At 41.4% G+C, this 72,089-nt stretch overlaps 2 long non-coding RNA genes across 2 annotated transcripts; one reads left to right on the top strand and one right to left on the bottom strand.

Moving 5' to 3' along the window:
* Nucleotides 1–26,060: 26,060 nt before the first annotated feature.
* On the bottom strand, nucleotides 26,061–30,242 carry LOC117678028 (uncharacterized). Its single transcript, XR_004594889.2, has 2 exons — nucleotides 29,093–30,242; nucleotides 26,061–27,457 (listed from the first exon to the last, which is right to left on the bottom strand). It is a non-coding gene; the product is annotated as an uncharacterized LOC117678028 (long non-coding RNA).
* Nucleotides 30,243–30,418: 176 nt separating this feature from the next.
* LOC148113180 (uncharacterized) lies at nucleotides 30,419–44,169 on the top strand. Its single transcript, XR_015728369.1, has 2 exons — nucleotides 30,419–30,541; nucleotides 43,998–44,169. It is a non-coding gene; the product is annotated as an uncharacterized LOC148113180 (long non-coding RNA).
* The last annotated feature ends 27,920 nt before the right edge of the window (nucleotides 44,170–72,089 follow it).

The raw sequence follows: 72,089 nt of genomic DNA, 5'->3' as shown, positions 1-72,089 counted from the left end.
TCACAGGGCAGTTCTGCACAGTTGCTTTGTTGTGCTCCCACCCTGTCCCCGAGCCACAAGAAATTATGCCGTCCTAAATTTTACTGCCTCCACAGCACATCCAAAATGGGTCTGCACTGTATTGCATTACTATCCATATAACTTTAATGTGAAGCATTGCTAACACTATTCCAATCCTACTTAATATCTTCATCCTTTGAAAAGCCTCTTCCAGCTGGCACATATAATGCTCTAGTTATTCCATGCTCTCTCTTCCTTCCTTCCTTCCTTCCTTCCTTCCTTCCTTCCTTCCTTCCTTCCTTCCTTCCTTCCTTCTTGAAAATAGGGGTTCATTATTCAACATCAGGTGGCAGCAATGAGTGCTTGTATTTCTTGACTGCCATCTAATGATTTGTGACCTTATTTAAATATCAGGGTACAGGTAGTCTTTGAGTTACGAATGTAATGGAGACTGTCAATTACACTCATAACCCAAGGATTTGTAGGAGTGAATCACATAACTTAAATGTGATCACTCCCTGCTTTCGCCCACACATTTGCTAATCAAATGTGTGGGTCATTAAGTGCACATAAGGTATCTCAGGATAGGGAAGGCCATGGGGAGCCCAGTGCTTTCCCTGACCCACTGAAATATATCTTGCTCCCCCACCTGCCCGACTGGGTCGCTTACCTTATGTAGATCTGGATGATCAATGGAGCTGTCTCCTCCTCTGCTGTGGTTTTGTCTGGAGAAATGGCTTGCTGAGGCCTATAGGGATGAGAGATTGCATCCATATAGGCTCTGGTCATTTTTGCAAAAAGCCTTTGCCAACAAAAAGGGAGGCCGGGACAGCTGTGTGCGTCCCTCCAGGCCTCTATTCTCATTGGCAAAGGCCTCCTCAAGTCAAGGTTAAGGACAGTACAGGACTATCCTTGAAAGATTATGGATTTTCATCTGGGATATATTAATATGGCAACCATTTCTCTACATAATGACCAGGAATTGGACCCAATTTGAGGTCATCTGGTTAACTAAGAATTGAAAATAACAAGTAAATTGAAAGCTCTTGGTAAAATTTAGTTAACAAAGGCAACAGCAATAAAAAGATGATGATCAACCAGTGGTGAAATTCAGGTATTCCCACATTTTTTCTTGTTTTAGGATTGAAGTTAACATACTAGTTGTCAGGGTTCCAAGTAACACCCCCAACAAAAGAAAACTCTGAGGCTTGAGTTTCCTCAAAATTCCATTTTATTAGAGATGTCATATTGGCACATCTGGGGAAACCCGAATCTGAAAGCTTCCAGGTTTTCCCCACCCAAGTGAAATTCAAGCCCCTGCCCCGCACCCACATGTCCATCACATGGTCCAATCAAAGCACCGTTCCAACTGGAGATGCCTCCCAGTTCCAGCCATCCAGTGCAGGGCAAGATGTCCTTGACTCTCTGAGAAAGGAATGTTATTATGACTATATATCACCCTTGCTCTATACAGTCCCCCCTCCCAGTTTCCCACAGTAGTAAATGTGGCAGGTTTGAAGATCCAACGAAAAGGATGGCTTCCAGGCCTAACATGAGACTCTTTTCAGGATAGATGGTTTCCATGAATCCTCACATGATCCTGTACAAATAGTTGTAATTCTTTAACTACTATTTTATTGATAGTTTTTCCGAGAGGAGATGCAAACACTCTGTGTAGTGTTTACTATGTAGTGTATAGCTGTGTGTAAGCTTTTATCATTACCAGTTATCCATGAGTTATCTGACAGTTTTCTATCATTAGTATCTTCGACCAAAACTTTTACCAAAGCTACCTATCTGCCAAAGCTCCATTCTTTACTTTTCATGGAAACTGATTCCTCTTAAACCATCTCTGTGGTTTCTTTTATAGCCTTTAAAGCAGTCACAAACCAGGGTAGATAACCATAATAGGTGTAATTTATTACAGTCAACAGACTCAACGTAGGCCTGACTACTAAATTAAAAGAATAATAGTTACACTGATAAATAGCTGTCATAGACAAGAGAGGCTTGACCTAGTTTCCAAAGCACCTGAAGACAGGAGTAGTAGTAATAATGGGTGGAAGCTCATTAAAGAGAGATCCAACCTAGACCTAAGACATTTCCCAACAGTGGGAACATTTAACCAATAGCATGGCTTGTCTCCAGAGGTTGTGGGTGCCCCATCATTGAAGGTTTTCAAGAAGAGATTGGAGAGAAACTTGTCCAGAATGACATAGAATCTCTGGCTTGAGCAGGGGGTTGGATTAGATGACCTCCAAAGTCCCTTCTAACCCTGTTATTCTATGTTTTTTTTATATTATTATTATTATTATTATTATTATTATTATTATTATTATTATTATTATTATTATTATTTAATCTTTGGTGAGATTCACAGCCTTTGAGGCTGGTTAATAGCTCAGCAGCTTGAGTCCTAACCAAGGACCTAGGAACTGTTAAGGTATCATCGGAGGATGTAAGCTGTTCCAAGTAAGTTGGTTTTTTGTAGAGTCAAAATATTCAAGTCTGGTAAATTTAGAATTTCCAAATAGCGGGGTAGCCCTTTGGGTATTGCTCCAAGGGCTCCAATTACAATCGGGACAACACACAATTTCTTTTTCCACAGTCGCTCAACTTCAATTTTCAAGTCCTGGTACTTTGTGATTTTTTCTTGCTGCTTATCTTCAATCTGTGCATCACCAGGTATTGCAATGTCAATGAACCATACTTTTTTCTTTTCAACTATTGTTATGTCAGGTGTGTTGTGGACCAAGTGCCTGTCAGTCTGAATCCTGAAGTCCCACAAGATCTTGAGTTTCTCATTCTCTAAAACTTTCTCAACCTGATGTTCCCAGTGGTTTTTGCTATACTCAAATCCAAACTTCTGGCACAATTTCCAGTGAATGATCTTAGCAATGCAGTCATGGCATTGTAGGTAGTCAGTTTGTGAAATTTTGCTGCACCCACTGATCAGGTGGTCGACTGTCTCATCTTTCTCATTGCAGAGGCAGCATTTGCTGTTGGTGGTAACATGTTGAATTTTTGCCTTCATGCAGTTTGTGGCTAGGGCTTGTTCTTGAGTTGCCAAAATAAAGCTTTCTGTTTCTTTTTTCAGTACTCCTGATCTTAACCAGTTCCAAGTTAGTTTCTGGTCAGCTTTGCCTTCAATGCTTTTCAAGTATTGGCCATGCAGAGCTTTGTGTTTCCAATTTTCAGCTCGCTGCTCAATTACTTCTTTCTTATATTCTGCTTTTGTTTTAGTTGTCTTTAAAAGGCCTTTTTTATTTACTTCCTTAATCATTGATTCTTCACTTTTCTGGATGTAATCATTCAAGCTGCGTTTTTCTTCTTCCACAGTCTGCTTTACTTGTTGGAGTCCTCGACCACCCTCTGCTCTTGGTTGGATTAGATGACCTCCAAAGTCCCTTCTAACCCTGTTATTCTATGTTCTATTATTATTATTATTATTATTATTATTATTATTATTATTATTATTATTGTTATTGTTGTTGTTGTTGTTGTTGTTGTTGTTGTTGTTGTTGTTATTATTTTATTATAACACAATATGACAAACACAAAACACAAAACATACAGTATATATATACTCTTTTTTTACAGCTATTTCGTGGTGGCCATCTTCTAATACTTACATTCTCCCCCGATTCCCTTTATACTATTCTATGTTATTCTATGTTCTAAATGAAAAAAAAAAAAGTCATAAATGTATAAACACAGACATAAGCCAGGACACCTCAAGCATTGTGCTTTAATTTATTATTTGTGTCCTTAATTTGACAGCAATCCCCAGAAATGTAGTTGTTAAGAGAGCCACATTGTAAATTCTATCAGACAGTTTACTATCTGACATAGTAAAAAAAAAACACCAGATTAAATCCCAACAGCCTCCCTCACAGAAATTACAAATCAGACGAGCACTTCTCCACTGACTCGATCTCATTATTATTCCAAGGGCAAAGCCTTTGTGCAAAAGGACTTCCCTCAAACCTGTCCTTCGGCATCTGGGAAAGGAAGAACATTTAATCTAGAGCTGGTGAAAGCATCTGGTATTTGCTATTATCCTTTAAATAAGGTGCCAGCCGAAAGAGCCTACATTGCAAATGAGACGATTTAGCCTTAACTATTAGCTCCTGTCCTGAGATGTCCCCTAATACCGATGTGTGTGGAGTTTTTTGGAACAACAATTTAATCCAAGAGGTACTGAAGTCATTCAAAATTCAAGATACTTTTTTTTTTTTTTAAAGACATAGATTTAAGTCGGAATTTTATTGCAGCTAACTATGATTTGCTTTTAAGGGGGCATTGTTGAGCCAGGCAGAATAACAACATTTGGAAGGCAGCTTGGGTTATTTAGAAAGGCCATTAAAAATATTACCTGCAAAACATTCAAATCATTGGAGATTGCCTTAATCTTCTTCTTCTTGTGCCATATGCCATATCCATCATCAGACGTTGGCAATCATGTTGGCAATCCTATTTTTGTCAACAGCCGTACGAAAAAGTTTTGTACGGCTGAGTTTTTGCAGAGTTTTGTCCAAACCAGTCCCTTAGGTTTTGAAGCCATGATGTTCTTCTTCTGCCTGGGCCTCATTTGCCTTCAATTTTTCCGTGGAGGAGTAAGTAAAGGATGTTGTATTTTTCTGGATGTCGCATCACATGTCCAAAATACTCTAACTTTTGCTTTTTAATGGCTTTGATGATTTCCTTTGGCTTTCCCAGGCGGCTTATCACCTTCTCCTTTCTGATTTTGTTAACCCAACTTATACATAACAGCCACCTGTAAATCCACATTTCAAATGCTTCTAGTTTCTTCAAGATACTTTCTCTCTCTCTCTACTCCATAGAGCAGGATAGAAAAGATGTAACATCTGACAAGCCTGATTTTCAATTTTAGGCTTATGTCATGACTGCAGAAGACCTTTTTTCATTTTGAAGAATGCTGTTCAAGCTTTCTCTATCCTTGTCTTTACTTCACTGATCATGTCCCAGCTTTCATGTAAATTAAAACCGAGGTTCGTGATTCTTTCAACTTTTTCTAATGGTATTCCTTTCGAATTTATCAGTGGTAAATTAATGGGTTGTTTGCTGACGATCATGATCTTGGTTTTTAAGCTTCAAGCCATATTTTTCAGATATTTCTGAGACTCTGTTGATGAGGAGCTGAAGATCTTCATGCTTACTGGCAAGCAGAACTGTATCATCAGCATATCTTAAATTGTTGATCTGAACATCATTTATTTTGAGGCCAGGATCAATATTTTCCAGTGCTTCATTGAAAATTGACTCAGAGTAGATATTAAATAACAGTGGAGACAGAATACAGCCCTGTCTGACCCCTCTTCGTATTTCTGCATCATCTGAGTATTTTTGGCCTAGTCTCACATTTGCTACCTGATGCCAGTATAGATTCTTTATGATTCGGATGTCTTTATCATCTAGTCCCACTTGTTTCAGGATTTGTAATAGTTTGTAATTTGTATTACCTTAATACAAGTGTTAAAAACCTGAATAATAAACCAGATAGACTTCCTGTAAGGACCTGCCTCAGCTATCTTCCCAGGAAAGCATGACTCTTGAAACAACTGTCATTTCAAAAGGGACTTTTGCTGAGAGAAAGTGATGGCAGAGAAGTCACGTGGAGTCTGAAATTCACGCATGAAGCATTACGCTAATTTTTCTCTTCAACCCCCATCCGAATGCCCCATGTCCACCAGTGGCCAATAAGATGCTGCAAAGGTGTTTTGAGAACTCCGAGGCAGGATGGTGATAACAGGTCTTCCTCAGGGCGCTGGGACTTTGGTAACAAGCTGAAACCGGCTGCTAGGGAGTCTGTCCAGATGTCAAAGTTCCAAGTAATACATTCCCTTCAATGAGAAGTCCGAGGCAGGCATATTCCTCAAAGAACATTTTATTGGGACATATCAAATCGGCACAGACTTGGTGGAAAACTGGCTCTAGGTTCCTGCCGGTTTTATACCCAATTAAAAGTAATTGCCACTTTTGGCAATTACTCCAGTCACATGATCCAATCAGCATGTAGTCCAGCTGCTTGGAGACCTCAGTCTCCACCTTTCAAACACCTGCACGAAAGTCCTTGATTCCCAGGGGAAAGAATTTTATTTTGGCTACAACACCCCAGCTATCTCTACACCCCCCTCCCTGGCCTGTTAGCTCCAGGCTGTGTCAGCCCTGAAGTAACGTGAAGAGAAACCTCCTTAGAGGAAAGCTACAAAAACAAAATGGCCACAGTTAGGCCAGCTTCAGGGTTGACACAAGATGGCCTATGTCCCCTTCCTAATTCCCAAGCAGTTACATCCAAAGCGAAAGGATACAGAGCATTCAACCCACAAAGTTTCCTCCCTCTCCTTCAGAATGGCAGGGACGTGACACTTCCCCTTGCAGGAAATTGACTTTCCTATCCCTTGAACCTTTCCAACCCAAGCTCTTAGTTATTTTCATAACCAGAATTAATATAATGCCACATCATCAAATACTGTACTGTTGACACAAAACACCAATATATTCTTACAAGTTATCTGAGATAAATGGAGCTTTTCTACCTGTCTTATTACACCTTCTCTAAATGTTTCATTAGTCCTGCTGCCCTTTTTGGAATAGCAGGTTGCAGCTTGTCATTGCACCATTTTGTTCCTGAACTAACAAGGAGAGATTATTTGTAGCCCCAGAAACTGTGGTATTTATTGAAATTATTTATGTCACCTTTCATGATGTAAATAGAATAGAATTCTTTACTGGCCAAGTGTGATTAGACACACACGGAATTTGCCATGGTACATAAGCTCTCGGTGTACATACAACCATAGTGATAGATCATTATCATAGTTATAACAACTACATAGGTGTTTAAACTGGTTTTACTTGTGGCCTTTTGCATTTCTGTTTTCTAATATTACTGTTGCAATTCCCTGCCCAGGGTCTATTAAAATGGAGATGGTTTATAAATACTTTGAATCAAACCAACTAACAATCAGCAACTATTCAGGATTCTTGCTGTGGGCTTGGGGACAACTGCAGCAGGTTCAAAATTTCCATTGCTAAGCAAGAATGTGTTTTGACCCAGCAGAACCAAGAAACAGACTCCTTGTCCCAAAAAAAACCCCCTCTATTTGCCAGGCTGAGAGCTTCCAGTCGCAAAGCTGTAAATTAATTCCTGGCAAGAAGTCTCTGAGACACGAACCACGATACACAAATCTTCCAAACGAAATACAAACTGTTGTCTCCTGCCAACAGCCAAGGAGGGGCCATTCAGCGTCCACATGTTTCTTTCTTCCTGAGTCGGCCCCTGTTCCTCAGTTGTTATTCTCTCCTGACAGCTCTGCGCATACGCGCATCTGGAACAGGCCCCAGCTGTTCTTCTTCCCCACTTATCTCTGACTCCAAAGGCAGCTAGGAAATGTCGGACGGCCCTGGCACTATCTCTGGTTCCCACACAGAGCATCCATCAGAGCCTTCCCCAGACTCCAGGACCGGCTCAAGTTCCTCCCCAACCTCCTCATCGTTCGAGTCTGTGTTGTGACCGAGGCCCAAGTAGTGATTATCAAACATAATTCAGTCCTCAACAAACTTATTTTATTAAAACAGCTGAGAATTAATTCATTCTCAGCTTAGTCCCAAAACAAATTCTTAATAACCCATCCGTCAGCCTTATCACCAACCTTTGATGTCTTTGGCAACCTGCCAAAGGTTTTTCTTGGCAAAACCCCCACAAAGTTTAAGAGACACTGACAAGAAGCACTGGAATCAACGTTGCTTTTCTACAAAGAACCCAATGGCTCATTGCTGCTCTTTTAAGCCTTATGGGAGTGGCCAATCATCTTCTGGCCTTACTCCTGAGTTGTCCTTTTTGCTTCAGCTGCTCTTGCCTTCTGGCAGCTCTTCGCATGCGTGCACTAGGAACAGGCTCCTCCTGTTCCTCTGCCTCTCTGCTGTCCGCCTCTGGAGGCTCCAGAGTCCGCGCATTGCTCCCAGATGGCCCTGGCCCCATCTCTGCCTCCGACGCAGAGCCCACATCCAGGCCTTCCCCAGACTCCAGGACTGGCCCATTGTCCTCCCCAGCCTCCTCACTGTCTGACTCCATTGCCAGGTCTTCAGGCTACTGGTGGACCACAACAGTCTGCTGCCAGCTGCACTGGCAGCTGGCGGGCCACAACAGAATGTTTTTAGTTTTGCTTCATTTTACAACCTTTTTTTTTTAACCACAGTTGTTAAGAGAATCACTGCAATTGTTAAGTGAATCATGTGGCTGTTAAGTGAATCCGGCTTTCTCCATTGACTTTTCTTGTCAAAAGCCAGCTGGGAAGCTTAAAAATGGTGATCACATGACCCTGGGGCAGTGCAACTGTCATAAATATTTATCAGTTTCAAACGCCTGAATTTTGATCACGTGTCTGTGAGGATGCTACAACGGTTGTAAATGTGAAAAATGATCATAAGTCACACTGCTGTTGTAACTTTGAATAGCCACCAAATGAATGGTTGTAAGTCGAGGACTACCTGTAGACAGTAATAACCCTTTGAGGAAAGAGGGGGATGCCTACTTGGGGTTAATATCTGCAGAGGCTTCCAGATATTGAGCCCCAGAAAATATGTTCCTGTGGTTGCCCCATGGAGCTGTGAAAGTTTTGGCTCCCAAGTGATAAAAGTTTAGCAGCTGCAAGAAAAAATAGGACTAACATCAATATTTGCAAATCTGTCATGATTATGGCCTTATATATTGGGAGACAATTCACACAGTGGTGAAATCCAATTTTTTTTACTACCGGTTCTGTGGGCATGGCTTGGTAGGTGTGGTGTGGCTTGGTGGGCATGGCAGGGGAAGGATACTGCAAAATCTCCATTCCCACCCCACTCCAGGGGAAGGATACAGCAAAATTTCCATTACCCTCCCCACTCTGGAGCCAGCCAGAGGTGGTATTTGCCAGTTCTCTGAACTGCTCAAAATGTCCGCTACCAGTTCTCCAGAACCTGTCAGAACCTGCTGGATTTCACCCCTGAATTCACGCTGCAGTAGCTGGAAATTTTCAAAAAAAATAAATGGTGCGGAAGACTACAAATGCTATCCCTACTGACTTTGCACCAAATAAATTGACTCATAAAATAAAATCTGGTTTAGAAGTGTATTTTCAGGATATCCTTTATAGTATACTACATTTTGTAATTGTCTGTGTAGTCTGAAATGCTTCTTCTCCAATCTTTCTCTAATGTGTCCTTTACTTTAAAGCATCTAATATTTATACACAATTTATTCAGTTTTATCTTCCTTTGCAGAAAAAAAGCAGCTACAGTAGTGGCCAAAATTGTGGGAACCTTTTGGGAAAAGCGTATTTTCTAAAAACTAGCTAATAACACCACTTTTTTTTTTTTTTTGGAGTAGTACCAAAAAATTATATATCAATGGAAAGATGATTTAATCAAGAATGTAATGCAGTAACTTTTATGAAGGATTTGCTATTAGAATAGCAGTGACAGCATAAAGAAGAAAAGTGAAACACGTAGAAAAAATGAGATATACAAAAATTATCACCATAGACAAAATGAGATATACAAAAATTATCACCATGTCAGTTAATACTTAGTTGGGTAACCTTTAGCATGAATTATGATTTTATGATGTCTTCCCATGGATAATAATGTGGAATCAAGATTGAATGATGGCTTCTATTAACTGGGTTTTATTTCTGGGTCGCTTCTGACTAACAAGTTTCTTTAGTCGGCTCCATAGTTTTTCAATTGGGTTAAGGTCTGGGCTCTTCCCAGGCCATTCCAGCAGTGGAATATGATTACCTTGAAACTCAAAAAAAAAAAAAAAGTGATGTTATTAGCCATCAAACCTCAAAAATATACTTGTCCCAAAATTTTGGCCACTACTGTATGTTAGTTCCTGCTGCTTTCCCTGCCACACCAGTGTTCCCCTCAGCAGATCAGGTTATTTCACATACAAAGAAATCCATGGTCTTTTAAAAGCAAACAAATGTGTTATGGCTTCTTGGATCTATATCATAAGATGCATGGCGTATTATCCTGAGAGAGGAAAAACAGGAATCCTTTCCAAGTCTCAATCAGCATGTTAAAGTCAGGGAGACGATTGACTGAATTTCAGAGGCTGCTTCTCTACTACACTCCATTTTGTATTCCAGTTCCCACAATCCTTTCCCTACTAGCCACACTTAATAGGAATGTTATTGTTAGTTAGTTGTGAAGTCGTGTCTGACCCATTGCGACTCCATGGACAACTTTCCTCCTGTCCTCTACCATTCCCCGGAGACCATTTAAGCTCACGCCGACTGCTTCAATGACTCCATCCAGCCACCTCTGTTGTCTCCTTCTTCTTTTGCCCTCAATCGTTCCCAGCATTAGGTTCTTCTCCAGGGAGTCCTTCCTTCTCATTAGGTTGCCAAAGTATTTCATTTTTATTTTCAGGATCTGGCCTTCTAAAGAGCAGTCAGGGTTGATCTCCTCTAGGATTGACCGGTTTGATCGCCTTGCAGTCCAAGGGACTTGCAGGAGTCTTCTCCAGCACCTTAGTTCAAATGCCTCAATTCTTTGGTGCTCAGCCTTCCTTATGGTTAAACTTTCACAGCCATACATTGCAACTGGGAAAACCATAGCCTTGACTGTACGCACTTTTGTTGGCATGGTGGTGTCTCTGCTTTTTAGTATGCTGTCTAACTTTGCCATAGCTTTCCTCCCCAGGAGCAAGCGTCTTTTAATTTCTTGGCTGTAGTCCCCATGTGCGGTGATCTTGAAGCCCAGGAAAATAAAATCTGTCACTACCTCCATTTCTTCCCCATCTATTTGCCAGGAATTGAGAGGGACGGGAGCCATGATCTTAGTTTTCTTTTTCTAGGAATACTTATCTCAAATATTTGGAGGCCATCAAGCTGCTATCATTTGCAAGCAAAACAGTTTAAAATATAGGACTCATTCCTTTAAACAGAGATTAGCAATTTATTAGAAATGAAAAGAAGTTTTTTCTCCCCACTTTAGGTGAATAAAAAGCAGTCCATCTTTGAGCAGTCCATCCATTTTCCCAATGATATCTCCAGAGAAAATGAGGAAGAGCTTACTGTGACCAAAATCCAAATTGAGCAGTAAGTAAAAAAAAGCAGGAAAAACAAGTGGATGACAAAAAGAAAAATGCTGGATGAAGAAACAAACTCGCTAATGCTGTTTTTGGACAAATTCAGCAAAATGAAATCTAAGAATGGCAACTGTCTACCTGGCATGGCAGGAGAAATGTGATTTAATTGGAATAAATGAGGCTTGGCTGTAGAAAGACAACAATGTGATACTAAAATATGAGGATGGCATTTACTGAAAATGATTTCAGAGAATTCGGTGCTATGGCAGGAGGTTGTTGATGAGGGAATATTTATAATATCTGTTATTGCCATTAAAAATCTATTATAACATATGGGAGCAAAATGTGACTTTCTTATGTAAAACCTGACTGTGCAATCGTTTTGCCTGCCAGCTACATTTCCTGTGGCAAATCAAGACAGTTGTGTTCTTGGGCATCTTTGACAAACAGTTGAGGAAAGAGAGTTCAATCTTTCATGCCCCTGAGCTAAGAGGAAAAAGAGAGCAGGCTCAGAGGTGCTATGACAAAACCTGCTCTGTTCCCAGCTGCCATCTTGAATTGGGCTGCATATTGTTGCCTTTTCAAAAATAGGAAATAGCCAGCAATATTTTTTGAAATAGAGCTGCTGCCTTACTCCTTCCTTCCTTCCTTCCTTCCTTCCTTCCTTCCTTCCTTCCTTCCGTTGCAAAATGCGATATTATCCTTGCTCTTAAAACCGAATGCTGATTTATGACTTGCTCAAGCTGTTCCTCCATTGTATTCTGAAGAAGTTAATTTTGGACTGATTCTGTATATTACTTTTTGTACTCTGGTATTCATAACCAAAAAGGGACACGGTGGCTCAGTAGCTAAGACACTGAGCTTGTCGATCAGAAGGTCGGCAGTTCAGCGGTTCGAATCCCTAGCACCGCGTAATGGAATGAGCTCCCATTACTTGCCCCAGCTTCTGCCAACCTAGCAATTCGAAAGCACATAAAAAATGCAAGTAGAAAAATAGGGACCACTTTGGTGGGAAGGTAACAGCGCTCCATGCGCCTTCAATGTTTAGTCATGCTGGCTACATGACCACGGAGACTTCTTTGGATAGCACTGGCTCTTTGGCTTAGAAACAGAGATGAGCACCGCCCCCTAGAGTCAGGAACGACTAGCACACATGTGCGAAGGAACCTTTACCTTTACCTTATTCAATTACAAAATACAAACAGAGGGACTTAGTCATGTGTGAGGTGTATGCATATATAGGACTAACGTACCTCTCTTATAAATGTGGTTAAAATCTGTAATGTTATCTCAAGTTATATAAGAACTCCTAAAATCAAACAAACTATAATCCCACAGAGAGAATTTGCACATCACACAAATATCAAGATTTGTAGTTTGCTTGGTCTGCTGCATGTCACTTGCAATCACAATGCAAAGCTTTGAGTAGATAAAGTTCTATCAATATAGCTCACTCGTCACTCCCTAAAATGCTTCTACACCCATGTTCAAATTAATTGTCTCAGATCCTGCTGTTGCTGTCTTTTCCCACTTTGCTGTAAGACAGCTACTCCATCATTGCTGGCGGTGCTGCAGTTGCATTCTGGAAGTGGCCAATTATGGGGAATGTATTGCAGAGTGAAAAAGAAAAAAGAGGAGGTGAAGCTATCAGTTTGATGGATCTCCAGACTGTGCTAAGCAAGTGTAATGTAGCAAACTGTATCAGGCCTGAATTCTGCGTTCAAACTATGGTGTTCCCTGGTCCAATCAGTGGTGAGTTGCCCCTGGTTCGCACTGGTTCTATAGAACCAGTAGTAAAACTGGTGGGAGGTTCCGCCCACCGACCCCAACATCATCAGGATGTTTCTGCGCATGCGCAGAAGAGTGCGCGTGCATGCAAGCGAAGCGAGAGCGCGCGTGCGGCTACGTTGCGAACCGGTAGTAAAGGTAAGTAGAACCCACTTCTGGGTTCAATACCCAATTTTCATTCTAACTTGTCTTATTAAAGAATCATAGGGATGTAAGGGATTTTAAGAGCCGAGGTGGCGCAGTGGTTAGAGTGCAGTACTGCAGCTACTTCAGCTGACTGCTAGTTCAGCAGATCAGCAGATCAAATCTCACCAGCTCAAGGTTGATTCAGCCTTCCATCCTTCCAAGGTGGGTAAAATGAGGACCCAGATTGTTGGGGGCAATATGCTAATGCTAATGCAATATGCTATTATACAATATGCTATATGCTAATTTTGTAAACCGCTTAGAGAGGGCTGTAAAGCACTATGAAGCGGTATAGAAGTCTAACTAATAAATAAATAAATAAATTTTGGAGGTCCCTTTGGAGGTCTTTTAGGTTAAAACCTTGCCCATGGCAGGAGGCCTTAAATCATCCAAGACAAATAGTTGCCCAATCTCTTATTGAAAAATCTCAGCAAGGATGCATCCACAACTCTAGGAGGGAAACTGTTCCATTGGTTAATTGTTCTCACAGTCAAGAAGTTTCTCCTTAGTTCTAGATAGGACCTAAAGTAGGAACTAAGCTTTAACAAGCTTCCACCCATTACTTCTTGTCCTACCTTCAGGAGCTTTGGAGAATAACTTTACTCTATCTTTCTGTGGCAGTCTCTCATGTACTAGATTCCTAGGGTGGCCTCACTAGTGCAGCATAAAGTGGTACTGTCACTTCTCATGATCTTGATGCTGTCCCTCTGATTCTCTCCCTCTGCAGCCTAGGACTGAATTGACTCTTTTGGCATTTGCCTCATACTGTGGCTCATACATGAGTGGTTTTGACTAGGACACTAAGATCCCTCTCGTAGTTACTACTGCTGAGCTAGGTACTGCCTATTTGATACCTGTGCATTTGATTTTTTCCTGGTTAAGTGCAGTACCCTACTTTTCTCACCATTGAATTGCATTCTTGTTAGCTAAGGCCCAATGCTGAAGAGATATAGAATGTATAGAATATAATTTTTTTTAATTGTGTGATTGGACACACAAGGAATTTGTCTTTGGTGCATATGCTCTCAGTATACATAAAAGAAAAGATATGTTCATCAAAAATCATAAGGTACAACACTTAATGATAGTCATAGGGTACAAATAAGCAATCAGGAAACAATATCAATATAAATCATAAGGATACAAGCAACAAAGTTACAGTCATACAGTCATAAGTGGTAGGGAACGATGAGAAGATTGATAGTAGTGCAGACTTGGTAAATAGTTTGACAGTATTGAGGGAATTATTTGTTTAGCAGAGTGATGGCGTTCAGGAAAAAACTGTCCTTGTGTCTAGTTGTTCTGGTGCTCTATAGCGTCGTTTTGAGGGTAGGAGTAGGAGGGTAGGAGTTGAAACAATTTATGTCCAGGATGCGAGGAGTCTGTAAATATTTTCACAGCCCTCTTTTTGACTGGTGCAGTATACAGGTCCTCAATGGAAGGCAGGTTGAAGTCTGTCAAGTTCCTGAACCTTGAATCTATTTTCCAAAGTGCTAGCAATTCCCCCCAAAGTGATGTCATCTGCAAATTTGACAAACTCTTCTTCTATCCCCTCATCTAGATCATTTATGAAGATGTTGAAGAGCACTGGCCCCCAAGACAGAACCTTGAGGTACCCCACTGCATGCTTTGCTCCAGGGAGATATACTTCTATAGCAGACTACCTGCTGAGTCAGTCAGTTACAAATCCATCTGGTGATAGTACTGTCTATCCTATATTGTTCGTAGGCTGTGATCTACTTTGTCCAGTGGTGGTATTCAGCCAGTTCTCGGGCGAACCGGTAGCAGCGGCTGCGGGAGGTTCCGCCCATCCACCTGGATGTCATCACATCCTGTTTTTGATGATCTGCCTATGCGTGGAAGGCCCTAAGCTCTACGAAGTATACACCTATAGCAATATCATTTCTTTTAATTTTCACCCAAATGCATTTGAGGACGCTTTCATCCTTGGTGCTGTGTATTTCTGTAGAGGTATAGTGATTTCTTACATACAATGCAACTCCCCCTCCTCTTTTGTTGGGTCTGCATTTTTTTTAAAAATATACCCTTCTAAAAGTATGTTCCAATCATGGAACATACTTATGTACATATATTACAGTTACTATGTTTAACTTTATATAGCGAAATAGATTTGGTGGAGTTAGTGCAACATTATGTGACTAGACTTTGAAAATGGGAACCTCTCACTTCCTCCCTTACCTGCTTCTAACTTGCATTTTGTGAAGGTTTATTCTCTCAACTGTGTCTGTGCTTGATGGTTAAGGCAGGGGTGAAACCAAGCAGGTTCTGACAGATTCTGGAAAACCGGTAGCGGAAATTTTGAGTAGTTCAGAGAATTGGCAAAAACCACCTCTGGCTGGCCCCAGGAGTAGGGTGGGAATGGAGATTTTGCAGTATCCTTCCCCTGCCACGTCCATCAAGCCACATCCACCAAACCATACCACGCCCACCAAGCCACGCCCACAGAACTGGAAGTAAAAACAATTTGGATTTCACCACTGAGTTAAAGGATACTTCTGATATAACCCAAAGCATGACTGTGGAGCCCTGGTATTATTCAACCATGTGTGAATTACATACTAGACAAGTAAATATAGCACTTTGAAAGCACTTTGACTTTCCAGCTACTTTCTAGATTTTAAAGATATATTAGAAGCAAGGATCCTAAAGAAAGCATAAATTGACATTGGTCCCTGTAAAGAATTAGTGAGGCTTTTAGCATGGAGATTCTATCAAATCTATGTTGAAATAATATTAAAAAGTCAGCAACAAGTAATGGCCATGTTACAGGGCATTGCATTTCTAGATAGCTGATAGATTCCGTATAATGCACAGCCTTCCAGAAATTTAACCTTAGGTATTGCAGATGTTATGCATCACTTACTTCTTGATATTATGTTTGTTGTTTGTTTGGTGTTAGCATCAGACCCATAAAATTGTATAAGCCAGAACTGGCATCAATTATATTCTGTCAGGCAGTCCTATTACCTCTATTATTACTGTAATTTGATGGTATATTTTATTTTTTTATTGCCAATCTATCTTTCAACCTGTCTTTTTAATGACTACTGTCTAATTTACAATGTGCTTGCAATGCTATTGGTTGTCCAAATAAAATGAAAGAAGGTAAACAGTTCTTACACTAAATTATTTAAGCTACAGCTGAAAGGGAAAAAAAAACAAACCCATGTTTGGTATGAAGCAGAGAGAGTGAAATGATGCATAAATTGATCCTTTAAATCAACATTTGTGTTCTTCAGAAAAGGGAGGGAGGAGGAAAAATGGCCTTGAATTAAACTCCAAAGCAGCTATTATTCAAACTTACGTTCCAAAATGGAAATGTTTTTTAAAAAACAAACAAACAAGAAACCCCATCTGTTTTTCCGTGTTTTAATTGTAGCTTGCAAAACTTGCTCGGAATTAAGTTGATGAGTCCAGTGGTTTCTAGATGAGACAGAACTGCTAGGTAAATAAATAAGCAGATGACTTTGAATTTCATGGCTGTGATGTGAACAATCAAAATGTCCCTTTTATTTTGATACTGTAGTATAAATGTTGAAACTTTATGTTATTTAAAAACAATAATATTGATATAAACTTAAATTCTTAACATTCTACTATTTAGATATCTTAGAATATTTGATAAAAAAACAGGAAAAGAAAGGTGAATATTGTGTCATTATTAGTTAGAGTTTTAAGATATCAGCATTATGGGCATTATGATTATTTGGCTTTTTAATTCAAAGTTAACATTAGAAAGGAAGAGATACAGGAAGACCATACAGCAAGGTCAGTGGTGGGATTCAAGTAATTTAACAACCGGTTCTCTGCCCTAATGATTTCTTCCAAAAACCAGTTTGCCAAGCTGCTCAGAAAGTTAACAACCGGTTCTCCCGAAGTGGTGCAAACTGGCTGAATCCCATCACTGAGCAAGGTGTATTTGTTATGTAATAAAGTTGAGGTGAAATGACTTGATACTGAAATGTCCTCTTTCTCTCTCTTTGTGTGTGTGTGTGAAAGAGAGAGAGAGAGAGATTATGCACCTTAGTAGAAAGAAAAAAAGATAGACGAACAAAACAACTTTAATAGATTTGAAATATTAAAAAGTATACAAGAAACAAGGCAAAAATATATTTTTTAAAATTATTGCATTGATGATTTGTGTCTGCTTTGATCTCTGGACCTCAATCAAGTAAATGTGGAGCTCAAAATCTCTACAGAGCTGTGCTAAAGTGCTCTAATCTCTGTGAATTCCTGGACCTTGGCAGCCAAAATTCAACCATGAATGGAGCCCAATATTGCTCTCTCCTTGCTTTTTCAAAGAGCTCCACAGAGGCTGGGAGACAAATACCTCTAGCTCCCTCCATCCTTAAATTAAAAAAGACTCTACAAAGAGTGCAGAGAAGAGCAACAATGCTTGTCAGGGCCATGTTCCAGAAAAGCTAAACTTCTGGGTTCTAGCATGCATGCGCGCCTGACAATCAACTGACCAGTATGCATGCACAAACCATTTTTTGGCACTGCCCTGCACGCGAAGGGATCGTGCTCCGGAAAAGCCAAACATCCAGGTTCTGGCACGCATGGGCACCTGACAATCAGCTGGCCAGTGCATTTGTGCACACCAGTTTTTGGCACTGCCGCGCACGCGAAGGACAACTGATCGGCACGTGCACATGCACACCAGAAACCCAGAAAACAAACAGGCATGCCACGCATGCCGGGCAACATGGCTTCACATGCCACTTTGGGCACATGTGCCATAGGTTCATCATCACAGGTCTATATTATAACAAGAATTGCATAATTCTACAAATGCCACAAACAAATGGAACCTTCTTATAAAAAACTAGAGCCTCCTACAGTCTCCCAAGTAGTTCCACTGGCTAGAAGGTTGCCATGAGGCCGTCAGCCTCTGCAAGAAAGCTAAGCTGAGTCTTGTCTCACCTTACCTCACCTCACCTGGCATGGCATTGACTGGGCTCCTCTGAAAAAAAACAAAAGTAAGTTGAGATGGATAATTGGCAGAGACTTACAAGCTGTAACTGCTCTCCCTCCCTGCGCCAGTAACTTCTTAAGGCTCCTTTGCATTGCTCAATGGTCAGATTGGGAGTAGGCCTTGGCCTGGAAAACCCCAAGAGACAGGGAGTGGAGCAATAAGTCCTTCAGGAGTGGGAGAAACCCAGAGCATGTGTAACTGGGCCTGCACTAAGCCTCCAAAAGCCAGTGGTGAGATTTAAATTTTTTTACTACCGGTTTTGTGGGTGTGGCTTGGTGAGCGTGACATGTAGTGGTGGGTTGCCCCCAGTTTGCACCAGTTCTATAGAACCGGTAGTAAAACCGGTGGGATGCTCCGCCCACTGATCCTGACGTCATGAAAATGCTTCTGCACATGCGCAGAAGCTTCTGCACTTGTGCAGAAGAGCGCACAGTCCCATTGCGAACCGGTAGTAAAGGTAAGTAGAAGCCACCCCTGATGGCATGGCTTGGTAGGAGTGGCTTGGTGGGAGTGGCAGGGGAAGGATACTGTAAAATCTCCATTCCCTCCCCACTCCAGGGGGAAGGTTACTGCAAAATCCCCATTTCCTCCCGATTAGTTGAGACTTGGGAAGCAGAGAATAGATGGGGGCGGGGCCAGTCAGACGTGGTATTTACCGCTTCTCTGAACTACTCAAAATTTCCGCTACCGGTTCTCCAGAACTGGTCAGAACCTACTGAAACCCACCTCTGTCCCCCACCCTGAGTCACCTGGTGATCCACTTAATGACCTGCTTGTTCACTTAATGATTCATTGGGGAGAGCAGGGATAGGGGGGATCTCTAGTGTGACCTACAACTTTAATTGGTTCCATTACAGTCATATGTCAAGGACTATCTGTATTTGATGTTGGAAAATCGAAATCCTTCTTAGATGAGTCTGCCTGTAATTTGGATCTAACAGATGACTTTTAATCTTTAACTTGTAAAGAGCACTACCATGACTTTTATTGTTAGTAATGTTACTTTGAAGTTTTAATATGTGTGGGAAATTACAGCAACACATTGATTGGCAGAGCTCTTTGCCATGAAGCATGGAGATTTTGACTTTTATAGCTTCTAGCACTTCTAAATACAGATGGCACTTATCTTCTAAAAGACAATTGACTTTCTCTTGGGTATAAATTGAGGAATTTCTTATGAGTGCCACATTGTTCAGTCACATTGATTGCAGAAGTAATTTTGCTTGCCTTATACTCTAAATTTAGAAAGGACAACTTTAGGTGATATGAATTTTGCTCTTTAAACTGATCGATTGTCATTGTCCAGACAATCCTTGCCTTCACTGTTTAACTACAAACCTTTAAAGTTATTGTTTGATTCTTTTTTTCTTTTTCAGATTTATAGTACTTATAACAATTTATAATACTTATTACAATTTTAGTCTCTATAATTGCTTCTGTAAACGCGTTCTGTGTGTCCTTCATCCAATATTAAGAGGCAGATTTAGTCTATGGAAGAGAATTGGAACTGCAATAAATTTATGTCGATGATTATTCATGCTGTTTCACATTGCCAATATCATCAGTTACCAAAACAAATGATCTCCCAATTTTAAGATAGTTCTGAAACCTCACGGGCTCTTTTCAATATATTTTGCAATATTGTTCTCTCATATTTTAATGTACCTGCTAAAAATTAAATTTTACTTTCAACTTTTAAACTGTCCTCTCTTGCTTTTTTTAATTATGAAAAAAACAAACCCAAGAACAATGCCATTGTGGTTGACAACAAATTTAAGATTAATATATTACTGTACAGAGCAAACACCGCATCCAGTTTAAGTAAGCCGCAAGAAAACAGGAAGGCTATGCCACTCCTCTTCAAAATATTCTTTGGAGGCACCGAAGCATGTAAGAAATTCTGTGACTGGTTAAAGCAAATGCATCTTTCTCCAGGCTCACAAGTGTTTTCCCATGTGAACTGAGGTATTTATGTGCTTATACATGCTGAAGCAGCCAGGAGCATCTTCCAAATCAGCTGGATGAACATTCTAAATCGCTTCTTTCAAAGGATTTGACCTAGAGTCCAGGGGCATCTTCAGGGGGACATGCAAATTGAAGCTGCAGCTTAGGGGATTTCATTTGAAGTCATGATTGCCATCAGAAGTGGTATTCAGCCGGCTCAGACTGGTTCAGGGGAACCGGTAGCGGAAATTGTGAATAGTTCGGAGAACCGGAAAATACCAACTCTGGCTGGTCCCGCCCTCTGGCCCCCGCCATTCCCTGTCCTATATTCCGTTGTTTTTTTAGCTCAGCTGATTCGCATGGCAGAGCGGATTGCCGCGCCTCAGCTAAGCTAAACAACAGTTCAGATCACCAGCGCTGACACTGAGAGTGGTCTTTGAGTGCTGCGTGCAAAGCTCACTCTCATAGAACCGGTAGGAAAAGATTTGGAATCCCACCACTGATTGCCATCCTGACTTCTTTTATTCCCATCTCCATGGATATCTTGGTTAGGATCTAGGATTTTATCCTCAGTCCTGATTTTCTGTAGTTGGGCAAAAATGGTATGCTAAAGATTTGCATGCGACAGAAGGGAGGAGGATTTTTTTAAAAAGGAACTGTTTAGAAAATACTCTTCTGAAAACTTTTTTCTTTTGTGCCTATGAGTCAATCTTGATTCCTGGCAATTATCTGGGCAAGAGTTTGCCGTTTTGGGGGCAAGATTTTCAGAAATGGTTTGCCCTTAGCTGCTTCCTAGGGCTGAGAGAGACTGGTCCAAGATCACCCAGCTGGCTTTGTGCCTGAAACAAGATTAGAAGTCATAGTCTCTTGGTTTCTAGCCTGTTGCTTTAAGCACTATACCAGTCTGTCTCTTTCTTAATTAATTAGGAACATTTATTCATAACAGCAAACAAAAGAGCCTATAAACAAACAAACCAAAAATCTGGAATTAACCAGAATTATTTGCCACTTTGAAAAGCAGTTGAAAAATATTAATGCAGATAATTATAACCACAACTGATAAATATATTCAAAAAGTGTAACAATTGAATTATCTATCAAACATGACTTGGTGGGGGGGAGGGAAATTTTCAATCTAAATTTCAGTTTTCTCCAAAAATTATTCAAATATCACACAGATAAAGAATTAGATTTAGAGAGCTACCTCAGCAGGCTGAATATTAGATAAAGGTAAAGGTTCCCCTCGCATATACGTGCTAGTCGTTCACGACTCTAGGGGGGATGCTCATCTGTGTTTCAAAGCCGAAGATCCAGTGCTGTCCGAAGACGTCTCTGTGGTCATGTGGCTGGCATGGCTAAACGCCAAAGGCGCATGGAACGCTGTTACCTTCCCACCAAAGGTGGTCCCTATTTTTCTACTTGCATTTTTTACGTGCTTTCGAACTGCTAGGTTGGCAGAAGCTGGGACAAGTAACGGGAGCTCACCCCATTACGCGGCACTAGGGATTCGAACCACTGAACTGCTGACCTTTCAATCAACAAGCTGAGTGTCTTAGCCACTGAGCCACCACGTCCCTAAGGTTGAATATTGGTACCATGAAATTGTAGCAAAAATATTAATGGAGTAATTTTGTAGGTCAAGGGAAAAAATGTCTATGAGATATAATTTTAAATCTCTTGAAAGTAAGTTCTTGGGCTGGAATGTAAAGATCCTCTGATTCAAAACTTAGATATGTAATTAATTTAGAGCATCAGACAGTAGATCTAGTCCCCCCCTTATTATTTAATTTTATTTGACATGCACACATTTTTAAAGACTGTCTTATGTGATTGTTTGCCAATTACTGTTTGAAGTTAGTGACATCATAATTATCATCACAAATATCTCAGCAACATTTTGCTCATTTGGTTCCTTGTTATCAGGATGTCATTTTGTTGGCAAAAAATAGAATGTAATTATGTTTTTTTGCATATTGTTGCTTTAATGTTTGAAACTTCATGAGATGATCTGGATAAGCACTGTTCCAAGAATACCAATACAAACATACAGTAGTTAGAGAAAATTAAATAGGTATTGTATTGTTCATTCAACCACCTCCATAATAGGTTTTACTAGTACTCCAGTTCTTAGCATGTTTATTAAACAGTCAATTCTCTTTCTTCAATGAGCTGTAATAGGAGAAATTGCTACTAAATTTGTTGAAACAGGGTAAAACCAAATCCATCTCAAAATGTTTTGATTTTCCTTCCTTCCTTCCTTCCTTCCTTCCTTCCTTCCTTCCTTCCTTCCTTCCTTCCTTCCTTCCTTCCTTCCTTCCTTTCCTCCCTCCCTCCCTCCCTCCCTCCCTCCCTCCATCCATCCATCCATCCATCCATCCATCCATCCATCCATCCATCCATCTATCCCATTGAGAAAATGTTGTGGTAACACTGATTTGAATTATCTTGTTCATTCACCAGGGTCCATATTTGTCTAGTACAGGGGTTGGCAACCTTAAACATTCAGAGAGCCATTTCCCACAGAAAAGAAAACATCAGGAGCCACAAAACTCTTCCCATCCCTGACTATTTCCTGAGTGGCCACAAAACTAGCATATATAGTTGAATTCAAGATTCTGTTTTCTTCTGACACTTTTCTTTTCTTGGATTTATCCATTGTTGGCCTACCAGGGGTCGAAAAGCTTAATAAATTGTGCATTGGTGGGTGTCGCACATTGGTAGTTGTGACGCATATTTTAAACAATGGGGAGATGCAGCAGAGGGATGAAAGAGCCACATGCGGCTCCAGAGCCGTGGATTGCTGACCCCTGGACTCTAGTATGAACAGGCCACTAAGATTATCTAAAGACACATACTCTGCTACAAAGCTTGCATCTGACATGCCTGTCATTATGTGGAGGAAAGCATTCTGTCCTTCATGTAAAGGCTGTAGATACAGAGGTCCTCTGAGAGCAGTTAATGGCACTATTCTGCAGGTGCAGAGGGGAGGTCACAAGAAACATTGGGGGCACTCCCAGTGTCTTCTGCCCTGTGACCAGACAAGTAGGCTACCAGAAGCAGAAGAGGTCATGGGATGAAGCAGGAAGGATCAACTGATAACGAGCGTTGCAGTAACTAATGATAGCACAGAGTTGGTGTAGTGAAGGCATGGCAATGTTGGCAGGAAGCTTCCAAAGTTGGAAGGATACAGAAATAGCCTGTGGAGCAGATAAAATGGCATCCTGCACCCGATCTCACTCAAATGAAAACAAAAATCTCCAAAACCCTTGAAAAATCTGTCATGCCCTCATTGGTGATAGAATAGCTAGCAGAAACTGGCACTCTTTTCTTCTTTAAATTGATTTACCACAGATTAGCACTTTTTAAAGAACCAGTCCTTCCTTTTAACCACCAGTCCAGTCCTAAAGCATGCTCATACATCATTCTAAGTCTGCAAAGAGCCAAACAGCTCTTAGCTAAAATTGGAATAACTAAAGATGACTTTAAGCTGTCTTCCCATCTGGGTTGGGACAAGGCCAAGGGTGGGCTGCTGGGGGTTTGCAGGGGTTCGGGAGAACCTCTAGCTAAAATTCTGTGCAGTTTGGAGAATCCCCAAATCCCACTCCTGGATGGCCCTACCCACCCCGCCCTTCCCTTCCCAGGAGTCCCCATGCAGTCCGTTTTGGATGCAGGTAAGTGCAGGGCATGCACAGAGGCTTGGGGAGGGCGAAAAATGAGAATGGGCCCGTTTCCAGCCTCCAGAGGGCCTCCAGAGCCTGGAAGGCTGTTTTCGCCCTCCCGGAGGCTCGAGGAAAGCCTCCAGAGCCTGGGGAGGGCAAAAATGCCCCCCCCGCCATGGTGCAGGAGGCCAACTAGCCACACCCACCATGGCCATGCCCCCCAGCAACCAGGCAGAGAACCCTTTGCTAAAATTTTTGAAGCCCGCTCCTGGACAAGGCAAAGATAATGTTACCAAAACATATCATTAAAAACTGTTAGCAGGCCTGTTTGTGCAGTGAGAAGAATGTGAAGTTTGAGCTCTGAGTTGTCCAAGCACTGATGTCATGTCTTCGGCAGGAGCTTCCAAGAAGAGGGAAACAGAGCAGAGACAACAAGAAGCAGAAAGGGTTTTCCTATCTTTGCTCTTCAGGCACCTAGCAGTGGTGGGTTTCACATATTCTTACCACCGCACGCGGGCACACTCGCTTCACTCTCTCTTGTGCCCCTTCCATGCATGCACCTGGCCTTCTGCACGCTCGCTGTGCACATGTGCTTTCCACGCATGCACCTGGCCTCGAAAACGTAACTAAATAGGACGGCATTACATCCGGGCAGGTGGGCCGGCCCACCTGCAGTTGCCGCTACCAGTTCACCCAAACTGATCCGAACCGGCTGAATACCACCTCTGGCACACAGTGCCGTTTGTTAAAAGTGGAGGATTGTTTCTAGGTGCATGTCTCCCACTGGTAGCTTTTCAGCGTTGGGAAAGCTTGCCACATGTAAACTATTTTTCTTGCATGTAAGCTTTGCAAATCAGGCATCTCCAGTATTATGGGTATGTTTATTCATGAGGGATTGTGATTGTGAATCCTTCCAGGAATAGCTTGCAAGTTTTGATAATAGCTCTGGGAATGGAATACGATTCTCAAGTGTACGAACGTTCTGCCCTGACAGAAATAGGTTGAGAGAAGAACTTAATTCATAATGGAAAAGAGAAGAGCATGAGACATGGCTCATGTCAGTCTTGGTGGATAAACTCTGATTGCCTATCACAGTTTTGCTCCAGTGCATTTAGCCCCCATAGTTCATGGTTATATTAATTACATGAATTAAGGAAGAGATACATTCTATAGATTTCCAAATTAGAACATTTTGTAAGTTCTACAAAGTCTATTGTAATATTATAAAACTGCACATAGTCATACACATATATGAAACCAGGCTTAATAGCAGTAACTATGAGAGGGATCTTGCAGTCTTAGTGGACAACCAGTTAAATATGAGCCAACAGTGTGCATCAACAGAGGGGTACAATCAAGGTCAAGTGAGGTACTAATACCACTCTATAAAGCCTTAGTAAGACCACACCTAGAGTACTGCATCCAGTTTTGGTCACCACACTATAAAAAAGATGCTGAGACTCTAGAAAAAGTGCAGAGAAAAGCAACCAAGATGATTACGGTACTGGAGGCTAAAATATATGATGAACAGTTGCAGGAACTGGGCATGGCTAGTCTAGTGAAGAGAAGGACCAGGGGAGACATGATAGTTGCATTGCAATATCTAACAGGTTGCCACAAAGAAGAGGGAGTCAAGCTATTTTCCAAAGCACCTGAAGGCCAGACAAAGAATGATGGATGGAAACTGATCAAGGAGAGATTCAACCTAGAAATAAGGAGAAATTTTCTGACTGTGAGAACAATCAACCCATGGAACAGCTTGCCTTCAGAAGTTGTGGGAGGTTCATCATTGGAAGTTTTCAAGAAGAGACTGGACAGAAATGGTGTAATAGGGTCTCCGGCTTGGGCGGGGGGGGGTGGACTAGATGACCTACAAGGCCCCTTCTAACTCTGTTAATCTGTTAAATGTTGAGTGCATTTAAGATCATTTAATATGTCAGTCTGTCTTTTTCAACCTTCCAGTGCATAGGCAATTTAGATCTAATTAATTGTCAATAAATGAATCAACAATGTAAAATTTAAAACAACGAAGATACAGCAATTACAACAAATTTACCAATGAAAGCCATCTGATTTAAAAGGTTTCATCTCTCTTGATAACATACATAAATTATTAATCCTAAACTCAGACTATCTAGTAATCTGTTCCCAAAGTATTTGTTATAGGCTGGTTAGGCTTTGCTATTTGATTAGTAAAAAAAAAAAATCAATTCTTTAACGATCAAATTTTTAAAAAATTCTGTCTGCCAGAATATACCATTTAATTAGATGTTCATTTTTATGGAGCCTTACCTAAAATTATAGTAAACCATTATATTTGTTTAAAAGAGAAAAACACTAGCAATTATATAAAAAAAACATTGCAAAGGATTGGAATAGATGATCCTTGTGATGTCTTCCAACTTTATGGTTCTATGAACTAAAGCAGAGGTAAAGCAAAGCAAGGACATAAATGCAGATGAGATGAGAGTGTTGTGGCCCGCCAGTGGCCTGCGCGGATTGTGGCTGATCCCGACAACGAGGAAGCTGATGTGGTGTTGCGCCAGCAGCCTGTGCAACTGGCACTTGAGTCGGAAAGCGAGGAGGCTGAAGAGGATGTGGTGCCAGAGGCAGATACTCAGCCAGGGCCTTCAGAACCTCCAGAGGTTCCTTCAAGTGAAGAGAGTGAAGTGGAGGAGCCTCTTCTCAATGCTCGAGCATGCAGGGCTGCCAAAAGGCAGGAGTGGCTACTCAGGAGGAGGTCTCCTCTAGAGTAAGGCTTGGGGCTAATTGGTCACTCCCTTAGCCTATTTAAGTTCGCACATAGCTGGCAAATGTTGCTGGAAACAATGCAGAGCATTTTGAGAATGAGTTTTTTGTTACAACTTGGTTTCTGGGCTGATTGCCAACCCTTGTCGGACTTTGTTTAATCTTTGTAATTCATGCAGGCTGATAAGGACATTTATGGTTAAAGCCTGCATTTTGAAAGGGGTCTGTTTGTATTAATTGGAGTTTTTGGAGCTGTGTGTGTGTGTAGCTGGGGCAGAACAGAGAGAGGAGGATTGCTTCTGAATAGCAATAGTACTTATATACTGCTTCACAGTGCTTTACAGCCCTCTCTAAGCGGTTTACAGAGTCACCATATGGCCCCCAACAACCTGGCTCCTCATTTTACCCACCTTGGAAGCAGCGGTGGGTTTCACATTATGTTACTACCAGTTCACCCCGCACGCACGCTTGTTTCGTGTGCATGCGCCCAGCCCAACCTGTGAGCCTGCCTTCTGCGCATGCGCCCAGCCCAGTGGTGGGTTGCCCCCGGTTCGCACCGGTTCTATAGAACCAGTAGTAAAACCGGCGGGAGGCTCCGCCCACTGACCCTGATGTCATCAAAACGCTTTTGCGCACGCACAGAATACCACCTCTGCTTGGAAGGATGGTAAGCTGAATCAACCTTGAGCCTGGTGAGATTCGAACGGCTGAACTGCAGCCAGCAGCCAGCAGAAATAGCCTGCATTCTAACCACTGCACCACCGTGGCTCATGATTTTTTCTATTACTCATAAATGCCTGCAGATACAGCAGAAGGTGGTAAAAGCAGAAGCGTCAGAACTTTGCTCAGTGCTGTCGGTTGTAAGGCGGCTGCAGATGTAGAAGACAAGCGATGCTCACACCTGCTGTTAAGAATGAGTGGTAGGATAATGAAAGCTACATAACACAGTCAACCTTCAGTTCAGGGAGGCGTCTTGGAAATGCCCATGTTGTTTTCTTGGCAAAAAATATGTTTTTTCATGGTTGCCTTTTTTTCCTGATATGTGCATGAGAGAAAAAGAGAGAACATATCTAATTACCCCCACAGCTTCGAGATTCCTCACTCAAATCCTAACTAAATTTGACCTTATTTAATTTTTGTTAGCTCAAAGTCAGCTAAATGCTACCACATGCTGTGACAAACGACACTGTAGCCAATCTTCTGATCTCATACTTTAAACAGTTTCTCTCCTTCTTATTGCTTTTCCTTTCATGTCATATCTTTGGCTGTCTGTCTCACAACTGATATCTCTACATTGCTTTGAGGGAGTAAATATTTCAAATAGATAAAACTTGTTTTCATAGTGAGCTGTTACCTATACAGTGTTATTCTTGACCACCTATAAATGGCATTAAATAATTGGGAGAGAGGCTCCCTTGACTATGTTTATTTTACCACTTTTAGTAAAATTCTTATATCAACTGTAAGGGGTAGTTTATTGTGGAAACAAATGGAATTAATTTCAACATTGCTACTTCCTGGTTGTGCATGATCAAAGATTTTAACTCCTCCTTTCCTCCCTGGGCTAAACCTCTTTAGACCAATCTCACAAGAGACAAATAAAATCAAATACATATATACATACACTCCCTTTTTATGATCCTATAATCTCTTAATTTGGGTAGTGTAAGGGTGACTGCTCAGAACTGAGCATTTACTGGCCAGATGTCGTTCCTGACACCATGCGGAGTTCACAGCAGATAGGTATTCTTTGTGCCCTAGAAGAGAAACATTTGCTGCTACCTAGGATTGAACGCCCAACCTTGAGAGCAGGAGGTGAGCATCTTCACCACTAGGCCACACCACTCCTTACATACAGTACATACATACATACAGCATAGTACAAACACATGTATATCACACACACACATACTCCTAATCCCTTTTTAACTCTACATCTTAAAATGTGCATATTCAGCATTGTACAGCATTGTGTCAATAAAGGAGAATATTTATAACTCAGGGTTGAAATGTGGACGTCAACAACCAAGCTCAGAAAGCACCAAGGATCCTCACAACTCATTTTATACATGATTACTTTGATCAGGTCAACAATTTTTTCTCCCTAAATGTTAAAAACAATTGCTCCAGGCCTAGAATGAGGTGTTGTGGGTATCCCATAAATGAATGCTTTCTTCCTGAGATAGGGAATTATGGAACTTAATATACCAATTATTCAATGATTACAACATTTATATCACCCCGCCCAATCTGAAAAATTGAATGCAAAACTAAGAATACATAATACATTTTCATAATTTGTATGGAGAGATAAGAATATTAGGCTTGACTTAGCAGCATGCAGAAAAAACAAACAATTGAATCAGAGGTGGGTTTCAGCAGGTTCTGACCAGTTCTGGAGAACCGGTAGCGGAAATTTTGAGTAGTTCGGAGAACTGGTAAATACCACATCTGACTGGCCCTGCCTATCTATTCTCTGCCTCCCGAGTCTCAGCTGATTGGAAGAGAATGGAGATTTTAAAGTATCCTTCCCCTGGAATGGGGTGGGAATGGAGATTTTACAGTATCCTTCCCCTGCCACCCCCACCAAGCCATGCCCACCAAGCCATGCCATGCCATACCCACCAAGCCACACCCACAGAACCGGTAGTAAAAGATTTTGAAACCTACCACTGAATTGAATGTATATTCTGGCTAGGACAACTTTCTCCTGAAACAGCCATTTTCCTTGCATAGATCTCTTGTTATCTGGACTTCTGTTTTTTTCCTCAAAATTCCAACTTTAATCAGAGGTTCCGGGGGACTTTGTTTCACCTTTTTTTTCCTTTCTTCAGTTTCCTTCTCCATTTCTGCCTTTGTCTTTCCAAATAACTACAAATCTTCTATTCCTATATTATAAGGAGGGGCTGGGGTACTTCTGTGAGTCTTCATGACAAAAAGCTATGACTCCTCGTGAATGTGCACATTCTAAAATCTGCAGTCTGCATAAAGGAATGTCTGAGTTTTGCAGACTGGAAAAGGAACCACTTTCCCAACAAGATTACAAAAAAAAAAAAAAAATCCATTAAACTTAATCTGTCTGTTTTAAGACCATGCGCTGAGAAATAAAGCACCTGGATGCCATTCCTATGCTTGCTAAATTTCCTGTCTTCCTGCAACTGCCAGGTTCCAAACTTTATTCTACTCTAGTAGACAGATGATCACTTTCAATATCTGAGATTTATCTCAGCCTTTCTGTACCTCTTCCAATATTTATGCATTGTGTACTCGCTGGAAATAGAAATGTAGTAATAACAGGGGTAGCTGTCAGAGGTGAGTTTCAGCAGGTTCTGACCAGTTTTGGAGAACCGGTAGCGGAAATTTTGAGTAGTTCAGAGAACCGGTAGTAAAAATTCTGACTGGTCCCACCTCCATCTATTCTCTGCCTTCCAAGTCCCAGCTGATTGGGAAGAAATGGGGATTTTGCAGTAACCTTCCCCTGGATTGGGATGGGAATGAAGATTTTACAGTATCCTTCTCCTGCCATGCCCACCAGCCACGCCCACCAAGCCACACCCACAGAACCGGTAGTAAAAAAAATTGAAACCCACCACTGGTACCTATCCACCTTTTCTTGTTTTCCTCTTACTTACTGTTTCGGTATGAATATATTGGAAAACTGCTTATCTATTAAGGTTTGCTAGCCACTTCCTGAAGGAGAAGAAGCTGGTGCTGGCATGCTGCTGTGTGTTTTTTTCCCAGAGTGACTGCTGCCTTCTGAACAATATGTATATGGAGGACAACTCATCAATGCTCCTGCTTGAAAATACTGCCCACTGAGGGAGTGAGACTGGCCATTGTGACTTTAAGCCGATGCTGCCCGTAGGAAGAGATAGGCTATTATGACCTTGGGTTGATGCTGCTTGCTTGAAGAGGGGCTGCTGCTGCTGACTTTTGTGATGTTCCTGCCAAAATGAAGAAATCGATACTGCCGTATCAGGGGTGAAATGCTCTGAAGTCTGTTACCAGCTCGCTTTGCGCGTGCATGAGCGGTGCACGCCAAACGCTCACTTTGTGCGCAGGGGCTACCACGCAGCACTGCAAAATGAGGATTAAGAAGCCTTTTCTGAGTCTTCAAAGGCAAGTAGAACAGTGAGGGGGGGAACAGCTGTGCCGCGTGATTTAGATTTGCTAGAAAGCAGAATTTCCTGCTTTCTAGCAAATCTAAATCGCACAGTACAGCTGATCGTTGGAAATACCGGTTCGCCTGAACTGGTAGCATTTTTTTTACTACTGGTTCTCCCGAACCGGTAGCATTTATTACTACCGGTTTGGGCAAACCGGTCCAAACAACTAACATTTCACCCCTGTAATGTATGCTGATGATGGTCTTTGCTGTTAAAAAAAGAATCAACAGGATATTGTGGCTAGTGTAATCTCAATGAGGATAGTTTTCCTCAATTAAGTCATTTTTCCTGGAACCTTCACATTGGATACTTTATTTTTTTTTTCATATACCGGATAAATGTTATTATTTTTTTTAAAAAGAGAACATAAAAATTAACAGAAACCAATACAGAAAAAAAAAGAGAGAACAATGTGAGAAAAAGAAAAAAAGAGCAGACAAATTGCAAAAAGAAAGTGTAGGAAGTTAGCACCCACCCCTCTCCTAGGAAAATGAGATATTTTGGGAAATATTAAAAGGGCAGAATATTTCCCCTAAAAGGGAGGCAGAAACTCAGCCCCCCTACACCTTTGTCAATGGGCCATTAAAGCCTGGGCCAGTCTATTCTACATAACAAAGATCTACCTCCATCAGGCAGAGCCATAATAGGAATCCCAAAGCCCTTTCATTACATCATCACCCACCAAGAGTCAACCAAGCTTGGGACTCAGAACAGCCTACAGAGTTGCCCCTACATGGCCCCCTGGGAGTCTGACAACCAATCAGAATACAAGCTCAAATTCAAAAGCCCAGAGAAGGCATAAAACCCAGGCACTCTCAGCATCTCGGCCCTTCCCCCCCTTCACCCAAGATCTTCAAGGCATGTGATCCTGTCCACCATTAAAGCCATCTTTCCAAGCAGCCACCATGTTTCCAGTGTCTTTCTCCCCATTTGGACTTGAACCCAGAAGGACATTTCTTCCAACAAAAGAAGCTTCAGATTTCCTTTGCAGCAAATACAAGTATAATTGCAAAGTTATCTCTTGCTTTATGATTACAAAAAAGGTCATTTTTTTCCTATTACCCATTTTTTTTCTAATCACCCAAACCTCAAGCCATAAAAGTACATCTTTCTCTGTTTCATGCAAAAAGTTTATAATGGGTTTCCAGCCAGCCATAAATGTAGAAATTGTCTTTCCTCTAATCAAAGAAGTTAATTTAGCCGTCTCTGCGAGTTCTACCTTCTTCGCCGACCATTTCTCCATTGCAGATAGTACTGAACCTTTTCACTTTTGATCTCGCTGCACACACTGAATATTTTATTAAAGCTTAACTGAAAGGGATTTCATTTGTATTCTTTCATTAACACAGTGTTTCCTATGCTGATAGCATCTTTAAAACACCAAGGAACTGCTGTCTAACTCAATATTCCTCCCCCCCACCCAACAATTTTTTTTTCTGATATAAATCCTGCTTTCAGAATGAGAAAAAAAAAATTTTTTTTTGCTACATTATGTTGACATGTTTTGAAAGAAAGAGAAGGATCAGAAAAAAAAAACATCCTCGTATTTTAGTTTCTGTAAGCCTAATTAACACTTGCTTTCATGGGCTTTCAGCTAGATAATTGCATTTTTTAAAAAAAAATCTGTATTCTCTTTACATTCGAGCCTGAATTCTATCAAACAAGGCAGATGAAATACATTTCCAGAAAATATCAAATACACGAATACTTTCGAATCAGTTGCAAGAAGTCAACATAATATTGCTAATGGCGTCTGTTCGTGTTGTTATCTGTCTAAATGGAAAGGTCTCCCTAAAGTTTGTGAGAAGCCAAGTGAATAGCTCAGATGGGATTGCTAATTAACAGAATAACAGAATAAAAGAATTGGAAGGGACCTTGGAGGTCTTTTAGTCCAATCCCCTGCTCAAGAAAGAAATCCTATACCAGGGTTAATGAACCTTTTCAGCACGGAGTGCTGAGTGCTGAAACAGGGGCGCATGCCGGAAACTGGAAGAGCAGCTGCCTGATGTGCATGCCAGTGCATGCTGGGAATATGATCTTCCAGTTTCTGGAATGCGCATAAGCACTGGCCACCTGGTCATCTGGTTTCTGGGGCACATGCGCGTGAAAAGTCCAGCTGGCCAGTCTGGTTTCTGGCGTGTGCCAGAAACCAGAAGATCATGGGCGGCTGCTTTTCCAGTTTCCGGCACTCTCGCACACATGAAGACCAGCTGGCCAGCAGGCAGGAACCCAGAAGAGCAACTGGTGATGGCTCATGTGCCCAGAGAGATGGCTCTGTGTGCCATAGGTTCTCCATCATGGCCCTATACCCGTGATGGTGAACCTATGGCACGCATGCCACAGGTGGCACACGGAGCCATATCGGTGGGCATGCAAGCATTGCCCTAGCTCAGCTGCAGCGCACATGCGCATGCAAGCCAACTGATTTTTGGGCCTTCTGGGCCCACCAGAAGTTGTCAAATGGGCTATTTTTGGCCTCCGGAGAGCCTCCAGGGGGTGGGGAAGGCTGTTTTCGCCCTCTCCAGGTTCCTAGAAAGCCTTTGGAGACTGGGGAGGGCAAAAAGTGGGCCTACCGGGCCCACAGTGCCATCACGTATAAAAAACGGGGGGAACATGGGGGGGTCACACATGCATGCACGGGGGGGTGCATTGAATTGTGGGTGTGGACATTTGCGACCCCCCGTGCTCCCCCCACTTTTGGCATGCAATGGCAAAAAGGTTAGCCATCATTGCCCTATACCATTCCAGACAAATGGTTATCCCATCTCTTCTTAAAAACTTCCAATGTTGGAGAATTCGCAACTTCTGGAGGCAAGTCGTTTCATTGGTTAATTGCTCTAACTGTCAGGAAATTTCTGCTTAGTTCTAGGTTACTTGTTTCCTTGATTATTTTCCGTCCATTGCTTCTTTTCTTGCCTTCAGGTGCTGAGAATAGAATAGACTAGAATAGAATAGAATTATAATGTTATATTATAATTATAATAGCTTGACACCCTCTTCTTTGTGGCAACCTGTTATTTATTGGCACACTGGCAACCAAAACTGGATGCAATATTCCAAGTGTGGCCTTACCAAGGCATTATAGAGTGGTATTAACATTTCACGTGATCTTAATTCTATCTAATTAAACACCCAGTCGAATGTCCTTCTCAGAATATGAAGAAATTGGAGAAATTTTGCTTCCCCAAAGAAGTATCCATTTATGGATATGTTTTATGTGGAGTGGTCACAGCTGTCCAATTTATGACTGGGAGCAGTAATGAAGCACTTATGACCCAATCATTGCTCTAGCTCAGTGGTGTCAAACTCGCGTAGTCACGGCGGCATCACGTGATGTATCACAACTTTCCCCCCTTCGCTAAATCAGGTGTGGGTGTGGCCAGTGAGTGACGCATCTGGCCAGTGGGCTGCAAGTCTGACAGCCCTGCTCTAGCTGAAGTAGATCAAAACTGGGTAGTAATCAGCTCACTGGGCTGGAGGAATCTCTCCAGAAGATCCAGAAGTAAGTCAGTATCTAAAGGGGCACAGTTATTAGCTAGATTTTTCCTTATGCATTCACATGCTTATTTTGACAAAATGAAGGCTTCCTAAAGAATGTATTAATGGACGATAGAATTATCAGGAGAAGCCAGAGGCTAGTTGAAGAAGATTTGATTTATGTATATAGCATATGGACCTCTATGTAAGGATTTTTTAATTTTGTTTCTTTGGTGTAGTTGAGCTCAGATACATTGTTATTGAGTTTGATTTGACAGAATAGCAATAGCACTTAGACTTATATACCGCTTCACGGTGCTTTTACAGCCCTCTCTAAGCGGTTTACAGAGTCAGCCTATTGCCCCCAACAATCTGGGTCCTCATTTTACCCACCTCGGAAGGATGGAAGGCTGAGTCAACCTTGAGCTGGTCAGGATCGAACTCCTGGCACTGGACAGAGTTAGCCTGCAGTACTGCATTCTAACGACTGTGCCACCACGGCTCAGAATATATGATCCCTGTGGAATCTCAGGTATATATGTTATTGTCTCTTGTTGAGAAGCACACCACACACAAAAGTGTGAAGCCACGTGACTTTTAGTTTTCAACCATACTAGAAATATAATGAAACATCTTTCTCAGTTGTTGAATTGTTCCCCTGCTGAGCAAAGTACAATAGGAATGCTAAGAAAAAACATCCACAATTATTTACAAGCAGGATTTTGCATGGTCTGACCAAGTGTAGCTGAAATGATTAAGTCCCCACTGAATGTGAGCTTATAATTTGCCTTGAGAGTGGCAGGAAGCATAAACACTGTCATTCTGTAGAGGAAGAAGCAGAGCTAACCATGATCTTCCTTTGTTTCAAGAGTGTCCACTAGGTGGGGTAAAACAAAGTCAAGATGAGGGCCACAAGGATGTGATTCGAAGCTTCGCCTGTGTTTTATTTATATCAATTCACACCCTGAATGTTGTAGAAATATTTTTTATTGTTTTATATCACAAGTTCCATTTCTATGTTGAACAGTGTGTTTTCTAGTGTCCAAAGTGTTAACATATAAAGGTAAAGGTTCCCCTCACACATATGTGCTAGTCGTTCCCAACTCTAGGGGGCGGTGCTCATCTCTGTTTCAAAGCCTCATGGAGCATCATGGCGCTCCCATGTAACACCTCTCCTGCGTGAGCTGCACTGGCTCCCGGTGGTCTTCTGGGTGCGATTCAAGGTGTTGGTGGCCACCTTTAGAGCGCTCCATGGCTTAGGACCTGTGTATCTACGAGACCGCCTTCTGCCGCCGAGAGCCTCCCACCGGCCAGTACGCTCCCACAGAGAGGGGCTCCTCAGGGTGCTGTCGGCCAAACAATGTCGACTGGCGGCCCCCAGGGGGAGAGCTTTTTCTGTGGGAGCACCTGCCCTCCTGAACATGCTCCCCCCGGAGATATGGACGATTCCGGATCTACGTACTTTCCGTCGGGCCCTCAAAACTTTTTTATTTCATCAAGCTGGGCTGGCCTAACTCTCCAGTGGTGTAATTTTAATTTGAATTTTAAATGGGGGATTTTAACTGTTGGGCCAAATTGTTTAATATATTTTAAATTGTTTTTAAATTTTGTATTCTATGTTTTTTACCTATGGCTGTTCACCGCCCTGAGTCCTTCGGGAGAAGGGTGGTATATAAATTTAAATATTAAATTAAATTAAATTAAAAGCCGAAGAGCCAGCACTGTCCGAAGACGTCTCCATGGTCATGTGGCCGGCATGACTAAATGCTAAAGGCACATGGAACGCTGTTCCCTTCCCACCAAAGGTGTTCCCTATTTTTCTACTTGCATTTTTTACGTGCTTTCGGACTGCTAGGTTGGCAGAAGCTGGGACAAGTAACGGGAGCTCACCCCATTATGCGGCACAAGGGATTCGAACCGCTGAACTCCCGACCTTTTGATCGTCAAGCTCGACATCTTAGCCAGTGAGCCACCGCGTCCCTTGTTAACATATAAACATCATAATCATTGTAATCATATACATATAAACATATATGCAATAATGTCAATCATTATTTAAAAGTACTATCTTCCATTATAGTATCGATTATGCAACCATCAAAATTTTTACTTATCAGTTTTTCTTGCTCATGTAGTCCATATTTCACATAAATCCATTCATCTAACCTCTGTATCTGTCAATTAACCAGTTGTAGAATAGTAATAGCACTTACTGTAGACTTATATACCACTTCCCAGTGCTTTATAGCCCTCTCTAAGTGGTTTTACAGTGTCAGCATATTGCCCCCAACAATCTAGGTCCTTATTTTACCCATGTTGGAAGGATGGAAGGCTGTGTCAACTTTGAGCCTGGTGAGATTTGAACTGCCAAACTGCTGGCAGCCGGTGATCAGCAGAAGTAGCCTGCAGTACTGTACTCTAACCATTATGCCACCACAGCTCTTGTTCCCATAGTTCCCATGTTATAAAATATTCTGAGTCTTCTTTTCCTTTGATTTTTAAAGTTAACCTATCCATTTCTGCACATTGCAGAATTTTTTTGATTATAGTATCATCTGTGGGGGTTTCTACATTTTTTCAGTATTCCCACACCCTGAATGTTGATCACATCTTAGACTTTTTTGACCAACCTCTGCTCTGTCTCGAGCATCATAAAAGCTCTGCTAATCCCCTTCGCTGCATTTGTGCATTTCAGCATGAGACGAGCCACGTGATGCATCAAGGCAGTGACTGAGAAATCCATAAACCTGCTATAAAAGAAAATAGATTGCTAATCCAAACCCCTTGTGCATACTCTTGGACCAAAATGTTAGTTCAAAAATTAAATAATAACCAGAGACCTTAAATTATCTGCCTGTTTATACAATAATGGATAGAAACCCTCCTTACTAGCTAGGAGTGTTTAATCATAGGGAAAGGAAGAGGCTTGTGATGTGAGGTGTAGGCTGTGAAGTCTATTTTTCTTGACCAAATCCATAGATTTCCTCAACAGTGCAGGATTGTAGCTGGAATCCACTTGCAACTTGCCCTGCAACTTATACAAGTGGTGGGATTCATTTTTTTTTTACTATCGGTTCTGTGGGCGTGGCTTGGTGGGCATGGCCAGGGGGTGTGACAGGCAGCACTCGGCCTCCTGCACCCCTCGGGAGCAAAAATGGTCCGTGAGGGGAATGCACCACCCCGTCTCCCCCATTTTTGGCCTAGGAGGCCTCCCTGAAGCCTCCTGGGAGTGAAAACGGGCTAGAGGGGGGAGTCCTGGAAGCGGTGGGGCAAGAAGGGGTGGGGCGAGCCAGCAATTTAACTACCGGTTCATGCGAACTGTCCCGAACTGGCGGAATCTCACATACCCTTAACATGCACTGAAAATCACCCTGTAGAAATTGGGGTGGATAGGTCCAGGAGCCTATAATCATTCTTTTTCCTCATGAGTGCTTGTTCCTTCTTCCACATAGCACGATACAGTTGTTCTTCCTTCTCCCTTCATCCTGCTGGATCTTGCTGGCTTAGCCAAGTTCTGAGGCTTAGTGTGGCTTCTTTATAGCAACTGGCTTTCTTCTCCCTCATTGACTTCTTGGCTTGTGATGCAGAAAGTCATTCCACTTGATCCATGTGACTTTTTTTGCATACTACTTCTCTTTTATGACTTTAATGGAAGGGCCTCTTGATTGTGTTGTTGGAGCCTAGTGCTCTCACAAATCACTTGCAGCTTGTTTTAATGACCATGTGATCAGAGGTGGTATTCAGCCGGTTCGGACCGGTTCGCCCAAACCGGTAGCGGAAATCGCGGGTGGGCCTACCTACCCGCTCGCCCCATCTCTGTGCCATCCTATTAAGTTTTTGAGGCCGGGTGCATGCACGGAAGGCGTGTGAGCGAGCAAAGCGCATGCACAGAATTCCAGATGCATGCGCGAAGGCGCACTCATGGGGCGAACCAGTGGCAACAAAAAGTGAAACCCACCGCTGCATGTGATACTTGTGGTTGCCACAAATGTGACTGGGAGATTGCAGCGTGGAGAACCCCGTGTGAACTATGCAGTATGAATGGGGTATCTCCTTTCTAAGTAACTTGCTCTGAAGAATAAGATCAGTTGCCATGAGGAAGCCACTGAAGCCTAATTACGTTTGCTATAGTCCAGCAAGAAAAGGTAAATATATTTATTGCACATACCCCAAAGTTAACAAAAAATGTTAAATGTGAGAGATGGCCTGCAATGTTGTGCATCTATGAAATAACTCAAATAATGTATGTCTTATTTTTTTTTTTAATGTATATTCTGAGATCTGGTCTATAGTTATCAAATACATGAAGGATATGCAGAATTGCAGATAATAAGATAACATTCAACAAGTGTTGTGTTGCACATAACTATTTGGATTGTTGCATGTCTTTCATTCTCATAAAATACCCAACATCTAATTGAGGCTGAATTTTGCACATCTTGGTGCAGGTAAGGACAAAGTTTCTACCTACTTCTTGGATTTAGCTTATATTGGAAACATTTCTTGTTCTCTATTTATAAACAAAAATCAAAACAACTTTTATATCATTCATTTTATGGTTATCGCTGAATATCTGTTTTTAATATTTCAAAGACATGTTTTTTTGGAAAACGATTACATATTTTCATGTTTAGCAGGAATACCCAGAGAAATAGTTTTGTGTGAAAACGCTGTATGAAATAAGAAATGAATTGCCATAAAATATATTTCCTGAGAGAGATGAATATGTCTAAATCTCTTTTGTATCACAGTAGTGACACATTTTTTTTTATCAGTCATTTTTCATTGCTTCCATTCTACCACCGGAATGCTTTCAAGTCCTCTGAGAGGACTTCTACTTCCCAGTTGAAACATGTCATATTTATTGAGCTCTCCATGAGGGGTCCATCACTTCGGTACAATACAAAGAACTCATAATTCAGATTAGTCATTTAAAAACAGAGTTGCAGAGTCTTGCAACATCAAAAGTTTGGTAATGGGACCATTCTGAAGTTGCAAAAAAAAAAAAAAGATTCTCCACTCTTGAGATTATGATCATAAATGGGAAACTATCAACTTGCAAATTATTTAATTTATCAGAGTTTATTGTCATGGAGAGAAATCTTCTTATAAATTCCATACTTTGAATCTAGCAAAGTCTTTAGATGTTGGAGATATAGGTAAAGGTAAAGGTTCCCCTCGCACATATGTGCTAATCATTCCCAACTCTAGGGCGCTGTGCTCATCTCTGTTTCAAAGCTGAAGAGCCAGCACTATCCAAAGATGTCTCTGTGGTCATGTGGCCAGCATGACTAAATGCCAAAGGTGCATGGAACACTGTTACCTTCCCATCAAAGGTGGTCCCTATTTTTCTACTTGCATTTTCTAAGTGCTTTTGAACTGCTAGGTTGGCAGGATCTGGGACAAGTAACAGGAGCTCATCCCGTTATGCGGCACTAGGGTTCGAACTGCTGAACTGCCGACCTTTTGCTCGACAAGATCAGCATCTTAGCCACTGAGCCACCATGTCCCCTGTTGGAGATATAGACTGTTTTATACATTAATAACATAGTGAGTGCCTGGAGTGAAAGGAAGCACTGTTAACTATTCCCAGTTAGAAATTAGGAATTTCACTGCCGAATGGTAAAATGTCTCAGCAGTGACATGTATTTTAGTGTTATTTCCCAGATGACATGAGAGAAGAAGGAAACAAGAATCTCAGTCTGGCCTGCCTCTAGGACAAAGGAAAGATGTTTTTTCCTACAGCTGGGTCACAGATAATAATAATTTATTAAATGGATATACAATCCAACTCCCAGCAACTCTTTTCAAGGTAAAAATGCAGCTGCAAATCTGAAGTCAGAAAAGAAGTGACTTCTCAAAGAAGTCAAGGACCTCTTTTCAGCCTGTCCAGTTCCTCTTTCTTCACTCATAGATTTCAGATGAGTTTTATTGATTAGTCACGTGACCATATCAACAGGCAATACAATAATATGTTCAAAAACAAGAATGGAAAATTGTCTTGCTATTAGAATAGCAGTTACAGTATAAAGAAGAAAAGTAAAACACATAGAAAATATGAGATATACAAAAATTATCACCATGGAAAAAACAAGATGTACAAAAATTATCACCATGTCAGTTAATACTTAGTTGGGTAACCTTTAAAATGAATCACGGCCTTACAATGTCTTCCCATGGAGTGGACCAAGTCTTTTAGTTCTGCAGCTGTTATAATGTGAAACCAAGATTGACTGATTGCTTCTATTAACTGGGTTTTATTGCTGGGTCGCTTCTGACTAACAAGTTTCTTTAGTCGGCTCCATAGATTGTCAATTGGGTTAAGGTCTGGCTATTCCCAGGCCATTCCAGCAGTGGAATAGGATTATCTTGAAACTCCAAAAAAAAAAAAGTGGTGTTATTAGCCATCAAACCTCCAAAATACACTTTTCCCAAAAGGTTTCCACAATTTTGGCCACTACTGTAGGCTTGAACAGTGGATTGAAATGAGTAGGATGAAAATTAATAAGAAAAAATACCAAGTTCTGCACTTGGATGGGAAAAGTTTAAGGTCAAATTGTAGAATGGGAGACACCTATCTTGGCAGTAATGAATGAGAAAACGATCTGTGTGTGTAGAACCATAAGTTCCCTATAAGAAAGAGTTAAGGATCTTCATACTTGTAGTTCAGGGGTGGATTCCACTTACTTTTACTACTGGTTCACAACAGGAGTGCACGCACACGCTTCTGTGCATGCGCAGATCGTCCATAATGATGTCCGGGTGGGTGGGCGGAGCCTCCCGCCACCATTACTACCAGTTCACAAGAACCGGACTGAACTGGGAGCAACCCATCACTATTGTAGTCTACAGAAAAGCTGTATGAGGGGAGATATGATAGCAGTCCTTAAACATCAGAAAGGCCATCACACAGAATAGGGAATAAATTTATTCCATACACATTGTTCCATGGCAGAACAAGAAACAATATGATAAAAAGTAAGTTCAGGCTCATGGAGGAATTTTCAGACTGTTGCATGATTGTTCTAGGAACTTCTTCATTAATCGTCTCCAAACAAAGGCTATGCAATTACTTAACAGATATTTTCTAGTTGATTCTGGACTGATCAGAAGGGTTGAACTCAGTAATTACTAAAATCCTTTCCAACTGTATTTTTCTTGTTATCTTTACAGTTAGATTAGTAGCCCAAACATGTTCAGAAATATTTTTAATTGAATTCATTACTTGCTTACTTATTGAATCTTCCTTACCTGCTTCAGATAATTTACAATAATAAAATATTAAAAACAGCTAAGCGTGCAAAATTCATGTAGAAGAGAGAAAAGAAACTATAACTTAAAATAATTAAAACCCATTAAAAGCCTGGTGTAATAATAATAATATTGAGGGCAAAAGAAGAAGGGGACGGCAGAGAATGAGGTGGCTGAATGGAGTCACTGAAGCAATCGGCGTGAGCTTAAATGGTCTCCGGGAGATGGTAGAGGACAGGAAGGCCTGGAAGAATGTTGTCCATGGGGTCGCGATGGGTCGGACACGACTTCGCGACTAACAACAAAATAATAACTTTCTTACATTTGCCAGACAAGCTGTAGAAGTTCCCCTTCCCACCTTCCTCCAGTATCAGCTCCCTCCCTCCTTCTGTGATCTCCTCTTTCTCCTCCATCTTCACTGAGTTTTCACACCACCTGAAGTTCAGGTTGATGCTGGGGCTCAGCACCCTGGACAGCCCCCTTTTAGGATGCCGTTATTCCTTTTAGAGATTCGGGTTAATGCCTTGTGTGTATGTGTCCAAAAAACTAACAGACATGGAATGCAGGTGGACAGTGTAGGAGAAGGAAGCTTTTACAGTACAATGGGCTCTCCTATCCTGGAGACACTTCCTAGAGGGGGTTACTATGTATGTTTGTTTTATTGTTTTATTTGTTTGTTTTATTAAATTTGTATACCGCCCTACTCCCGAAGGACTCAGGGCGGTGAACAGGCACAAGATAAAATACAGAAATACAAAAGCTAAGAACAATTTAAAACCAAATTAAATAATATTGGCCCACGACAATTAAAATCCCAATAAATTTAAAACAAATTAAAATTTAAAATTTAAAAGAAAGGGGAGAAAAAAACGTCTATGTAAGACTTTCTGGAACGCTGACAAACATCTCATAAACTCAACAGGGAAAGAATCTTTGAACTACTTTTTAAAGAAAGGCATAATCATACGGGCCAATCTAGTATGAATGTGTGGTGGGTAGATCTATGTTTTTTAACCACACTGAAGTCCTTGTTGCCATCTTGACATTGGCAGGGTAAGATATATGATTTTGCCATTAAATATTAGTAGATAAGCTTTAAAGTAGAACTTAGATACAAAGGCTAATATGTTTTCAAAGATACTTGGTTTGCTCAGGGATAGACATGATTAATCATGTAATATTAGATTCATCAATCACACCAAACACAGAATTTGGCAAGAGATATTAAACATTTTACAAATGCCTAACATGAATAGACACACAATAGTGTAAGGACAAAATGGGATATGAGTCATTAGCACGTCCACTGATCAGCTGGTCACATATAGATGATAAAAGATGAGAATACATTGCAATAAACAGAATTTATTCCAAGTAATGTCGAGAGCACAGGCAAACTCCAGTGATACAAACAGAAAGCAAGATTGATAGGAATACCCCCAGCAGCAGAAGGCAGCTAGCCAAGGAGAAAGTTAAATTGGAAATGAAAATAAGATTAAAAAAAATAGTTTAGAGGAAGATGGTGAACGATTCTTTAAATTAAAAAGCAGGAAAAAGTGGCATTAGAATAAAAGAGCAAAAGGAATGATGGTTCCAGAGCCAGATTTTGGAATTAAAATTGGTATGGCATCTTAAAAAGGATGCGATGGTTCAGTAGCTAAAACACTGAGCTTGTTGATTGAAAGGTCGGCAGTTCAGTGGTTTGAATCCCTAGTGCCATGTAACGGGGTGAGCTCCTGTTACTTGTCCCAGCTCCTGCCAACCAAGCAGTTCGAAAGCACGTAAAAAATGCAAGTAGAAAAATAGGGACCACCTTTGGTGGGAAGGTAACAGCACTCCATGCGCCTTTGGCGTTTAGTCATGCTGGTCACATGACCACGGAGATGTCTTCGGACAGCACTGGCTCTTCGGCTTTGAAAAGGAGATGAGCACTGCCCCCTAGAGTCGGGAACGGCTAGCACATATGTGCGAGGGGAACCTTTACCTTTACCTTTACCTTTTATGGAATTTTAAATTGTGGTGAGCATTAGACAGGCATTACTCACCAGAGATTGATCAGCGAAGTAGATAAGTTGTAATAAACAAAGGTCATGATTGTCTCTGACAAGTCACACAAAGAAAGGACTGCCATAAATTTAGGACACCTGTCTATCTGGTTTCAAATTGGGGGAAATGACCATTCAGCATTTTAAAAATGACAGGTCAGCCTTTTAACGGCTACTTGAGCCTTAAGGTGTGTGTGTATATGTGCATCAGTGTAACTCTGTGAAATAGATGCATCCTATTATCTTTGTTTTTGAATCTACGAATAATGTAAACTTTTCACCCTGCCATCAGCCTCATAGGGCGGATTGTACAATATCATAGTTTTATGATTTTTATCTTGGTTTCCCTTCACTGGGCACAGAATCGTTATTCCACATCATTGACAATTTCTTGTACTTGCACATAGAATCATTATAGTTCACAACTGTAATTTCATTTCCTAGTTCTTGAGCTTAATATAGCTATTGGGAAAGTATTGTGTGCTGTCTAGGGAAACTGTATAGCTAGAAATGACCCCGAGTTCTGCATAATTTCAGCAACATTGGCATTGTCTGAATCTTGCGTTCATGGATGGGTATGTTTTTTGTACAAATGTAGAAGTTTATAACCCAATGTATTCTTTGATTTGTTCTCAGATTGCTGAGTTCGCTGCTGATCTGGAGTAAAGAGAACATTTAAATCACATTAATCTTTTTCAAAACTCTGCTGGGTTGAAGTCAACCAGTAATCAAAACTGGAATACAGGAAGATGTTGCCCTTCAAATGTTTTGGACAACAATTCCAATAACCCAGATTATTGGTAGCTTGGAGCTGCAGTCTGGATGGATTTATTTATCTAAACTGGTTTATTTAAATGTACATGCTACTCAGTTATAGATTCTTGAGCAGAGGTTGGCAACCTTAAACACTCAAAGAGCCATTTGGACCCGTTTCCCACAGAAAAGAAAACACCGGGAGCCACAAAACCCTTTTGACATCTAAAATGAAGATAACACTGCATATATATATATATATATATATTACCTTTGTGCCATGTATAAAAAAAACCATATAGTGCGTTGCATTTATGAAATCAATGAACTGCTACAGAGAAAACAAATTTTTATTACTGCATGCAACAAAAACATTTTGAACTCCCAAAAAAAAAGATGGGTCAAAAATCTCAATAAATTGCATGCCAGCAGGTTTCTCACATTGGCAGTTGTGACGCATATTTTGAGTGACAGGAAGCCACAGCAGAGGGATGAAAGAGCCACATGTGGCTCCAGAGCCGTGGGTTGCAGACCCCTGTTCTAGACCAAGGGTGTCCAACCTTGGCATCTTTAAGACTTGTATAATTCAACTCCCAGAATTTCCCAGATATCATGCGACTTGAAGTGTCCACAAATTTTAAACTTGCCAAGGTTGGACACCCTTGCTCTACTCCATAACTTGAAAGAAAATGGAGAAGTTGTGGTGATTCTTAGGCTGAAGTGTTCTGTTCTGCACTTTCTTGGTGAATCATGTATGTGTAAGTAAGCAGCGGTGGATTTCACATTTTCTTACCACTGGTTTGCTCCGCACACGCATGCTCGCTTTGTGTGCGCGCCTTCCACCATGCGCCCAGCCTCAAAAACATGCCTAAATAGGATGGCATAGAGCCGGGGTGGGTGGGCGCCCCCCCCTTGATTTCCACTACCAGTTTGACCGTATCTGCCGAACCGGCTGAATACCACTTCTGTAAGTAGGGTTAAGCCTCATATATTCTCATTATTTAAGAATGGAATTATGGTTTTCTAAATAATGAAAAAAGAAGCTTTCATCTTACTCGCAGGCAAACAAGGAATGGAAGGAAAGATGACCAGGAAGGAAATCATTACCTTGATTATGGTAATCAAATTCACGGGTGATTTTTCTGCCTGTAGGCCACACAAACATGGATATTACGGATTGGGAGATGCATATTTCCTCTTCCTTTGGCTCCCCAGATTAGCACCTCCAGGTGGAAAAGGAAGGCTCCCAAATCTACCTCTCAGTGCATGCTGCTTGCAGGTTGGGATGGGAAATTGCCTTTTATTGTATTGGCATATGAGATGAAGATCATTAGATCCCTGTTATTAGTGGTGGCAAGAAAATAGCAATTCCTTTCCAGCTGATTACCTGATCCTGCTGGTCAGTCAGAAAAATATGCAACAACACTCTTAGGCAAAAGGCTTCACTTGCTCTCCACTTGTTTTGCAGTTTGTCGATTACAATCAAAATGGGCTCTGGAGCAATGCAAATATTTCACAGGACATGACTGTAAATTTCTCTGTCGTGGAAGACATCATTATCCTATTATTGCAGGAACATGAAGGAGGCAGGGAGGATCCTGTTTATTGAACCAACGACACAGGCAGAGTCTGAGCTACATTGTTCACGCTTCATAGCTCAATTGCTCAGCTGCTGAGAAAATATCAGGCAATAGATGTGGCAAGGGTTGTGTGAGCAAATAAGGGCTCATCTTTATCTCTATTTTTATAGGACATGTTCAATCAGAATAGAGCTGGAAGGAACCTTGGAGGTCTTCTAGTCCAACCCTGTGCTCAAACAGGGGACCCCAGTGATGGTGAACCTGTGGCACGCGGGCCAGAAGTGGCACACAGAGCCATCTCTCCAGGCATGTGAGCCATTGCCCATTGCTCTTCTGGGTTGCGGTGCGCCAGCCAGATGGTCTTCACACATGCGGGAGCACCAGAACTTGAAGAGCAGCTGCCCAGTGCAAGCATGCGCACCGGCTGCCTGGTCTTCCAGTTTCTGTTCCTGCGGCCATCGGGGGAAAGGGTGAGGGGGCTTCTGGCCAGGATGCTGGAGGAGGAGGAGCCGCCATTAGGGAGCCGAGCTGCCCCAGGAGGGCTGGAGGAGAGCACAGCTCCTCACACATAGAGACACGGCTGAGGGCCCAGCTCTTCGGCGGGGGAGCGGCTGCAGGGGCCAGCCAGTCGCTCCTGCCCCTTGGCCTGCAGCTGCCACTGCTGCTCTTCTACGGTAGCGGAGCTACACAGGAGCTGAGTCCACATAGGAGGAATGTCTGTCTGGCACTGGGGTAAGAGGCAGGCTGGCCGGGAATCGGTCGCGCTCCCTTGGCAGAAGTGGCAGAAAGTGGGAGGCTGTGCTGGCTTGTTCTCAGTGGCAGGCTGGAAGGGGGGGGGCTTCATTGGCACTCTTCCGGTTTCTGGCGCACGCATGTGCACCAGCCACTGGTCTTTGCACATACACACATGCCAGAAACTGGACTACCAGATGGCTGGTGTGCATGCGTGTGAGCTCCCATTTCGGCACTCAGTGTCAAAAAGATTTGCCAGTACTGCCCTATACCATTTCAGACAAGTGACTATCCAGTTTGTTTTTAAAAACCTCCAGTGATGAAGCACCTACAGCAAGCTGTTTCACTGATTAATTGTCCTCAATGTTAGGAAGTTTCTCCTTAATTCCAGGTTGCTTCTCTCCATCCATTGTTTCTTGCCTTGCTTTATGATGCCCTTGGAAAATAGGTTGACCCTCCCTTCTTTCTGGAAGCCCCTCAAATACTGGAATATTGCTATCATGTCACCCCTACTCCTTCTTTTCTCTAGACTAGCCATATCCAAATCCTGCAATGGATCTTCATATGTTTTTGTCTCCAGGCCTTTAATCATCTTAGTTGCTCTTCTCTGCACTTTTTCCAAAGTCTCAACATCTTTTTTTTGTAATGCGGTGACCAAAACTGGTGCAGTATTCCAGGTGTGGTTTTATTGAAGATTTAGAAAGTGGTACTGATACTTCACATGAATTTTGAGTCTCTGCCTCTGTTTATACAACCAAGGATTGTATTAGCTTTTTTGGATGCTGCCACACACTGCTGGCTCATGTTTAATTGACTGTCTACTAGGACTCCAAGATCCTCTCACAGTTACTGTTTCTGAGCCAGGTGTCACCTAATCTGTACTTGTATCTCTTGTTTTTCCCGCCTAGGTGTAAAACCTTGCTTTTCCCCACATTAAGTTTCATGTTGTTAGATAAGGCCCAAGTCTGTCAAGATCTTTTTGGATCCTGAGCTTGTCTTCTGGGGTGTTGGCTAGTCCTGCCAGCTTAGTGTCATCTGCAAATAGAAATTTGCAGATGACACTAAATTCTAATAACTTCTAAATCATTTATGAAGATATTGGAGAGTACTGGGATTAAGACAGAACGTTGTGGTACCCCACTGCTTACTTCCCTGCATGTAGATGCAGTACTATTAAGCAGTATTCATCGAGTATGGTTTGTAAGCCAGTTAGAAAGCCAGTTAGAAATAGTGATGCTGTCTCTGGCACATTTTTCTAGCTTATCAAGAAGTAGATTGTGGTCTATTTTGTCAAATGCCTTGCTGAAGTCTAAGTATATTATGTCCACATCATTTCACTGGTCTACTAATTTAGTCACTTTGTGAAAGAATGAAATAAGATCGGTTTGGCATGATCTTCTTTTTAACAAAACCATGCTGACTTCTAGTTATAACTTTATTTATTTCTAGATGTTCACAGAGCTCTTTTTTGATTATCTTTTCCAGTATCTTCCCAGGTATTGATGTTAGGCTGATTGGTCTGTAGTTTCCTGGGTCTGGTTTTTTGCCCCCTTTTTTGAAGATAGGAACCTCATCAGCTCTTTTCCAATCCTCAGGTAGTTCCCCGGTGCTCCAGGATTTTTGAAAGATATAGTACAATGGTTCTGAGATAACATCTGCCAGCTTCTTCAGAACTCTGGGATGTAATCCATCGGGTCCCAGTGATTTATATTCATCAAGATCAGACAGATGTTCTCTTTCCATTTTCTTTTTTTTTAGTTTTTATTTCTAGTTGGTCTTTTACAGTTGTTTTTGATAGGTTGGACTATAGTTTCTTTTGGCATGAAGACTGATGCAAAGAATGAGTTAATCAGCTCAGCTTTCTCTCTATTGCCTGTTACTTCCTTGCCATCTTCTCTCTTTAGTGGACTGCCTTGTTCTCATGACATCATCTCATTCCCAGCATAGAAAAATCCCCTCCTGCTTAGATGTACACTGCTGTACAGTGTACATATGGATACTTTGACAGGCATGTGTTCAGAAAAGGCTCAACAGCCAAATCAAAGTAGCAGATTATCTTCATGCCTAAGTCTTGGAAGAGGACTTGAGAGGTAGTCAAGTACCATATTTTTTGGAGTATAAGACACACTTCCCCCCCCCAAAAAAAGAGGGTGAAAATTTGGGTGCGGCTTATACACCAAATGAAGCCAAAAACATGAGGCACAGAGGTGGTGATGGTTTGTGGCAATCCCTGCAGCCTGGAACAGCTGATTGGGTGTATTCCGGGAGGCTGATCCACCCGCCAATCAGCTGCTCATGCTGAATCAGGCTGCAATAATGTGCTGAAGCTGACCTGGCTGTTTGCTATTTGCTGCAAGGACTGTCAGAGTTTGCAGCAGCAATCACATCCAGAAAGCACACACAAGTAACTGATTCAGCAGGATTCAATAATTTCTCTTTATATATAATGTAAAGGAAATATACAATACCAAAAGCAGATTTCCCAACACAAGCAAAACACAAGCAGAGGAGAGAAGTTTCAGTTTCAGTTTCAGTTTCAGAGATCAGCACAGCATGCAGCTTTAGAACAGTTGACCTAAGCCATGCCCAAACTCCTTGCTGTCTCCTTCCTTGTTGCTCACACAGCAAATACTGTTTCTGTTTCCAAACAGCCCTCAACTCCTTCACACACTGACAGGATGCTAGCTAGATGAAGACTGATGGATGCTGGTAGGCAGAGCAGTGGTGGGTTCCTCCCAGTTCCTCCCGGTTCTGCCGAGCCGGTAGCCGTGACGATATGATGTCACCGAACTGGTTCTGCTCCCCCGCAGCCCCCCGCACCCCACCCCCCACATTATTTTTACCTTTTATTTGGCCCCACCCTCAATCTATTGCTGCCTCCTGAGTCCCAGCTGATGGCTATAGGGAAAAAACTGTTTAAACTCTTGCCGCAGGGCTTCAAAGGGCCGCCCTACAGCTGATCAGTGTTAAAAGAGAACAAATGAGTAGATCAGTGCCTGCAAAAATACATGAGTAGATCAGTGCCTGCAAAAATAAATGGGTAGATTGGTACAGCTCTGCAAGCAGTTAAAACCCTGATAGACCAGTACCTATGCTAAATCCTAAATAATTGTCACATGACCATCAAGCCACACCCACAGAATAAGCCACGCCCACAGAACCAGTAGTAAAATAATTTAGAACCCACCCCTGAAGCAGAGGTAGAATTTTTTCCCCTTATTTTCCTCCCAAAAACTAAGGTGCATCTTATACTCCGGAGCTTCTTATACTCCAAAAAATATGGTATCTTATTCCAAGCATATGCTTGTCCAGCCCTAGCTGCCTCCTCCCACATAAATGAAAGGGAGAGATTGAGATTATTTATCCCAGGGTGACACTATCAGAAAAGAAATGAAGCTAGGGAATCCACCAGTTGCTTTATCTTGGGCCACGTTATAACTTGAATAAAGCCCACAGTTACCTCTTCATATTATGTTAGCATATTTTCTGCTACCTCAAGGACTGGTGCGTTGCACTTGAACATGACATTCTGGCTTGCATTAAGATACAGTGTTGACACTTCAGGAGTGTTAATGCAACAGGTCAAATGAAGATTTCCTATTGTTAGAGGTTAGAGGATCTCTCTCTCTCTCCACCCTCCCCCTGTGTGTGTGTGTGTGTGTATTATTTGTAGATTGACCCTTATGAAAAGGAGAATAAATACTTTTTGTTGCAAGAAGAGTGAAATTTGAAAACAGACAAGGTTGCAGCTGACGTTACATTCAAGCACTAGTGAAAGCAAAATTCATACATGAAGTTAACCTGGGATATACTGCAGTGGTGAAATCCAAATTTTTTACTACCTGTTCTGTGGGTGTGGCTTGGTGGGCGTGGCAGGGAAAGGATACTGCAAAATCTCCATTCCCACCCCACTCCAGGGGAAGGATACTGCAAAATCTCCATTCCCACCCCACTCCAGGGGAAGGATACTGCAAAATCTCCATTCCCATCCCACTCCAGGGAAAGGATACTGCAAAATCTCCATTCCCTCCCCAGTCCTGGGGGAAGGATTTTGCAAAATCTCCATTCCCACCCACTCTGGGGCCAGCCAGAGGTGGTTTTGCCAGTTCTCTGAACTACTCAAAATTTCCGCTACCGGTTCTCCAGAACTTGTCAAAACCTGCTGGATTTCACCCCTGATATACTGTATAGGTAAGCTCCCATTACTTGTCCCAGCTTCTGCCAACCTAGCAGTTCGAAAGCACATAAAAAATGCAAATAGAAAAATAGGGACCACTTTTGGTGGGAAGGTAACAGTGTTCCATGTGCCTTTGGCATTTAGTCATGCTGGTCACATGACCATGGAGACGTCTTCGGATAGTGCTGGCTCTTCAGCTTTGAAACGGAGATGAGCACCGCCCCCTAGAGTCGGGAACGACTAGCACATAGGTGCAAGAGGAACTTTTGCCTTTTATACTGTAAAGAGGGGGCACATCAAAGGAGCAATGAAATCCTATTTAAGATCTGTTACACTGAATTCAAGAAGGAGACTCAACAAACTTGACATATATCAAAAAGATGTTATTAGCCCTGAAGTGGCACTTTTTGGTTTCCAGTATCATAAGGGATTTGTCAACAAAATATACTGCATTTCAAAAAGTCAACCGATATGGGATACACCAGTTCTTCTTCCATTAAAAGAAGAAGTAAATTGCCTTTTAAATGTGTGAATACTATTTGGCTTCTAATGAATGTGGATGTGACATATATTTATGGCTGATGAAAAAGGAGATAGATATATATAGCATTTCTGAAAATTAGTGCTAGAAATAACAAAATATGCTTGATACTGAAGTGTACACAAGAATGACACATACCATTAAATTGATTGATTATGTACCATCATATCGTTTTCAACTCCTAGCCATCACTTATACAGATTTTCTATAGGATTTTCAATTTGGGCCTTCAGGTCTTCCAACAGAGCCTCTGTAACTGAATCCATCCATCTTTTGTTCTTCATGTTCTTCCAACTTTCCCAGATTAGAGATTTCTCTTTAGAGCTAGGTCTTTGCATAATCTGTCCAAAGCAGGATAATTTGAGTCTGATTAATTTTATTAAATGATGCATAATAAACACAGCTTTATTTTACTCAACCTATCTGTTTCACTCAAGCAGAGTGGGTAGCCATTTGTGGCTCTCTGTTGTATGACGTCATCTGGATTTTATGGATTAATTGCAGGGGTGGGCTTCAAAAATTTTAGCAAGGGGTTCTCTGCCCGGTTGCTGGTGGGCATGGCCATAGTGGGCGTGGCCTAGTTGGCCTCCTGCACCACGGCGGCGGGGTGGTGTTGTTTTTACCCTCCCTGTGTTCTGGAGGTTTTTCTCGAGCCTCCGGGAGGGTGAAAATGGCTTCCCCAGGCTCTGGGGGCCCTCTGGAGGCCAGAAATGGGCCCATTTCCAGCCTTCCCGAACTTCCGGTAGGCCCATTTTTCACTGTCCCCGAGCCTCCATGCATGCCCTGCACTTACCTGCATCCAAAATGGGCCACATGGGGACTCCTGGGAGGAGTGGGACGGGATGGGTAGGGCCAGCCAGGAGTGGGATTTGGGGGTTCTCTGAACTGCACAGAATCTTAGCTAGAGGTTCTCTCGACCTCCTGCGAACCCCCAGCAGCCCACCCATGATTAATTTGCATTTACACTTAGCTTGTAGTTTCACTCTTCAGAAGGCTGAAATACACCATGTTCTGAAAAACACAACAATTCGGTGGAAATTTGATGGCACAGTCATATCTGCCATCTTGACTTTTTTTGGCTCCCTCCCACAGTCACTCCTGGTCTCTTTCAGGATGGTCACTAGTATATTCTTGCCTGTGTAATGCAAACTGCAGCTTACAAGGAGCACTCCTTTTTGATCAAGGGAAAAAAGTCAAAGTTTTGGTTCCTTAGTCTAAACATTTCTGATAAATAAACTTTCAGTGATCATAATCCATTTTCTCAAATAGTCCTGAAAAAGAATACTTTTTATTCTAGTGCTTTTTATTCTAGTGCTAGTAGCCATTAACAGCTGTTACTAGTTGTTCCCACAATAAAAATTAGTCTCATTCAAGTCAGGTTCAGAGATGGGATTCACATAATTTACCTACCAGTTCACCCAGCGCTGAAAATGTGAGTGCGTGCACTCTGTGCATACGCCCGCATAGAGCTGGGGTGGGTGGGCAGGTCCACCCGTGATTTCCACTACCGGTTCGCTTGAATCTGTCCAAACCGGCTAAATACCACCTCTGGTCAGGTTCAACTCCTTCTAACTTCATGGATACATACATATGGTGGTCTTGGCAACTCTAAAACATCTTTTCCTGTTTCCTTCTTCTGAGATATTGTTTTTCACTTCCTATTATAGCCTACATCCTATAATATTTCTTTGCCCAGCCTTGCTTAACTTCTTGAAATCAGCCACAATTAACTAGTGTGACACGAACTTTCTTGCATTGATGAGAGATGCTTGGTTTCCATTCTCATTCATCATAACTCAAGCATGAAGCAGTTTCTGAAAACTCTTATTCAAGGATAGACATGGGAGAACCCAATATCTTAGGAAGTTGACATAATTCCCCATCAGGTGGTTACCATTTCTCATGTCATTATTATTTTTTTATTTGCAAAGAAATTGGAGCAAGTGTGTCTGCTGCCTTTTCTCCCATCAGTTTAAAAGTGTGTTTTTAAATCCAGGCTTATTATTTATATCATCAAACTTGCTACCTGCATTATACCTTGGGTATAATGAAACACCATTGTAGGAATGGGTCATTAATGAAAGAGGGGTAATTTTTTATTACCTGGATTTTATTGTCATTATTGTTGTTAGTTGTGAAGTTGTGTCCGACCCATCGCGACCCCATGGACAATGTTTCTCCAGGCCTTCCTGTCCTTTACCATCCCCCGGAGTCCATTTAAAATCATGTTGACTGCTTCAGTGACTCCACCCAGCCACCTCGTTCTCTGTCGTCCCCTTCTTCTTTTGCCCTCAATCGTTCCCAGCATTAGGCTCTTCTCCAGTGAGTCCTTCCTTCTCATAAAGTTGCCAAAGTATTTGAGTTTCATCTTCAGGATCTGGCCTTCTAAAGAGCAGTCAGGGTTGATCTCCTCTAGGACAGATCGGTTTGATCACCTTGCAGTCCAAGGGACTCTCAGGAGTCTTCTCCAGCACCAGAGTTCAAAGGCCTCAATTCTTTGGCATTCAGCCTTCCTTATGATCCAACTTTCACAGCCATTCATTCCAACTGGGAAAACCATAGCCTTGACTCTACACATTTTTATTGGCAGGGTGATGGCTCTGCTTTTTAGTATGCTGTCTAGCTTTGCCATGGCTTTCCTCCCCAGGAGCAAGCGTCTTTTAATTGCTTGGCTGTAGTCCCCATCTGCAGTGATCTTGGAGCCTGGTTTCTGAATGGAATGTTCATTTTATTAATCTACTTAAAACATTTTAAGCTGAAATAAGCTAAAGCTCATGAAAGTTTATGCTTTTTAATAGAATGTGTTAGATGGGAAAGATGTTTCCAGACTCTTGGTTTTTTTTTTTTTTTGCTTCCTATTAAGAACCTTGAAGTAGTTTACAATCCAATGTTAACATTCAGAGTGGACATACGAGTTCATCCAATGTAATTGAGCCAAATGACAGGGAGAAACAGCAGGTTTCTAGGAAAGGAAACGAATTACAGCATTGTATATATCACACATCTTACAGTAAAATGACAGGTTTTGTAATGTTCTAGGAAAACACTCCCCAAGCTAGCTGGAGGGTGAGAAGATCTGTAGCCCAAGGAGATATATCTGGAGAGTGATAGATTGGATGGAAAAGATTCTTCTAGGATATGCTTAGAATTTAAGTTCTGCTTTGCATTTTCTTTTGGCTGATCTTGCTAAAAGAATCAGACCAGAAAATTGCTGTTTTTAACTTTTTGCTTGCCTTACCAAAAGTACTGGGATATTTTTGTTACAAATACCGAATAATGTAGGATAGCAGTATAGCAATAGCAATAGCATTTACACTAAGTGGGTTTACAGAGTCAGCCTCTTGCCCCCAACAATCTGGGTCCTCATTTTACCAACCTTGGATGGATGGAAGGCTGAGTCAACCTTAAGCCGGTCAGCATTCTAACCACTGCACCACCAGGACGCATTCAAACAACACCTTAGAATTAAAGAGAGATGTAATATGACCCATTTCAACCTGTAGATATTATTTTCCTTTCAGAATACTTACAGGACCTACCTACACTAACTGATCTGCAAAGACCACCAAGTGGATGTGAGAACAATCTGGCTAACAACTGTATTCCACTGATGTGACCTGAGTTGAGCTGGCTGATCTCCCTGGGTGGGTGAATGCCTTCTTCTTCCATTGCTGCTGCGTGGATCCCACCCAGAGGTGGGCTTCAAAATTTTTAGCAATAATAATAATAATAATAATAATAATAATAATAATAATAATAATAATAATCAGGTCGACCACCTGATCAGTGGGTGCAGCAAAATTTCACAAACTGACTACCTACAACGCCATGACCGTGTTGCTAAAATCATTCACTGGAAATTGTGCCAGAAGTTTGGATTTGAGTACAGCAAAAACCACTGGGAACATCAGGTTCAGAAAGTTTTAGAGAATGAGAAACTCAAGATCTTGTGGGACTTTAGGATTCAGACTGACAGGCACTTGGTCCACAACACACCTGACATAACAATAGTTGAAAAGAAAAAAGTATGGTTCATTGACATTGCAATACCTGGTGATGCACGAATTGAAGATAAGCAGCAAGAAAAAATCACAAAGTACCGGGACTTGCAAATTGAAGTTGAGCGACTGTGGAAAAAGAAATCGTGTGTTGTCCCGATTGTAATTGGAGCCCTCGGAGCAATACCCAAAGGGCTACCCCGCTATTTAGAAATTCTAAATTTGCTGGACTTGAACATTTTGACTCTACAAAAAACCATCTTACTCAGAACAGCTTACATCCTCTGACGATACCTTAACTGTTCCTAGGTCCTTGGTTAGGACTCGAGCTGCTGAGCTATTAACCAGCCTCAAAGGCTGTGAATCTCACTAAAGATTAACCAATAAATAATCATAATAATCATAATAATCATAATAATCATAATAATCATAATAATCATAATAATCATAATAATCATAATAATCATAATAATCATAATAATAATTTTATTTCTATACCACCCTTCTCCCGAAGGACTCAGGGCGGTGTACAGCCAATTTAAAAACACAAGACAAAACAATGATTAAAAATTAAAATAATTAAATCGATTTGGCACGGTTTAAAACCCCAAAAATTTTAAATACCCCAATTTAAAATTATTATGTTGATAGCCCGGCCTGGCGGAACAACAGGATCTTCAGTGCGCAGTGAAACACCCGGAGGTCAGAGATCTTACGTATTTCCGGGGGCAGTTCATTCCACAGGGCTGGGGCTCCCACAGAGAAGGCCCTCCCCCTGGGTGTCACCAGCCGACATAACTTGGCTAATGGCACCCTGAGGAGACCCTCTCTGTGGGAGCGAACTGGCCGGTGGGAGGCTATTGGTGGCAGAAGTCGGTCTCGAAGGTACCCAGGTCCTGTGCCATGGGGTTCTCTGCCCGGTTGCTGGGTGGATGTGGCCATGTGGGCATGGCCTAGTTGGGATCCTGCACTACAGTGGGCGGGGGAGCGTTTTTGCCCTCCCTGGGCTCCGGAGGCTGTCCTCGAGTCTCCAGGAGGACAAAAACACCCTCCCCAGGCTCCGGAAACCAGAAACGGGCCTATTTCCAGCCTCCAGAGGGCCTTTGGAGCCTGTTCCGGCCTTCCTGAACTTCCAGTAGACCTGTTGTTTGCCCTCCCCAAGCCTCCACATGCATCCTGCACTTATCTGCATCCAAAACAGGCCACGTGGGGACTCCTGGGAGGGGCAGGGCAGGGTGAGCAGGGCCAGCCAGGAGTGGAATTTGGGGGTTCTCCAAACTGCACAGAATCTTAGCTAGAGGTTCTCCCAAACCTCCGCAAACCCCCAGCAGCCCATCCCTGATCCCACCCAAAGCTACATGTGTGATTGCAAATGAGGATAATCTCAGATAACAGGAATAAACTAATCTTGGGTCAATGGAATACAATAGCTATGCTCCCCTGTTCTACAAACATTTCCTACATCTCCATCCAACTCCTTTTATGATGAGTGGATTCCCATGCTTATTTAGGCTTTGGTTAATGATATTCTGAAGGGAAGCATTTTAGAACCATTAACAGAAGTACACTCAAAAGAGCTTACATTTAAAAATGCCATTCTTCAAGTCTAGATATGTTCATTAGCATTTATTTCTGATTCAGTACATCTCTTCCCTCTCTGCATTTTTTTTTCTTTTAATACACATGTCTGTTGTGTGTTCATTTAGTATACGCATCTGTTGTATTTAGCAAAAGACTTTAGCCATCAGTGTTTGGTTATTTCCAACAGCCTATTGCTACTATCAGGTCACCAACAGTTAGGGTCAGGGGTACAGTGTGAGAATGTGTGGTTCTTTCAAAAATTGCTCATTCCCAACTAGCATGGTCAATGGGGAGAGTTACTGAGTGTTATTGCTCAGCATTTCAATTATACCCATGTGATCACTCTCTTCTCAACCTTTGTTGATAATTGTGCTTCACCTGATTGGAGGTAGAACAGTGTATTTTTAAATTTATTTTATTTATTTTATTTTATTTTTTAAATTTTTATACCGCCCCCTCTCCCGAAGGACTCGGGGCGCTGAACAGCCAAGATTAAGAAACATCCAATACAAACATTAAAATGCATTTAAAACAAAATTAAATCCAATGGCTTTCCCCAATTTAAAACCCCCTTACCCATAAAATTCACCAATAAAAATTCTAAGCCAGCCCGGCTTGCCGAAATAAAAACGTTTTCAGAGCCCGGCGAAAGGTTTGGAGGTCTGGGATCAGTCGTATCCCTGGGGGTAGCTCATTCCAGAGGGCGGGTGCCCCCACAAAAAAGGCTCTTCCCCGGGGGGTCGCCAGTCGACATTGCCTGACTGACGGCACCCTGAGGAGACCCTCTCTGTGGGAGCGTATTGGCCGGTGGGAGGTTATCAGTGGCAGAAGGTGGTCTCGTAAATAACCGGGCCCTAAGCCATGGAGCGCTTTGAAGATGAGAACCAGTACCTTGAAATGTAGTAACTTTAAGGTGTGGGGACTTCAACTCTCAGAAATCCCTAGCCAGAATTCTTGGAGTTGAAGTCCACACATCTTAAAATTGCCAAGTGTGAAAAACACTGATGTACACTGTCTAAGCTTCACAGCCAGGGGTTGGATGCTATGGGTTCGGGAGAACCCATGGCATCGTGGCCATGGTGGGCTTAGCCTAGTCAGCCTTCTGCATCACAGTGGGGCAGGGCTGTTTTTGCCTTCTCCAGGCTTCAGAGGTTTTCCTCAAGCTTCTGGGAGGGAGAAAACTGCCTCCCCCAGGCTCCAGAGGCCCTCTGGAAGCCGGAAACAGCCCATTTCCAGCCTTCCGGAACTTCCAGCAACCGGGCAGAGAACCCGTGTCGGACATTTTTGAAGCCCATCCCTGTTCACAGCCTCTCAAATTATTTTGAGTGATGATTGGCAACCCTATGAACTTCACCTAAGGAGTTTTAGTTTCGATCATCTCTCAGCTTTTTCCTCAAAGTCATTCAGATCATAGCTGTTTCCGTTTTACCATCTTGGGAAGTAAGAAGATGAGCTGGAGAGTCACAATGCAAAACAATTGAGTTACACTTGCCAAGTCCACTCTTGGTCTGGGAACCCCTTGCATTGATGGCCGGCAACAAGATCAAAGAAGTGACCTTGAATCCTGCTATGAAAGATTTCTGGTATTAAAAAAAAACCCTAACTGAATTAATAAAAGAATAGGAGGTGGGGGTGGGGGTGGGGAGGAGAGGAGAGGAGAGGAGAGCACCATATCTATTTTCACTTGCTTAATATGCAGAAATAATCAGGAGGAGCTTTTCATGGTGGTGAATATAATTATGTGCTAATTAGGGCTTTGCAGTCCTTTGGATCAAATCTTGAAAAGATGCTTCATCCTCTTTAGGTGTTAAAAATGTCTATGATTACAGAGTTCTGAATAATATGAGAAGTAAGTATGCTTTTTTTTTAAAAAAAGAAATCTTTGTCATTAAATCAGTTTTAATACTCTAAGATGAATATCCTTCAGATCCCTGCATTAGTCCTATGTGTCTGTAATAATATTATTCCTTGCAGTTCAGCTCAGAACTCCTAAACAAGTGGCCTTTTAACAGAAGGCATAACTTTTGATTGTTTCAGGTGTCAACAATCAGTTCCACACATGAAGAGTTCAATGAGCTGTTTTATTGCTCATGGCTGTACACTGGAATTTCTCAGGCTGACAATTTGGGTAAGATTAGAATAGATAAAGTTCAATGACATTCAAGGTGTGTATGGCAGACTTTGCTCTCTTGTGCCCATGTAGGGAGTCCAGATTAATTCCCCACTTGACTTCCCCCCGGCTCAGCCAGTCTCTCTCTTGCAGATTGAGAGTGTACGTACGTATGTATAATATACACATATATGTAATATGTGTATATTACCAGGGGTGAAATGCAGCAGGTTCTGGAGAACCAGTAGCAGAAATTTTGAGCAGTTCGGAGAACCAGTAGCGGAAATTTTGAGTAGTTTGGAGAACCGGCAAATACCACCTCTGGCTGGCCAGAGGTGGGTGGGAGTGGAGTTTTTGCAATATCCTTCCCCCAGGAGTTAGGAGGGAATGGGGATTTTGCAGTATCCTTCCCCTGCCATGCCTACCAAGCCACGCCCACCAAGCCACACCACACCCACCAAGCCATGCCCACAGAACCGGTAGTAAAAAAAATTGGATTTCACCACTATATACACTGTATGTATATAACATGCTACTCTAGGCCTGAGGGAATCTCCTGCTACTTTCAAAAGGTTTCCGATGTACAGGAAAAGACAGATTTAAATTACAAAGAAGCAAATTTTGATTAGACATTCAGGGGAAAAAAATCCTATTGGTCAGAGCAGTTTACCAGTAGAAAACTGCTCTGGGAAATGGTAGATTCTCCTCTGCTAGAGGCTGCACAATCACCTTTTGGAAATATTTTAATAGTGAATTCCTGCCCTAGGCCCTAGGCAGGAATTGAGCAAGATGTCTTCCAATCTTTACAGTAATGTTTCTCAACCTTTGCAATTTTCAGAAGTGTGGTCTTCAACTCCCTCAGTCAGCAAGGGTGGCAGCTGAAGTCCACACATCTGAAAATTGCCAAGGATGAAAAACACTGTTTTATAAACTATGATATATGACACGTTGCTATGACACTGTGGAGTTATTTTCTATGTCAGTTTCTATATCATAACTGTGGAGTTGTTTTCTATGTCCACATCTAAATAATGTGGAGTTTTTTTCTATGTCATTTGGCAACTAATGCAAAACTATGAAAAGGCCAAATATTTCCCTCGCTACAATATGGATGAATATTCCATAGGAGAATAGAGCATCGAGTGTTGAAAAGGGAGTGTGTGCTCGTCTGGGTCGCAACCTGGAAGAGGAGTTGCCCCGGGCACATGCGCACACCCAAAAATGAACTTTTAGTTTTGGGCATGTGCATGCGCGCCAGCTAGCTAGTCTTCCGGATTTCTGATGCGCATGCATGCGTGATGATCAGCTGGCTGGCGCATATGATCATGCAGGAAAACTGAAGACCAGCTCTTCCAGTTTCCGGCACTGCTGCACGCATGAAGGCCAGCTGATCGTCGCGCACACATGCACACCAGAAATCCGGAAGAGGAACAGGAGATGCCACGCATGCCAGGTGACATGGCCCCACGTGCCATTTAAGACACGTGTGTCATCATTTTGCCATCATGGGAATACTCGTGAGCATTTGATAATGGTACAAAGATCTTTCTTCTCTGTGATGGCACTTCAGATAATTGAAGCGCTGCCCACATGTACTCTTAATCAAGTTTTCTCAAGGAAAACCTTAAGTAGTTCCTTCTATCTTTCCTTGCAGGACTTGATTTTATCTTCTTTGATGATCCTTGCTGCTTTTGCACATTTTCTACCCTGTCTAAATGACCCTTTTCCAAAGGTGGTACTCAGAAGTGGTACAGTACTCACCATGGAGCCTGATCAATGCAGACTTTCAATCAAACTATTACTCCTATGATTGGAAGGTGTATTTTTATTCAGAAAATGCTGCCATTGAATCTCATATTTTTCGGTCACAGAATTCCTTTACTCAGCTCTGATGAAGCATTAGGCAAGAATTCAGAATATGCCCTGAAATACATTAGGTTGTTCTTGTGTCTGATTGTGTTATTTCTCCGATAGGCTGAGTTAACCGTCCCTAGAACTGTTAATCAGCCAGAGCATTCTGGGAGCTGTAATCCCAATCTATCTGACAGACTGTCAAATCTCTTTTTTTATCGAAGAATTTATTTGAAGAAGAAAAGGAACAAACAATTATGACTGGAACTGCGATGGCTGCAAATGCATGTGTTCTGCCTAACACAGGGGTGTCATACTTGCACCGTCACAGCGATGTCACGTGACGTATCGGGAATATTTTCCCCTTCGCTAAACTGGGTGTGGGTGTGGCCAACACGTAACTCATCCGGCCTGTGGTCCGGGAGTTTGACAGCCCTGGCCTAGCATAAGCTTTGTTTAATCTGCTTTATGCAAAGCTTTAGTTAACCCAATTAAACAATTTGAATACAAGACCTGCTGCAGAACATGGTGATCAGCAGAGTAAAAGCTGTGCCGCAATATTTTTTGTGTACTTTCAAGTCAGTGTTGATTCTTCTTAATCTCTTAGACAAGTCCCTGCAGTTTTCTTAGCAAGCGATGTGCCATTACCTCCTTCCTAGGGTTGACAAAGAATGGTTGACCATAAATCATCCAGATAGCTTCATGTCCAAGGCAGGAATAGTACTCTTGTTGCTAGTACTCTTGTTGGTAGGTAAACAGCTTTGCTTACCTTTAAGAAGGCTTTAGTTATTAATTGCTCTTAATACAAAGAAGTTTGTAAATCTATTTGTCTGGCTAAATCTATTTTCTCTGCCTATTTGTTTGACTTAGCTAAAGAATAAATAGACACAGTTAGCTCAGTTGAATGTATTAGGATTTGCTTTTTGGTATACAGCATGGGATTAGGACTGGGTTGTAAATCAGGGGCAAGTAGTTATTTAGACTTTCACTGCCCTTGTAAGTATTATCTTGCATAAGGCTGCCAGTAGCTTTCAAGAATGTTCATGCAGAAAAATGTCTTCCCATTCAGTTTTATAAGTTCTCTTTAAAGTACTGTTAAAAATGAAAGTCATGCATATGAAAAAGCAACATTTCCTTTCTGCTCCTATACAGAAACAGTATTTCAATATTGTGGTGTTATAAGCAGATATTTTAATATTCATTAAATGTAGATGGCACAGTAAAAGAAAAGAGTGCTATCAGCAGCACTCAAGCTCAATAAGAAAATGGTATCTGCTATTTCCAGAGAATAAAGAAGAAAGCACATCACTTTCTAATATTTTATCCTTAGTGGATGTTTTAGTTTAATAATTTCAATAAACCTGTGAGCAGAGTTGAGGAAATGACATGCCAGGCATTGGATAACTGGGTTCCCACTTGTCTTTAACCATAGCATTAAGGCATCATCTTTTTTGCCTGCTTGTATTTTCCCCGTTGTTCTAACATGGTTCAATGACAGCCTCAAGATAAGAGCTGTTCCACTTTGGTCACTCCATTTCCTTGGAACAGGGGTCAGCAACCCGCGGCTCTGGAGCCGCATGTGGCCATTTCATCCCTCTGCTGCGGCACCCTGTTGCTCAAAATATGCGTCACAACTGCCAATGTGCGACACCCAGCAATGCATAATTTATTAAGCTTTTCGACCCCTGGAAGGCCAACCATGGATAAATCCAAGAAAAGAAAAGTTTCAGAATAAAACAGAATCTTTAATTCAGCTATATATGCTAGTTTTGTGGCCGCTCAGGAAATCATCAGGCACGGGTAGAGTTTTGTGGCTCCCGGTGTTTTCTTTTCTCTGGGAAACAGGTCCAAATGGCTCTCTGGGTGTTTAAGGTTGCCGACCCCTGCCTTGGAACCTTTATGTGTATACGTATGGTTGAAAACATCAAGATAGCAGCTGTGATTCTGCAATCAACTAACATACACACACCTTTTCTTTTTACACATTATCTTGCTTTTTGAGGAGAGGAGAAAAAAAAACCTAGCTGGAACAGGAGTCAAAAGTACTGGTCTACAGTTGGAAGAATAAAATTATAAGTTGGTCAAAGGAGAAGAACCTGTGAACAATACTTAAAAGAGCAATAGCTACTACATACTACTAACAGTGGGTTTTGGCACAAGGCAGCAACAGCAAGAACCAAGCCTCATCCCTGCCGTGGCTTTTTTTTTGTCCTCTCTGCCTCCCAATAGGTGACCTACATGCAGCATTAAAGAGAGACGCAGTGGCTCAGTGGCTAAGATGCTGAGCTTGTTGATCGAAAGGTCGGCAGTTCAGCGGTGTTCAAATCCCTAGTGCCGCGTAATGGGGTGAGCTCCCGTTACTTGTCCCAGCTTCTGCCAACCTAGCAGTTCGAAAGGACATAAAAAATGCAAGTAGAAAAATAGGGATCACCTTTGGTGGGAAGATAACAGCGTTCCGCGCGCCTTTGGCATTGAGTCATGCCAGCCACATGACTACAGAGACGTCTTCGCACAGCACTGCCTCTTCGGCTTTAAAACAGAGATGAGCACTGCCCCCTAGAGTCGGGAACGACTAGCACATATGTGCGAGGGGAACCTTTACCTTTATGCAGCATTAATATACACCATTGAAATGGCCCAACATTTCGACTGATTTTCTTTTTTCCCCAAGATTAGAAAAGTGCCTTTGGATGCAAAGAACTTCTACCAGTTTGGACAATGAAGCTGAGGCCAGGGATTTAGGCAGCAAGAATCGTATTTATTTGTCAGCAGGATACCAATTTCATCAACGAAAAGAAATGCTTTGAGATATTAATTCTCCCTATGTTGAAAGCTGATTTTACTTTATCATATGAACCTTCCTAACCCATCCATTCATATTTTTCCCCCAGTAGGGCAAGCAACAATATTGTGAATAGATATTTGAGGAAACAGCATTTAAACTGCCTATCAATATTCCTTGAAAATACTATAATATAACAGGCTCATAAGCATAATTTTAAATCCCAGCAAATTATATTTATTTTTGTATGGCAAGTAGGGAAGTGAACATTTTTAACAGAGGGGAAGAATAGCAAAATGCCCAGGATTTTCCCCAAATTTGTATTTAGATTCTTTTAGGATAATCTAGGAATTCACCCAAAACACAGTCCAGGTAAGCACGATTGCCCTGTTGCCGTAGTAATTTTAAAAAATATACCAACTTCCTTTGCCTTGCACTTCATTTTGTTTCCCCCTGAATGTATGCTGAATACTGAGGCTGAAAATCTATTAGCTGGAAAAGAACAGTATAAGATCGCCAAAATGTTTTTTAAAATGATTTTCCTAAACTCTCTCTTTTTTGCATATTAAATAATCATATATTGCTGTTCTTACCAAAGCAATTCTTTCCAAAAGTTGAATTTAATTAATTATTTATTGTTAAATAATTTAACATTTCCCCCCTGGCTTTTTTTTTTTTTTTTTTTTATTGAAAAGGTTTTCAAACACAAATTTTTCCCCCTTTTCCCCCCCCCTCCCCCCCTCCCTAACCCCCCCTCCCCACCCTTCCCCCCCTGTGACTTCTTCGTAACAAAAAAAAACCCTAATTCATAACAGATTACTTACTCCCTCCTCAAAATACTGACCTTTACTTACTAAAAGTATTATAAATCCCCCTTTATCCATACATTTCAGAAAAGAAGAAGAGAAAAAAAACAAAAAAAAAACAAACACATTATACTATAACTATTATAAAATAACTTCTAATTTAGCATAATAGTGTTTTATATCTATACATTATTGCAACAATTCAAAACCACCTTCCACTTTAAAACTATACGATAAGTCCTACTTTAATAACATTTCAAAGCGGGCTCCCCATAAAATCTAATTTAACATTTATTCCACTCTATCCATTTCCTCCACTCCCCTAAATGTATCACTTAAAAATCCCTTTTCTTAAACTAATCAGTCTGTAGCTAGCTTATTCACCCACTGTCTTACAAATTTACCATACACAACAATTCTTGATATCTTTAATTCACTGCCCACACTACTTAAAAATATATATATATATATATATTCCATTATATCTAAATAAAAAAAGAAAAGACAATAACTTTAAATTTATAGTCCATATAATATCTTCTTGAAGTCTTTCCACTGGATTGTTAAAACCAACATCCATAATAGGGTAACATAGCTTGCTGATGCAACAGTTTATTCAAGATCTCCAATCATATCTGCCCCCATCAGTAGTAAACATCTTCTTATATATATAAAAGTAAAAACAACCACCCGAGTGACATTATAATTATATTCCATATAATAATAATTGTGGGTTTCATCAGGATTATTAATTTCCATCATCGTATTGGGTAACAACCCGATCTTCTGCATGTCCCAATGTGATTCTCTTGCCTTATAACTCAAGATAATTATAATATATTTATCAACACAAAAAGAAGTTTCAAAGTAGATAATTCAAAACCATCAATTTGAGGCTCTTTCCATGTCCCAAAATTACGGCAATGCAGAGATCTGCCACTATCCTCAGGATGATATTGACCAATATGTCGCCTCCTCTATGTTTTCACATAATCATTCATATTTTAAAATCACTGGCTTCACTGTTGCTTGGGTTAGAAATTTCTATTTTTGTACAACCTATTTCTTTTTTTGTTTTCTTTTTGTGGGTTTGACTTCCATCCTAATTTTTTGTGTCTCGCATTTCTTTTTTATCCCTTGTATATCCTCTAATTGGTTTCCATGCTTGTCCTTGCCTTGATAAGTCATCACATTAAAATCAGATGGCACTTCTCTCAAATTTGTAGATAATCCAGCTGGGGTATCCGATAAATCCAAAGGCAATTTATCTGGTACAGTCTCTGTCTTTAGTTCCAGCTCCTTCTGCTTATCCTGTATTATATCTGAAGACGTTAAATTCATTTTCAACCTATTTTGATAAAATTCTTCCGCTCTTTCAACAGTATTTAACTGGTATCTTTCTCCTTGATATCTCAATATAATACCAACTGGGACGTCCCACCGGAATTGAATATTTCTCCTTTTTAACTCAGACACCAGAAAGCCAAATTTCTTCCTTTCCATTAATATCTTAGGTGGGAGTTCCTTGTAAATCCAAATCTTTCTTCCATACAATTGCAAATTAGAATTGAAGGAATTTTGCACAATTTTATTCCTAATTTCTTTATCTGAAAAATAGATTACCACATCTCTAGGCAATTGCCTTTGCTTGGCAGTCCAGGAGTTTATTCGATAAGCTCTGTCAATCCTACAAAACACTTCCTCAGGTTGAATCTTTAAAATCCCAGCTAGAAATTCAGAAGATATTTTCCTTAAGTCATCTCTGTTATTTTCCTGCAAACCTCTAAGTCTTATTGCATATTCTGTGAAATTATATTGTATCTTTAGAACCTCTTTTTCAATCCTCTGTTGCAGATTTTCTACATTACCAGACTTTTGGTCAGCATCCATTTTAAATTTTTCTTCTGAACTATAATCCTGAATATTTAACAAATCATTTTCAATTTTTTGAATTCTATTGTCCAATTTATCTTGAATTTCATCCATTTTTGACTCTAGTAAATTAGTATTTGTATCCAACCGAATCATGAATTCTGACACTTTTAAAATTTTTTGCTGCAAAAAGTCAAACTTGGATTTCACCAATTCCTTAGTTTCCTGCTTAAATTTTTCAAGTTGCTGATTCACAATCTCATCCCTTCTTTCAATCTCCTCTAAGAGAAATTCTATTATATTAAAATCAGGTTTCTGGGACTGAAGAGTTAAAACTTGTTCCTTTAAATTCTTAGTGGGGGAATCCCCCCCACCTATTTGTTTGTCTGACTTCACAAGCCTCAGTGCCATGTTTCCGCCTAAGCAGGCTTTGTTAGAAGAAAAAAAAAAAAAAAAAAACAAGACAAAAGACTTCCAGCCAGCAACAATGCCTCCAGGGGAAAAAGAGAAAAACAAAAACAGGAGCGGAGTTTTGTCTACAAATGTAGCCAGTGGTATTTATTCCGCTACATTGTAATAATAAAAAACGGAAGAACTTTCCCTCTCAAACTCTTCTCCAACCGCGGCAGACGCCATTTTAAAAAGAAACTTTTTTCCTCTTTCTCTTCCTCTATTCTCTTAAGTAATTTTTAAAAGATAAGTAAAATACTTGCGCTTCAGTATTACAGGTCCAGCTCACATTTTCTTTGAGTAATCTGTCAAATTCGCAGGCTTGCTTTTGACGCCTGGCTCTGCATTAGCAGAGGTCTCCCAAAGCCCGGAGCAGCGGCTGGGGATATGGGGCATCTCATCCGCTCCATCCCAAAAGTAAAAGAAAAACTTTTGGGACTCTGCAGAGAGTTCTACCCACCCCTGCCGGCTCTATCTCCGTTTCCTCATGGGAACGGAGTTTTTTCGAGCCGCCGTTCCGTTGTGAAGGCGGCTCTGACAGGCAGTGGAAGCTGACGATCCCAAAGGAACGTCTGGCGGCGGCCAGCAGCAAACAGGAAGTCCTCCCCCCTGGCTTTTTATCCATAAAACACACTCCAATCACCTTACAAGATCAGCTGTATAGCACTGTTTGCCTGATAGCTTGTGATTTAAAACATTTGAATGCAAAGCCCAAAGTGGATATAACTAGCTGTGTAGCATAAAAAAGCATTAAGAGTTGTTAACCTAATCTTGCGTAGCTTCTTCTCCGGTAATATTGAACTGCAAACTAGGGCATACAAAAGTTTTGCCAGACTAATTCTTGAATACAGCTCATCTGTCTGGAACCCCCACTGCATATCGGACATTAATACAATCGAACGAGTCCAGAGATATTTCACAAGAAGAGTCCTCCACTCCTCTGCTTGCAACAAAATACCTTTTGCCACCAGATTTGAAATTTTGAGCTTAGACAACTTAGAACTTCGCCGTCTTCAATCTGACCTAAGCATAGTACATAAAATCATCTGCTACAATGTCCTACCAGCCAATGAATATTTCAGCTTCAACCAAACAATACAAGAGCACACAATAGATACAAACTCATGGTAAACTGATCCAAACTAGACTGCAGAAAATATGACTTCAGTAACAGAGTTGTCAACACCTGGAATTCATTACCTGACTCTGTGGCTTCTTTCCCAAATCCCCAAAACTTTAACCTTAGACTGTCTACTGTAGACCTCATCTCAATCCTAAGAGGTCTGTAAGGGGCGTGCATAAGCGCACCAGCATGCCTACCGTCCCTGTCCTAATATCCCTTTTTATTCTTATCCATTTTATGTATTTATATGTTTACACTTGTATCTGTCATAAAATACATGCTTGACAAAAATAAAAATAAAAAAAAATGGGGAGGCCCCATAATTTTATCTCCCAGTCTTTGGTATGGCAACACTATCTTTTTGAATAACTACTAGGAAGAAAGTATTATTACTCTGTTCAATAAATCAAATGAATTTTGTTTAAATTTCCATAAGATCTTTCATGAACGAGACAAGAGGAAATAATTTGATATGCGGCTGAGAAAAAAAAAAAGACCTCCCCAAAAATAAGCCCTGGTGCTTATTTTGGTGACCAAAAAAAAAATATAAGACCGGATCTTATTTTCAGAAAAACACGGTAGGAGTTGTGATGTAATATTTTCAAAGCAATCATATCAAAAAAGATTTGGTGGTAAAAGATGTTTTATTTTATTTTTTTTTCAGTTTATAAATAATTTTCTCCTGCTCCTTTCCACAAAAAGGGCGCAAGTGTGTTAATCAGATTCCCATCCTCACTTATAATTTGCTAGTTATTCTCGTCTGCCTTGAAAACTCTTTTCTTAGCATAGATTCAGTGGAAGGGAAGAATTGCTAAGCTAATTTGCATGTTCGGGGCCATCTGCTTGCTTGTATTTATTCTGTTCCATAAATACTTTACCTGAAACATTGAACTTCATGGTTCTCCTTTTCTTGTGTGGTGAGAATACAGCAGGAGCATCCTGAAAAGCTCTTCTCCAATGTTATTTGAAATCTCTCTAAAAAATCGACGTTATAGAGCACTACACACCAGAACAACTAGACCAGAGGTGGGTTTCAGCAGGTTTTGACCAGTTCTGGAGAACTGGTAGCGGAAATTTTGAGTAGTTCAGAGAATCGGTAGTAAAAATTCTGACTGGCCCTGCCCCCATCTATTCTCTACCTCCCAAGTCCCAGCTGATCAGGAGGAAATGGGGATTTTGCAATATCCTTCCCCCGGAGTGGGGTGGGAATGGAGATTTTACCCTGCCACACCTACCAAGCTACACCCACAGAACCGGTAGTAAAAAAATTTGAAACCCACCACTGAACTAAACACAAGAACACTTTTTCCTGAATGCCATAACTCTGCTAAACAAATAATTTCCTCAACACTGTCAAACTATTCACTAAGTCTGCATTACTATTAATCTTCTCATCGTTCCTATCACCCATCTCCTCCCACTTATGACTGTATGACTGTAACCTTGTTGCTGGTATCCTTAAGATTTATATTGACTGTTTCCCTATGACTATCATTAAGTGTTGTACCTTATGATTCTTGATGAATGTATCTTTTCTGCTATGTACACTGAGAGCGTATGAACCAAGACAAATTCCTTGTGTGTCCGATCACACTTGGCCAATAAAGAATTCTATTTTAATAGAAACTCAGATGACACCAGAGTAAATGGAAAAGGGGGATGGGGGGAGGAGAAAGAAGATTATAAATATAAATGTACAATTATGAAATGATAGATTGGATAAAATGGGAAAGAAATTGAAAAGAAAGTATATATTAGTAGAAAATTGGAGTTGCTCGGATACCAAATAAGGGAAATATTGCACAACAAAGGAGAAAAAAAGGAAAGAGGAAGAAAGGAATAGGGGAAGAGAGGGAGAGAGAGGAATGGAAGAAAGGGGAAGGAGAGGAAGGAAGGATACGGGACAAGAGCAGGAGAGAAGGTGAGAAAGGGGGAAAAGAGGGGAGGAGTGGAGGAGAGGAAGGGGAAGTAGGGGAGGAGAGGAGGAGGAAGAAAGTAGAAGAGGAGAGGAGGGAGGGAGGGGAAAGAAAGAAAGAAGAAGAAGGTTTGTTGTGAAAAGAGAGGGTAGAAGAGCAACCCCAAATGTAATTAAAATGTCTTATTTTTTATGCTTTCGTTAGAAAAAAAATATGTATATATATGATCAATTATGGATAAGAGAATGTACATTTACAATATGTGTATAAGAAATAAAAATACAAAGCTTTTTTCAAAAAAAAAAAAAGAATTCTATTCTATTCTAAATTCTCCCAACTTTCACAAAGTGATAAAAAATGATGGTGAAGTTTTCAATCTGAGTCAAGTCTTCTTCCTCCCATGGTGATAGGGCAGCTATTCAGTGTCCTTTAAATTACCCGAAGAACTTGACAGGGAAGTCAATAGAGTGTTGCATGAACATCATTTTTGACTATCTGTAGAAATACTCCATTTAATTGAAAGGAATGTGTAAATCTGGGATGGTTGCTAATTCTTCAAACGCAAGAGGATTAGGGGCAGTGAGTTTCCTCCTACCGGTTCCCCATTTGTTCTTCTTTATTCACAGCTTTTCCCCATTCCTCTCTTCGTCTCATTATTATTTATCATGCGATTCATATTCAACCCCGTTTTATCTGAAGTTGCTGTTTCTGGCTGTTTTTATCTCCCAAATGTCAGAATGCTTTTTTTGTGTGTGTGTGTGAATGAATGAATCAAAGCGCATTTTAAATTCATCTGCAATGCACTCGTGTCTAATTGTTAAAAAATAAATATTGCAATGTCTGTGCAATCAGGAGGCAATGATTGGCTATAAATTTAGATGCAGATAATTGTAGCGTTTGAGGATATTTGAGCTGCTATGGCCAATTTTGTGACTGCTACAGTACTGTTCTGGCCATCAATCTACTTATCTCTTCTTGTCTGCCTGGGAATTTAAGCACCTCCAATCTGCTTCCCAAGGTTGAAGGGCTCGGATCACTCCAAACTCTTGCTGAGCCTCTAATAAGGTTTTCATTCTGAATTGCTTGGGCAATTTTCCCAAGGTTTGTCTTGGATTAATTGTCCAGGAATTTTTAGCTTGCTTGTTACTTCCCTTCACCAATTAAATTATTAAGTCTAGAGAAAAAGACAGAGAGAAAACACAGCTGATGATATGTTTTATTGTAAAAAGTCAATTAGTTGTTAGTGGAAAACAACAACAATAACAAAACAATGTCGAACTCAAGCTTTTGCAAATTATCCCAAGGCATCTTGGCAAAGCTGGCAGTAGTTGCTCACCAAGTCTAAATGAAAGTTGTCAATCCACTGTAAGGATTTCTCGGTTTCTTCCTGATTATTTCCTGGCCCTTCATGCAGTGGTGGGTTCCTCCCGGTTCGGCCCGGTTCCGCCGAGCCGGTAGCGGTGACAATATGACATCACAGAACCGGTTCTGCCCCTCCCCCCCAATTGTCACTTGATGATCATGTGACAATCCTAAATAATTGTCACATGACCATCAAGCCACGCCCACAAAATAAGCCACGCCCACAGAACTAGTATAAAATTTTTTAGAACCCACCCCTGCCTTCATGCCTTTGTGATCTTGCTGTGTTTATTATTAAGAGTCGTGTACACCTTAGAAGGGATGCTTGCTTGACAGACCATCAAGAGATACATGCATTCAAACCAAAACAACATCCCAATTATCAGCTGTGCGATGGTTTTGTTTCACTCCACCACAGTGGCTTCTGCACATGCTGTTCCTTGCGAGATGAAGTAGCCAAGTGAGGCAGTTTGGCCCTGCCTCGGCTCTTCACCAAAGCTGGAGGGTCCATGCTCTAACAGGCACACTAGGGTATTGATGCTTCTTCACGGAAAAGTGCTATTTCGGAGCAGATTGCCTATAAAGTGAACACCCATTTATTAACTGCAACAACTCCCAAGTCACTGAATAAGAATTTCTTCTAATATAGCCATGATAGCAAATGTGGCAGAGGTGGCACCCGGCGGCCTCTCTGTGGGCACATGAGTCGTTGCCCCAGGTCAGCTCCACCGTGCATGCATGAGCGTTTCCTGCCAGCCAGCTGGTTGTTGGGTCGCTGCTGTGCATGCATGGGAGCAGGGCACATACGGGGGGCTGCGCGCGCATGTGTGGGGTGCATGCAGGGGGAGCATGCGCATGCAGGGAGGTCAGGGCATATGTGGGGGGCATGCATGCATGTGCAGGGGGCAGGGAGCATGCGTGGGCCATGCGCACATTGCATTTTGGGGGTTCGGGTGCACGCATGCACATTTGCGCACACACACACACGCTTTGGGCACTTGGTCCAGAAAAGGTTCGCCATCACTGTAATATACCATACAGTTTCCAGCTACCACTAAATAAGTGCATACCAGCTATTTGAACACTAACCAGAG

This window comes from Pantherophis guttatus, chromosome 6, assembly GCF_059756535.1.
Source record: "Pantherophis guttatus breed Tessera chromosome 6, ASM5975653v1, whole genome shotgun sequence".
Classification (NCBI taxonomy): domain Eukaryota; kingdom Metazoa; phylum Chordata; class Lepidosauria; order Squamata; family Colubridae; genus Pantherophis; species Pantherophis guttatus.
This window is presented reverse-complemented; position numbering and strand designations above follow the sequence as displayed.